At 45.7% G+C, this 72,089-nt stretch overlaps 1 long non-coding RNA gene across 1 annotated transcript; it reads left to right on the forward strand.

Moving 5' to 3' along the window:
- The first annotated feature begins 17,895 nt into the window (after window positions 1-17,895).
- Window positions 17,896-54,606, forward strand: LOC147701344 (uncharacterized). Its single transcript, XR_015297452.1, has 5 exons — window positions 17,896-18,176; window positions 20,710-20,767; window positions 34,992-35,042; window positions 46,881-48,017; window positions 54,558-54,606. It is a non-coding gene; the product is annotated as an uncharacterized LOC147701344 (long non-coding RNA).
- The last annotated feature ends 17,483 nt before the right edge of the window (window positions 54,607-72,089 follow it).

Consider the following 72,089-nt stretch of genomic DNA (forward strand, 5'->3'; position numbering starts at 1 on the left):
ACTGGACCAAGTTCATTGTTTTTCCTCTCACAAATGCCAATCCCCAGATTGGCTTGGAATTCCCACTTGTGTGGGCGGAGGGATCCGTAAAATACCTGGGGTTGTGACTAAGCAGGAATATCGAGGAACTGTGAAAGAACAACTATGGTAGATTACTGAATTGGTTAGACAACAGATTTGCAGGATGGAAACACCTCCCATTATCATTAATGGGGCATCTAGCAATAGCCAAGATGATAATGCTGCCAAAGTTTATTTCTTTATTTATAAATTTGCCTCTTACTCTGCCCCTCGATTTCCACTGACAGCTCAGATCGAGGCTTATTTCCCTTGCCTGGCCTGGTGCCTAATCATGCACTGACCCTCCCTTTTTTTAGCAGGGCCTGCTTGGTGCTACTGATTTTATATCACTTTAGCGCTGAAGTCAATTTTGCACATTACTGGCTGTTTCCAATGCAATTTATGGCACACACAGCCCCTAAATATGATCTAGCAGTGCCCGGTCCTCTACAGATGGCCCTTTCCCAGACCTCAATTCATCCGCAGGCCGAGTCGACATAATTGCTTGCACGGTCTGAGAGTGGGATGAGCTGTGGCGTAGGGCTTATGTTGAACATTTATTTGCACCATCTGTGTCAATCTCTGCCATCCACTGCTGCCCATTAGAAGTTACCCTGGCATGTGCACTAGATTGCGCATACTTGGACTTTCGAATATGGGTACAAATACTCCAATCATATATTCATAGTGCCGTCGGAAACCCTTCGCCATGGCACAGCTATGTTCTTTGCTACATTCAATGTTCTCTAGTGCACCACTTATCATTCCAGGTACTAGATACATTCCTCATATCCCCACAAAACACAGATTGGTCTTCAAACTCTATGCAGGGTTGCAGGCATCAGCGCCAGTGAGCTTTCCTACTAGTACGGGGACTTGGGCCGAAGATATTACACTACCATTTACTGATGTACAGTGGCAGTACTCTCGCTCATCACTACATGTGCCCTCTTCCAACTACTGCCTTCAGCTCAATCATTTTAAATGTATATGCAGACTATATCATACCCCAGTAAGCATGGCCGGGGGGAATAGGCAGGTCTCTAGCTATATAAGAAGCCATGCTCCAGACGTTGACATTTAACACCTAGCGTGAAAATGTTCTACCATATTTGCATCCAAGGAAGGGATTTTTAGTACTGTTGATGACATCATGGGCCGCCTGCTAGAGCGCTTATCTAGAGTGCCATTGTTTGGGTTTGTTCCGGAGATACCATCAGATAGGTATAGACTGATGGTGGTTGTTGGAAATGGCCCTTTTTGCAGGGTTATCCCCAAACGGTTTGCTTCTTCCACCTATTTTTTCCTGACCTGTGGTTATTGGTTGGGCACTTAACCACTGCTGATCAGTGCTAAAGTGCATATGCTCTCTGTGTAAATTGTTATTGTGATTGGTTCTCCCTGATTGGCATATTTGTTTTACCAGTAGATCTCTAGTACAGTGAACTGAGTGTGCCTGGGTTGGTAAATCAAATGCTACTAGTTGGCCTGCAGCACTGATTGTGCCACCCACATGAGTAGCCCTAAAAATATGTCTCAGGCCTGCCACTGCAGCACTTGTGTGCAGTTTGTTAACCACAATGTCAACTTGGCAAGTGCGCCCACTTGCCAAGTCCTAACTTTCCCTTTCCTTACATATAGGGCACCCCTAATTTAGGACCAATATAACCCCCTGGGCAGGGTGCAGTGTATGTGAAAGGTGGGACATGTACTGGTGTATGTAACATCTCCTCATAGTGAAATGATGCCAATTTCGTTTTTCACTATTGAAAGGCTATCTTGTCCCGTAGGAGCGAATGGGGTATGCATTGTAACATTTTACAAGCATATCTTCCCATAGGGAGAAGATAGAAAAATTGAGTTTGGTATCCCTGAACTCAGGATTTAATAACACATCTTTTAGTAAAGATGGTTTTTAAAATGTTTTTCGGAAAAATACCCTGACTACAAGCAAGTGTTCCTATTTGGACAAGGTACCTACTTCTGCCAACTAGAGACCCCCATTTCTAACAGTGATCCTTCTGCCATTATCCAAGCGTGGGGTGTCAATGAGGTGGGGTAGGTGCGCACTGCTACTTGTGTCAGACTGGCTTAGAGATGCTGCCTATTGTCAGGAGCAGGTTACAGAGTATTGGAAACGCATGCCTGTTCAATCACTACTGAAAGATATCTGGGGTCCATTAGAGACATACCTGCATACACAGGTGGCTACTGTGAGTACAGATAACAGTGTGGCACTCGTACTCGAATGACGGCAATTACTATTATATTATATTATTATTAGTAACATTATCCCGTCATTGGGCTGGGAATCCAAGGTACTGACGCTAACTTGTTTTCTTAGTTTGTTTTTGTAATAATGGACTTGTGTGTAATAATATATTGACTATCAGGAACCAGTATGTCAACTATGTCCGAATATTAGTTTATGAAAATGAAGGTTGTAGATCATAATACATTTGTATTGTACCCTATGTAGGGTTGCTGAATTTTTTTTTTTTAAAGTATCCAGATAGCAAAAATCAAAAACTAGGGACTAAAAATTTCTGTGAGATCTGAGGTCAGACCGGGACCAACCTGCTTGCCTATCTGCCTGAGGTACATCGGCCTGTCTTTGCCGCAGCAGCCACTGTCTGCAGCAGCAAAACCTGATCGGCAGCCCCTTGGAGAAAGGGTATCTGGCCTTCCCTCTTCTTACACTTAGAGGCAGTGTAATGAAGTAAAACATGACATAAGAAAAATCCCAAAAGTGGTCATTGAGAAGTCATTGGCTGGTCAAGCTCCACACCGGATCTGAAGTGGTGTACAATGATGGGAGTTGCTAAAGAGTAGGAGCCCAGTGTGGTCCTTGACAAAGGCCAGAAAGCTACTAGTGGGCAAAGCTGTAGCCCGTACAGAGGTATTCTTCAACGTCAATCAGATGCTGCTTGGCATCGATCCTGATGAAACACTCTCTATTCATTTTTTTAAAAAAATGTTTTTATTGTTTTTTAACATATATATATATATATATATATATATATATATATATATATATATATATATATATATATATATATATATATATATATATATATATATATATATATATATAATCATTTTACACATTAGCATCATGTGTTTTTCATTGTTCTTATCGTACACACATAATCATTATAGACATTTTTCAAAAAAATATATTCCCAGTATCACGGAAAAACAACAAAAGCTATACCTTACATAGGCAACAACAGTGAAAATTGTCAGTTTTGTTTTATACATCTCGTCATTGTGTGAGAAAATTTCAGGTTTTCATACCCCTTAGGATCGAGGTCTGCATTTCAACTTATATAAAGCTGTCTCGTTATTATACATAACAATTGGTAATGATGATTAGTTTTGTGCGTCTCGCCATTGTGTAAGAGGGCTCCAGATTTTCTTACCTCTATTACATTGCAATCTGCCTTTCTGCTTGTATATAGCTATCTCAATATTATACACAGCCAAAAGTCTGGCTAACCACTGTTGAAAGGAGGGTGGTAACGTGTCAAGCCAAGCCGAGGCTAGGCATAGCAAGATCATGTTGGAGAAATTAAGGGCACGAGGATATCCTCCACCAATTCTGGATATGGCCGTTGACAGAAGTGCAAGAATATTGAGGAGAGCACTTCTTCTACCGAAACCCAAGAAACATTTAGACCGCATGGTCGTGGTCTCTAAATACTCTGTTATTTCCAACACATTCAAACGCATCATCCGTAAACACTGGTCGATTTTAACCTTGGAACCCGATTTCCACGGCCTTTTCAACCAACCACCCATGTTTGCCTTCACCAGAGGCCATAACTTGAAAGAAATCCTAACCAAACCCAGGGAATCAGACATTCAGAGCACTTACAAAGGTTTAAAACCATGTTACAATTGCAGTAATTGTAATAACTGCATTCCAGGCAATACGACCAACCATCCATTGAAAGGCCACTCCATTAAACTTCGAGTCAATGCCACTTGCAACAGCAGTAACGTCATCTACCTACTCAAATGCCCCTGCGGGAAATGTTATATTGACCACACTGAAAGAAAGATCCGTGTCAGGATCCTTGAACACAAGAGCAATATCAGAACCCTGAACTTAAAGTCTACAGTGGCTACACCTTTCCATGAGAACCGACACAATGTTGCTCAACTCAAATTCCAAGTGTTAGAGCAAGTTAAACTGACAACGAACAATAAGAACACTTTATTAAAGAGAGAAAATTTCTGGATCCGATACATGTCCACCATGGTGCCCCATGGATTGAATGATCGTATGGAATTTCAATGTTATTTGAAATGATTTATTTCTGGAGACCTCATTCATGTTATGTTATGTTATGTTGAAATCAATTTATAAAGCGCTCGTACGCCCGTGGGCTTCATGGCGCTATAGGAAGTGTGAAGAATCCGTACAACATAACACTAAGCTAACAATGGCTAATGGTAGGCTTGAGAGAACAACCAGGTTTTTAGTCCCTTACGAAAGGTGAGCAAATCCTTACTCTGCCTAATCGGTAAGGGGATGGAGTTCCAAAGCAAGGCTGCTAGATGGCGAAAGCAGCAGCCACCCTGTCGCTTCCTTTTAAAGCGAGGCACCTCCAATAGGGATTTTTGAGCAGAGCGCAGGCTTCTAGAGGGGGTATATTTAGAAACCAGACTGCGAATAAAGGCAGGGCCTTTATCTTGTGTGGCCTTGAAGGTGATACAGCCAGCTTTAAAGGCTATGCGCTGGGAAATCGGAAGGCAGTGTAGCTTTTCTAGTCCTGGTTTAATAGAAGACCATTTTGGCTGTTGTAAAATGAGTCTAGCCGCCTGATTCTGGACTAGTTGAAGTCTCTTTGACAGGCTCACTGGAAGTCCCAGGTAGACGCTGTTGGAATAGTCCAGGCGGGACATGACCAAGGCAATAGTGACCTGGATTAAGGCAGACTGGGTGAGTAAGTGAGCAATTTTTTTTATTTTCCTCATTTGGAAAAAGCTTGCGGAGACCACGGCACCCACCTGGGTTTTTAAGGACAGGTCCGTATGGAGCGTGATACCTAGGCTCTTTACAGCAGTGGACCTTACAGGGGGAATGCCCAGGTCTGCTGGCCAGTAGTTGACACTCCAGCTGGATAAACTGTTCCTGGGCAAAAGTAGTTCTGTTTTGCCCGGGTTAAGTTTTAGATGGTTTTCGTTCATCCAGCATTGGATGTGTCTCATGGTGTTCTGAAATTCGGACACAGCATCAGGGATGTTCAGTTGGAATAATAGCTGTAAATCGTCCGCATAATTGAACACCGTGGCTTTAAATTTCTTAAGGGAATGAAGAAGAGGGCGGAGATAAAGATTAAATAATAAGGGGGATAATGACGACCCCTGCGGGACTCCACAGGTGGATGTATGCCTAGTGCCTATAAAGCTGCCTAGTTGAATTGCCTGAGTCCGGCCCTCGATAAAGGAAGTGATCCAGCTCAAAGCTGGTCCTCTCAGGCCAGCCTGTTCGACACGGTTGAGCAAGATGTCATAGTCAACCGTGTCGAACGCAGCCGAGAGGTCAAGCAGCACCAGGGCTTGGTGTGTATCGACATCCGCATTGTCTCTAAGGTTGTCTTGAAGCGCCAGGATCACCGCCTCTGTTGAGTGACCTGGGCGGAACCCCGCTTGATTAGGCTCCAAGTAGTTGGTGGTCTCGATGAAATTAGAGACACTCTTAGAGACATGAGCCTCCAGCACCTTTGAGAGGTAGGGCAGCAGGGAGATAGGTCGATAATTTGTAAGATCCGAGGGATCCTTCCCTTGTTTTTTTACCAAAGGTATAAGGAGGGCTTTTTTAAAATCTGTGGGGACTCTGCCTTGTCTGAGGGATTCATTGAGAATAGGCAGGAGTGCATGTGGGAGAGATAGGCCTAATTCTCTAAAGATGGAAGGGGGGCAAATATCATTAGGTGACCCTGATTTGATCCGTTGAAGGAGTTCCGACAATTGTTTGGGGTCAATCGGGGGGATGTGGTCTAAGATCTCTGGATTCATGTATGCGTCCTCGGTGGTGTTGCTGGCAGGGTGTAGTGGTATACTTTGTTTGATTGTAATGATTTTATTAATGAAATAGTTATTCAAATCATCACATAAAGCTTGAGAATGTGCGATAGGTAGTGACGTACGCTCATCGTTACAGAGGTCGTTCACTATTCTAAAGATGTCTTTAGTTTGATTCTGAGATTTCAAAATTATGCCTGAAAAATAGTCGGTCTTCCTCTTAAGAATGGTTTTTTGGTAGAGACGTCGGCTTAGGCAATAGGCCTCTTTATCTTCTGGAAGATAATTTCTGCGCCAAATTCTCTCTTTTTGCCTGACCTCTAGTTTAAGTTGTTTGAGGTCCGCAGAGAACCATTTATGAGCCTCTTTGTCGCGTGAGCGGGAAAATTTTACACTAGGGGCATGAATATTGGCAGCACTTTGGATCCACAGGAAGAGTGCTTCATAGATTTCATCTACGTCTCCCATGTTGTCGAGTGGTGGCAAAGTAGAGGCCAAAGTGTCCAGAAAAGCAGGAAGATCTATCGCCCCCCATTTGCGAGTTTCCCCTCCAGGCTGTGGAGAAGTCTGATGTTGTCTCGTTACTTGAAGGGAAAAGTAAACAAAATGGTGATCAGACCAGATACAGGGCTGAATCAATTCAGGTCATTCATAATATCTGACCGTTTGTTACTCATTTATTCTGTTTTTCATTACACACCTTGCTTATTTTTGTTGTTTACCTTTTCATCCTACCGCTGATTCTAACACATTCCAATATGGCGCCCACTGTAGAGCGTGTTTCACTATAGTCCTTTCTCTATGTTGACTTTACCACACACTAGATCTCAGCCCCTCGGCAGAGCGTTCAGTTCACAGCTGTTATCTCAGAACTCTGCATAGTCCGCGCGTAGTCTCAGCACTTTAAGTACCCACTCGGGGACCTATGTGTTTTACACGCATTACCGGTTACTTTGAGCACTTGCATGTTCGGCACACTGATCTATGATTAGATTACGATCCTGAGCACGCACCGCGACATATCGTCATTTCTCCACTCCCATGTTGTAGTATGTCACCTCGGGACGCCAAACATCACCACCGTTAGTCTAATATTGTTAGTATCTCCCCTCACGTTCACTGTCCCACACTCCCCAAACTCTTCATTTACCGGTTGGTTACGGGCTTATCTTTTATTTTACTTTTTATTTTCCCACACCATTGCACCTTATTGTGTGTCTGACAGCTGATGCCTTGATTCTTTTGCTTTGTTTGTAGAGTACCCCCTGAGGAAGGGCGGGGCCCGAAATGCATCGGGATTTGTTGTGACTATGCGTACGTCATTGATCAGCACATTTTGAACACCAACTACCCAGTGAATTGTTGTCAAGCCATGAACTTGCAATGCGTTTAATAAACTGCGAAAGTTGGAACAACACTTTTATGTGTATGGATTGAACTACTGTCGTACCTTGCACTTATGGAATAGGACCGTTGGTCACTCTACAGTTGTGCTTGGAGGTGCTCTCTCCCAAGAGGGGGGGCATAGCATTAGTTAAAGCCGCAAGACTGCCATAGCTACAAATATAAATTCATGGCCACTCTCGAGGTTGTCTAGATCTTCCGTCCCAAGTACCATTACTTTATGTGAAAAGGTGACATTTCTGCAAAGAACTGAGGTTAGAAATCTCTCTATATCTTCTATCAAGGGTCTTAACACAGGACAAGAGGCAAAAAAATGAACAGAATCTGCTTTTGATAGATTGCATCTCTGGCAGCAAGTCCCCTTGCCAGTTCCCCATTTTGCGATCTTATCAGGTGTGTAGTAGAGAAAAAAGCAGGTTTTGTAAAATTGTGCCTGTAATTTGGTGGAAATAAGAATAGTTTGGGCTAGCTGATAGGAATTTAAAAATCCTTCCTTTGAAATTTCAAGTTTGCTTTGCCACTTTATTGCCATTTTATCTAGATCGTCTGGGAACATATCCAACAATAAACCATAAACTACGCCTATTGAATGTTTTCTAGGGTGTATTATTGTCTCTACTACCGTACATTCTTCCCCAAGTATCCTTGCCCCAAATTTATGTGTTAAGAAGTCCCTTATTTGGATGTACTTAAAGAAATCCCGCCAATCTAAGTCAAATTCTTCTTTCAGATCGTTAAAAGATTTAATCCCCTGCGTAGTGTAAAAATCCCCTAATGGAGTTATTCCTAAATTATACCATTTGTTCATGCGGTTGTCTTTATATATTATTTGAGGAAGAATCGGATTATTCAATACCGGAGTATAGAGTGAAACTGGTCCTATTCCTAATATTTTCTTGACAACATTCCAAACCTTAAAACAGCTGTATAGAGTCTTAAATTTGACCTTTTTGTGGTAGCTGTCGTGTATGTGCCTCCAAAGATAGCCATAGCTGGAATTCCCCACCAATAGCTGAAAGATTGAAGCGGTCTGTTCCTCTGCATTTCCCCCCCTTGCAATAATTCTTTGCTATATAGTAGTACACATGACCAATAATATCTCCTTAAGTTGGGAAGAGTTAATCCACCTCTATCCTTGGGAAGGGAGAGAAATTTATATGCCCGGCGAGTTTCGCATATGACCATATAAATCAAGAAAAGATACGTTCTATTGATGTAAACCACTGACTCGAGAATTCTAGACAGATTGCCCTAAATAAGTATAGTATTTTGGGAAAATACCCCATTTTAATTGCATTTGCCCTACCAATGATTGATAGGTGGAGATTATCTAACCGTTGTAAATCTTTTTGTATTGTATTTAACATTGGCTTAAAGTTTATATCCACAACTTCCTCCAGCTTTGAGGAAATTGTGACTTCCAGATATATCGCTTCTTTCACTACCCTTTGATCATCCATCGCAATTTTTGAGTTTAGAATGATTCGCGTCTTCCCTTGATTTAGCGCGTAGCCAGACACTAGCCCGAATTTCCTGGCCTCGGTGGTCAACATTGCAACTATTGGATCTGCGGTGACTATGGCAATATCATCAGCATATGCTAATGTTTTAGTAGTGAACCCCTGTGACATAATGGGTGTTATGTTATTGTTTTTATCCAAATAACGAACAAAGGAATATAAATATATTGCGAAAAGCAACAGTGAGCATGGGCATCTCTGGCGGGTAACCCTGGAAATAATAATTTCCTTGGTTAGGCTTCCATTCACAGATACGACAGCTCTGGGATTAAAATACATTTTTTTAATAGCCTGAATAAACTTGATTCTGAATCCCATTATCGCCATTGCCTTCCAGAGAAACTGCCAGGAGACCCTATCAAAGGCCATCTCTGCATCCAACAGAATTAGGGCCATAGGGTCTCCTGTAGTTTCTGTTCCATCAAATAGCGTAATTACCCTCTGAATATGATTAATCGTTGACCTTCCGGGAACTAAACCATGCTGACTTTTAGTAATTACCTTGTGTATTATAGGTGCAATTCGGTTTGCCAAGATTTTAGAATATATTTTGGAATCAGCATTTATAAGGGTTATACGGCGATATTATCCTAGATGTTCTGGGGGTTTCCCTTTTTTAGCAAAAATTACAATCTTGGCCCTAGACCAAGAGCTGGGCGGTTCCCCCCGCAAAAAATATGGATAATTAAATCCCTTAAGATATATTTAATTTCATCAATGAATATAGCATAGAACTCAGAGGTGATGCTATCAAGACCAGTTGCCTTCCCTTTAGGAAGGCTCTTGACCGCGGTCAACACCTCTTCCATATTAGGAGCTTCCTCTAATATCTGCTGCGTATTTTCCTCAAGGCTTACCCCCTCACAATTCTCTAGGTACCTTTCAACTTCCATCATGTCCCCTTCACCATTCTCCGTATATATTTCTTTATAAAACCTCCAAAATGCTTGCCGAATCAGTTCTGGGTCTTTTAATTGCCCTGCCTCTGGATCTATTATCTCCGTAATTAAGTTTGCATTAACCTGTTGACATACACGTACCACCAATTGATGGCCCACTTGTTCATTAACTTCATAGATTCATAGATTAATTCTTTTCGTGCCGTGGCTTTCCGGATTGCCTTATCTGTAAATAAGTTAGTGATCGCTGCCTTGGCAATTGCTACTTTAGCTAAAGTGTTAGAGATATCCCAATAGTATCTCTGTTACTGGTGGCATTTACAAGTCCTACTTCAGCTAACATTAGCTCCTCATGTAATCTCTGTATCTCCTCTTTCTCCCGTCTATTCAACCTAAGCGAATATGATATCGTCTCACCCCGAATCCCAGCTTTCAGGGTATCCCAGACGATCTCTATTGACATGCTATCAATGTTTTCAACTAGGAACTTTGGAATCCATTCTTTCATATGGTGACGATATTGAGGATCTTTCAGTAATGCTTTTTCGAATGTCCAGTGAATGGACTCTGATTTTGTTGGTCTAATAGTCAGTGTACAAAAAAGGGGTTTATAATCGGATAGTATCCTTGGCAATTTGATTGTATGGCAGTTTTTACTTAGTGAATTTGAGAGTAATATATAATCAATTCTGGCATGTGTGCGATGTGGATTTGAATAATAGGTGTAGCCAGGGTCACCAATATTAGTATTAGAAGTCTGCCAGCTGTCCACCAGACCATGTAGGAGGCACAGATTTTTAAGAGACCGAAATACTTTGGGTTTACGTCCTTTATGCACCCAATCATCATTCAAAGACCAGTTGGACGGGAGGTTTATATTGAAGTCCCCACCGATCATCACTGGAAGAGGCCAGTGGGACAATTCGTTAGAGACCTCATAAAAAACCCCAGGGTCGTCTGTATTGCTCCCGTAAATGGCACAAATTGTTAGCTTCTGCCCTGTTTGGTAACTGCATTCGGTGATAGCCCAACGGCCAAACTTGTCAGTTTTGGATTTATTAAACACCAGTCCACTCCCTTTATCCAAAATAGCAACCCCCCGAATTTTTACACTTTGTGAGGTAGCGCAAACCAATTTATATCCTAATGTGTTTAACAGCTGACTCTGGGACCCTTCAATATGCGTCTCCTGCATACAGATGATATTAGCTCCCCAGTTTTGTAGGCCAATTGCAACTGATTGTCTTTTTTTAAGATCGTTCAAGCCACAAATATTCAGGGATAGTATTTTTATCCCAGCCATGCTACTAATTGGAAAGAGCCATAATTTTTATCCCAGGATTTCTGATTTCACATGATCCCTATATGTATTTCCCTATAAGAATTGCTACCTTGTATGTCTAACCTGTCCTGCCTCCCCTCCCCTTCCCTTCCCCACCCCCCACCCACCACCACCTTTGAAGGTTACCTGGGTCTATCTGGACCAGGGTTGTGACCTCCGCGCAAGCGGGCCCTAGTAATTTGCTTATCTACAACCAGTTGAGCTAAAAGCTGAAAGCTCTAATAATATCTCAGGTTTAATTTCCCTAGGCTGCTCAACCATTCGGCTTATATTATAGTCCACATTTCCTAGTGTGAGAAAGAGAGAAAAAAAAAGAAAAAAAAACCCCACAAGAAAATAGTTAGTTCAACTTGTCCGTTCTTTCTACAACATTTCATTAATATAATTAGAGTTAAGGTTGTTTCCCTGGATTTTGAGAGTCGGACTCAGAAATTTCATGTAGATAGTTCTCCGCCTGTACTTCACTATTAAAGCTTTTGTCGAGCCTTTGAATATTATTTTCAAGCGTGCCAGATTTTGCAAAAATACTTTTGCTCCAAATTTTTCAAAAGGTCCAAATAGCTGACGCATTTTCCATCTTCGCTCCACGGTGGCGTGAGCGAAGTTCGGTCTGACAAAGAATTTGAACCCCTTGTGGTCTCTTTGGGCGGTGGGTCTTGCTAGATCATACATTTTGTCCCGTAGAAGGAAATTGCCAAAGCAGACAAGTATTGCACTGGGATATTGGTTTTGCTTATTGGAATGCTTTGATATCATTAAGGGAAAGCGATGGGCCCGCAATACTTCCCTTTCCATATCCCATGCTACCAACTCCGGAAATGACTTTTTAAGAATATCAATGATTGCCCCTCTAGCATCGCTTCCCTCAAAATTCTCCGGAACTCCAATAAACCTTAAATTGTTCCTTCTGGATCTGTTTTCCTGATCTTCCATTTTAAGCAAGAGATCCCTTATTGCTCCATCTTGCTCTTTTCCTTTTTTCTGGAGCATCACAACATCGGTTTCAAGGTTCTCGGTACGAGTTTCCACCATGCCCATTCTCTCAGAGATCTCAGAGCAAATGCTGCCCACATTTTTCACTGAGACTTGTAATTTTTCAATAGCCAAGCGATTCTTTTGGCTATCTTTCTTTACATCTGCGTGAACGTTTTTAATTGAGCTAAGCACCTGACTCAGTGAGGGCTCCATTGTTTTTTGGTATCTGTCTTTGCTCTCTTGTGAGTTTGAAGTTTGACATGGTGTTTCTCTGGGTGATTTATGCCTTGGACTCCTTCGAGGAAAGTTAGGTCTGCTTATGGAATAGTCCGTATTATTACCAGGATCAGTTGTTTCCTCATTCTGCAAATGTTGTTCTCTTTTATATTTTGACCTTCTTTTCCCCCCACTCCTTTTTTTCCCCCTGACATTAAGTTCACTAAGTGGGCTCGAGTCATAGGAGTCAGAGATCTCCAGTGGTACTGTGCCCATTTGTGCACTTGGGCTAGATTCTCTTGAATTACTCATTTTGCTAAAGCCACTTGAATCGCTTGAGTTGCTTGAGATAGACATCCCTGTCTCATATAGATCAGATTCAGAATCTTCATCAGAAAGAGAGTGGTGTGCTGAGTGCGATTCTTTACCAGTTGACAATGTGACATGATTTGGAGAAGGGTTTAAATCCCCCCCTTCCTCCGGTGCATTTTTTTTTTTTATCATATTGTTCAGTTTGTTCTTTCTGGTTGGGTAGCACTACGTCTATTTCTATGGATGCCTTTGCCTCTTTACTACTCATTTTTGGTTCAGCATTTGGATCAGCATACCAAGTTCCTCCGCTGGAGCCTGTAGTTTGACTTTCCTCTAGGTTGGTTGCGGGCATGTATTGAGTGTCTTTACTATTTCCACTCCCCTCTTTAGAGGTCTTATTCTGGGTTGCAATCAATAATTTCCCATTTGTTATTATATCATTCTGGCACTCCTTATGTAGAGGGCTAAATATATTAGAAATTCTTGGTTGGGATGACGCGGGTATGCCAGTATTCCTTGCTGATGCTTTTTAGTTTTTAATAGTCTGTAGTCTCTGTGCTTTTTAAGCCATTAGCTCCAGTTTGGCATCTTCTTCTGTCTCACCCCCAAACTCCTCCCTGTGTTTGGTTGCTCTCTCTCTTTCCTTTTCCTTCTCTCTTTCTCTCTCTTTTTCCTTTTTCTTTCTCTTTCTCCTTCTCCTTTCGCTTATTTTTCTTTCTTTCCTTTTCAAGTTTTTTTTCAATACGTGCCGAATCTTTCACCATGTCTTTCTCCTTTGCTCTTGCTCCTCTAGTTTCCGGGCCTTTATGCCTGTTAGATATGTGTTGAACGGGTGTCTTCTCATTTTCTACGTTCTCAAGATACGGTAGGGTCGGTATCAGTGTCTTTTCCTGTGAGGCACCATCTATTTCACCCCCCTTTTCATTGTCTGGTGCACCTGCTGCTCCAGCATCAGCACCTGTTGGAATTTCCTGCCATTTCTGTTCCTTCTGTAAGGTAGCCTCTTCCCCTTCGTCCTCACTAGTATCCCTTTCCATGTCTGTACCTTGTGGGGGCACAATACAAATCAGATAATTTGCTGGCGTCTGCAAGAACCACTGAGTAATACTTTGAGACTTCCTCTCATACCTGTAATCAAACCTTTTCACAACAGCTTTTCGTCTCCCTTGGGCCTTCGTGGTTTTGCCCTTCCTTAAGTGGGTAATTTTCCTTGCACAAGCAGTTAATTTGCCCCGTGAGAGGCCAATAGTGAGAGGGTAAGGATAGCGTTTAGCTAACTTAGCTGCTTGAAGGTTTGTCAGATGTTTTAATGGTATATTGGATATACATATAACTGGAGAAATAACAATCCCAGATCCAGCTAATGCAAATAGAGCAGACAAGGCAGGCAAAACAGGTAAAGCAGGTGAATCAGGTAGACCAGCCCCAGTTCCTTTTAAAGTTCCACTTCCAAAGAGTAGATCACAAGAAAGCCCCTTTATCCCTGGTTTAAATCTGTATCTTAACACCATTCGCTCTTCCAGTCTCTCCCCCTCCTCTAAGCGGTGTCTCCCTGGCAACAGGACACGTGGTACACTTGTGAAACTAAAGACACGTATTCCCGTGTCTGCAGATGACGTCAGGGAGCCAAAGTGATCAGTCGAGGGAGCTGGGCATCGAGCATGTAGGAGAGCAAGAGGTGAGCAGCAGCACGACAGGAACGGTTTTGGAGTTTTCGTAAGTAAGCTTAAGACTTAAAAAAAGTCTGCTGCTAAATGTTCTACGAGGTCAGTCAAGAAAGCAGCCTGTCACCCAAGAAGGCAGCAGCAGGTAACGGGTAGCGCGCCATGCACTGCCGAAGCCTGCACATTTAAGAGTGTCTTTTGCAAGTATTACGAAAAGCTTTTTAACAATTTAGGAAAATGTCATATGCGGAACATTTCAATATCAAATATAAGGAGAAACCGCTTGCGGCTTGCGGCCAAGGCTTGTTCCCCAAAAATCCATCAAGTCGAGTTTCATCACTCATCATTCATCAGGTATGCCTTTCGCGCATTTTTCCGTTCCGTTCAAGATCTTCAACGCTTTTCTTCTCCCACCTGCTGCATCTTTAACATTCCGGTATCTCGAAGGAATTGCAAGGTCACAGACAGACGATAAACAGGCAGTCAACAAGACTCGGTCCGGTATCCATGATTTTTGTCTGACACCAAAGCGGGTTCAAAAGGGTGCGGAAATGTGGTGATGTAGAGTCTTAATCACTCGTACACTTGCTCAACGTTCAATGTAGAAAGCATTTTCAATGTAGAAAAGCATTTGTTTAGCAGAATACGGCCCAGCACCGGCAGAGCACCGCCACTGCGACCGCTGACGCCATCTTCCTTCCTGACGCCGAAACCCTCTCTATTCAAACGTAGAAACTTTTCTGAATGTCAGATCTCCTTCAGTGGATGGAAGACCTGATACCTTTGGTGTGGTATTACCCCAAACCTTGTGACTTTGATACTTTGCTTCTATTGAATTCCTTATTTTGTTGGCATTGAGAATCTGTTCACTTTACCCCTGGCTACCAGTGCTAAAGTGCTTATGCTCTCTTTTTAAAATAGAAGTCTTCAAACTGGGGGGCAGGCCACCTGTGGGGGGACCTTAAGTTATCTTGGGAGGAGGCACCAGTCTCTGGCCAAGAGACACGTCAGGCTTTGTTTTAGGTGTTAAAAACATGAGCAGCAGTAAGGCATCTTGTAATGGGCCATCACTAACAACTATTGTCATTTATATCCTGACTGGCACTGTGTGTAAAAAGGGGCAACAGAGGTTAACTTCAATTTTTAAATACGTTTAGACATTTTCAAACATAGCCAATTTTGTAGAATAATTGTGAATAAATTGGGGTGGGGGCCCGAGGACTTTTTTTTACAGGGGGCCACATCATTAAAAGGTTTGAATACCAGTGACTGAAAACATGGTAGAATTTAACTACACCTAATTGGCACATGTAATCTACTTGCACATTCCTATTAAAAGGCCCTGACGTTAGGCCGGAGTGCTCTGTGCCAAACTACAGAGTAAGGACAGATTTATTTAGCGACTTCAGTGGTTCTCCCTGACAGTGAATGTTTTTAAGTGGCAACCCACCATCTTCAATTAATATTGCAATTTCTTACAGTGTGTGTAACTCAACTAATTGTTCCTAGGCTTTTCATTTCTGAAGGACTCTGTTCAATAATGTGAGATGCATGTCTTGGTGACAGGCTATCTGAGTCTCCTTCATTTATACTGCAAGGTGTGGGGATTTAATGATATTGTGAGGCTTTCATTTGGACTTGTTGCCTTTATTGGCTAGAACGGAGGCAAGGCATTGACAAAAGTCCCATCAAAGCACACGTGAGATGAGACAGCGTTGAGAATCAAATGGCGGATGTGGAGGGCATGGAGATGTGGGTTAGCACTGCCAGGGGTGTTTATAGTGTTGCTGATGAGGTTGAATACTGGGGTATTCATGCAAATGTTCTTCCTTTTTGATACCCTTGTCCAAGAAGGGTACATGGGCAGTAGTGTGATACTCAGTCATGCTCTCCAGATATATAATAACTTTCGTTAGAGGTAAGAGAATTGGCCTCATCTTGAGAGGGTCAGACCAGTGAGGTGGTGAACTGAACACTTCATTAGTATTGGACTTTGCAAATGATAGTAGAATGACATCATTGCAGAAGATAACAATTTTACTTGTTAACATTGGTTTACCATCAGCACTGTCTAGTTTTGGCACAAGGATCATTATCCAAATTCTCTCTTACAAGAATGCAATGTCTCCTGGTTTCATCAAAACAAATATTCTACAATGTAATGGTAGTTAATGTGCGATATTGCATCAAGTCTCAGCTACCATGAAGAACCGTGGCGACTTTGAAGACTCATTTTTCAAATCAAGCACCCAATTCAATGCAAACAAGTGTATTCAGTCTTCGGCACTCAATGCATGGTGCATCACAGAGTCACACTGGTTATATTAGGACATGGTCCCCATGAGTTTAGAAATGTAGTGCAAACGCTGATGATTGCCTGTCCCTGTTTGCAAGCCTCTATGATCACTCTCATCAGCCGCCAGTAACAGTCATACTTTCTGACCCCTCGAATGTCATCGGTTCTCTCTGCATTGTGCAGCTTGACTGTCCACTTTAGGACAGTGTCAAAAGTATTTTGCACATTGAGGGTCCTGTCTTCAGTGTCAAAGTCCAACAAAAAATGTGGAAACGAATAATTATTCTGGAAATGTTTAGATTAGTTAGAGGGTTTCTAGCCATCAACCATGCGCTGTTTTGAGTGGCTGCAAGCAGCTGAAGCAGACTGCAGTGAGATTATTGGTAAATTTCGAAATTTGATTTACTAAGGGCTTGCGTTGGCCTTTAGTGACTTTTCAGAAAGTCTCTCTAACGAACAAGCCTTTCTTTTGCCCCCAGAGACTTAAACAATAGCCTTAGAATAACTTTCAGGCCATGATTTTCTATGATTTACCCTGGAAACGTTTAAGCACTGTTCCCAGAAGGAGGTGCTCTGTCAGAGGATGTCCCTGTACGCGTCCACTGCTGATCCTGGGCGTTCCTTCATTCGCTCTGTGAAAAACAAAGAGGAAACGTTTTCATGTGCAATCAACTTCCTTATTAAGAAAGAACAAAAAAGGTTTTAAAGATTTCACAAGGAGCTGAACACACCCTCTCTTTCCGTGACGATTGCTTCATTCTAAACCTGTTCTCAGTGATCAGAGAAATAATCAAATAGTGCTGAAACAATTGCACACAGTGTCTCTTTTGCACAAGTTGTGACACCTTTTCTTGCAACAACCAGAAAAGGAAAAGCTTCCAAACACAACGATGCAGTTAATCGCATGATGGCTTTGCACATGCAGGGGAAAAAGCATAAACAGATTTGTTACTGTATAAATGCCTACAGGCAGGAAAGAACTTCACAAGCAGTGTGATGAATGAGGTTCGGAAATATAAATAGTTCAACATGCATTCTAAGGGAAGCACTCCGCCGGTGTCAGAATTATACAGTAAATAATACAAAATGTGAGGTGAGAGTGTAATACTTCTTTTTGCAGGGTCAAATCTCACTCTATGTATAAGTGAACGATTTATTAACAATTCATCTTACAGACTGAGGCGTTGTCAAGTCTGACCGAAAACAATGAAAGGTGAAATGCAAGTTGTGCAACGGAGTGATGGAGCGTCGCAAACCAGGAAAAGGAAGCGGGTGTCGGCTCCAAATCTAATTACACATGAACCCCAAATTATGCAACAATCAGAAATGACTCAGAACTACCTTTGTGCACCTTAGGCAATAGTGTGGACTATGTAAACCCCAGAGCAGGAAGAAGATGCTCATTCAAGCCGACCTGTGGACGAAGACCTTCTGCAGCTCCAAAGTCGACACTAGGTATGTTTCTTCGCACTGCCTTCGAGCAGTGATTTAGGTTTCACCAACATGTCTTTATATTCGTTGTTTTGACCCATGCCTGCGACCACAATACTTCATTTCACGGTGTGATTTTACTACGGCAATATATTCAACCCGTGCGAATTCCTCGTGAGGATTGGCGGCTATTGTCTCATTTATTTTCCTTCTCAAACCACCGTTTCAGTAATTACATTTCATTGCCCTCCGTTTAATTAAATTGTTTTAGTATATTTGCTTTTTTTGACCACACTGCCTAATAGTAAAGTAGGCAAAGCAGACAAACTAAAGGCCATATTATCAAACCTGGGCGATAAAATTATCGCCGCTTTATCGGTAGGAAACTGCGGCTAAAGTGGCGATAATGGGCTTGATAATAGGCTCTATGGAATTCCAATCGAAGCCCATGGTAGATGGGAAGGACATCTAACTCAAGCCTCGATTGGAATTCCATACAGCATATTGTCTTCGGAATTTTTGCAGGTAAAACTCGTGCCCAGTAGGGAGGAATTTCTGGATCAAATAGAACCTCACCCTGCAAGAAAACTATATACACAATTAAGGCACGACTGCCTGCCACTTAGGGCACTGACCTGCAAATGGGCAGGTCAAGAGGAGGTAATCTGCCCTGTCTGCAACAATGGCAAAGAAGACATTGCCCATGTTTTGTTTTTTTGCCCTGCTTATAGCGTAATCCGGAGAGCCTGGCTGGTACCAATATGTAGAAATCAGGGACTAAAACATTGTGCTTACGCCGTTAGAATTTTAAAATATGATACATCCCCCCTTATTGTGTTCTCGGTCTCCCGCTTTTTGTACGGTATGTGGCGCAGTAGGTCCACTTTGATTAATTGTGACTAATTTTTAATGATGGCCATTTTTTGTGGATAACTGATTGTTTAATAATGTTTTAACTGCTGGTTCTTAATTATTTATGTATTTTATTGTATGTACATACTTTGCTTGTGCTTTTATGGTCGTTGACCGAAATAAAGTTATAACGAATATTATCAAGCCCAATATCGCCACTTTAGCGGCAGTTTCCTGCCGATAAAGCGGCGATAATTTTATCGCCCAGGCTTGATAATATGGCCCTAAGTACGAACCATTTTAGAGAAAGAGTGCACGAGAGCGCGATATCGAGAGATAAAATCGGGGTGAGAGGACCAAACTGACCGCGAGCATAGACACTTTGGCAAAGAAGATAAGCAGAGACAGTCACAGAGAAAAAGAAGACATAAGCAAAAGACAGAGTGAGTATTAGAGAGTGAAGGACACTTAAAAAGACACTGAGATTGATCCATGTGCGTGAAAGTGAGAGACAGGGAGAGAGCAAGTGCGTTTCAATGGGAAGTAACTGCTCAGACCCAGAGTTACTGGGTGCTTTGTCAGGCAATTTTTCAGGATTTCGTCATAAAACACTTTCCACCTCATCTGAGCAGGCTGAAAGTGTCCACTCAAGTGCGGGTGGGCATCGGAAAGCTTTGCCTTCTCACCCAGGACTGCTGTAGGGGGTGGGCAGCGGCCATGCAATTCTGCTGCTTCAGCCCTAGCCCTGCAACAACTTCAATGGGCCAGTGGTCTCCAGGCCTGAATTATCGGGTTCAGAGTTCTCACCCATTGATGTTGCTTTAGATGAATTACCCAAGCTTTGCATTGTGTTTTCAAGATTGTCCAATCACCAATTGATATACCTTTCCTCAACATTCTGTCCATCTCTGACATCATAAATCAACTTTGCTAGTTCTTAGACATTATTTCAGATTTTAAATTTCTTAGACTGGATCCTTCATCTTTTCTACTGAATAATGTATCCCACAAACAATGAAAGAAACGCTTCTATTTTCTATCTATCCAGAAGAAGAGAGAGTAGTTAATAGCCCTGAACTGACAGCTCACAGTGACTGTCTTTGCCTCTTCTCACCAGCCTGAATAACGCATATGCTTCTGTCTCTGGTCCTACTGATGGCATTCTTGGGTTCGCCCCATACGACCAAACAAGGAGTAAAAAACACTTACTTTCCTGCTGTGTCCTGCCACTTCTAGTTGGCCTCCGAGCATGAAGATCCCTTACACATGCTCGCGGCTCCATATGCAACAGTAACAGCACCCTTCCATTCTACTTCATCGCTCAGTAATAATAAACAAAGGCTGTTTCAATGGAATTGCACAGCTGTGTGGGACAATGGCTTAAGTATCCCTCAGCAGTGAGATTATATAGTTACGGAACAATTTGGCACAAAAGAAATCTGATTATTGTAAAATGCCACTGCTCTCTTGTCCCATTAGAGGGCTTCCAGTTCGGTCTATGAGGATGAAAAATAAGCATCAACATCCACTTAAAGTTAACAATACTATTTTGCAAGCAGTAGGAGAGGAAGATAATTAGATCCTGAAGGTACTTTGCAAGCACCGTTTCATATCTCACCACCACTCTCAGTCACTCATGAACCCACGCCTTATGAAACAAATCCACATCGAATGCTCATGTGTATGCAACTTCTTTTCTATGCAGGACAGCGCGACTCTCAGAATGGTGAAGAGAACGTCTTTCCTTCTTGTGCTGGCAGCAGGTGAGTGCAAACCAAGCTTAAAGTAGAGAGTCTGGAGGATCAACTTGAGGAGTAGAGGGGAATTTAAGGCCACATGCCCTCTTGTTCTCAACTTCTGCACCTTGAAAGGGCAAGTGTTGAGAGGCTTATAGCACTATCACTGGGAGGGTCTTGAGTTTTGTTTTCCATTTTTAACAAGTCATAGAACACGTCTAAATTGTTTTTTTTTATTTGTTCTCATTCTATTGAGTTGGTGCAATAGCTTCTAGATAATATTTGCTCACTTGTTGAACAGTTAGTCCTAGGCCTCTGGAACAGCACTGCTCCCATCTCTTTTACCAACAATTTTTCAGAATTCCCTTCATGGTCCTTTTAATCAGCTGCTAACAATCAATTAACTAAACCTACACTTTTAAAGAGCATCTTATAGAGTTTCATGTAGAAAGAACAGACAGCAGGAATGAAGTATCTGCAAAGAGCCATTGGCTGATAACAAGGCTTAACAGACAGGCCTTCAAGCCAATGTATGAAGAAGACGCATTCAAACACCACAGCGGCTGAATAGGGCTGATTTAAAGTCTTTTTCTGTATGCCATATTTTGTGTGTGTGGGCATATGTATTTGAGTGTGTAGGCACATGTGTGGGTGTGTGTTTGTGTGTGTGTGTGTGTGTGTGTGTGTGTGTGTGTGTGCATGTGTGTGTGTGTGTGTGCATGCGTTTGTATGTAACCAGACCTACATAAATGCAAAATCCAAATATAACATTAGCCTCCAACATCATTTATATACATGAATTTAATTAAACCTAGGACAAAGTTCAATGAATGAAAGAATCAAAAGTCTTAGACACACCATTCTCAAAGAGAAGCTATCCCATGTCAGATACCAACCAGATATTCAGCAATATGCATCATGAAACTAGCTTCAAATTTCTTTGGAGATGACTTTCTTCTCGCTTTTTTTTTCCTTTGGAGTTTTATATAGCGCAAACATGACACGAAGGTATTAGAGCACTTTACATGAGCACCAGTTGTGTTTCTAAAGAACATACGAATATTTTTTTTGTTAGGCACAAGGAGAATAAGGGCCATATGTATCAAGCAAAATTGCATTCGCAAACACCGAAATTAGAAGAATTTCGGTGTTTCTGAATGCAATTTTACCAAAGGGCATGCATTAGGGCAAAATAAGGGATCCCAGAATTTGCGATTCCTTATTTTGCGATTGGATTTAAGGAATCACAAATTTTGCTATTCCTTAAATGCAATGTAAGAAGCACCAAAAAGTGCAATTTGGACTTAAGGAATTGCAAATTACCACCAACTTCAAGCTGGTGGTAATTTGAGATTTCTCTGAAAAATGCACTTTTTTGCATTTTTCAAAGTGCAATGTGAAGCACATACATGCCCTTAGGGCATGTACGTGCGCCACATGTGCACCCATGCTTATTTCAGGGGTGCATCAAGGTGTGCTTTTGACACCCCTGCACCCTTAAAATTATTCTCAATTTTCGATTCTCAAATTGCGAATCACAAATTCAGAATAACTTCTCTTTCATTCCTATGGGCCTCCTGGCCCATAGAAATGAATGGGAAAGTATTCCTTAATTGCGATTCACAATTTGCAAATCGCAATTAAGGAATATTAAGAAATCGCAAAACAATTACGATTTTTTACATACATCCCTATTTGCAATTCTCAAATAGCGATTTCTAAAAAATCGCTATTTGAGAATCGCAAATCAAGATGTTGACACATATGGCCCTAAGTGATTTGCCCAGAATCACAAGCGTCAGTGCCGAGACTCGAACCCAGATCTCCTTATTTGAAGGCAACCACCCTAGCCATTAAGCCACATCCTGTCCCCTTTATGCCACATCCTCTCCCTTCCCTCTCCTTCCCTTTAATGTATGCTTCTGTATTGCAAGCCTTAACATCTCAATTAAGCAATCAATGATTATGTTTAAAAGAGGGTTCCATCACTGAAGCATTAATCTATTTTCTGTGCTGAAAATCAGTGGTAATTAGGTTATACCCTTCAGCCTTAGGGTAGTCTTCCTCCACATTTTTGCCTTCCTCCTCCACTTTTTCTGACCTGATTTCTGCATGTATTAGGACTCTGCACACTTTAGTACTGCTAATCAGTGCAAAAGTGCTTGTACTCGCTCCTCTAAACATGTTAATATTGGCCTATACCTATACGGTATATTTATTTACTTATAAGTCCCCAGTAAAGTGGCACTACCAGTGCCCAGGTCCTGTAAATTAAATGCTACAAGAAAGTCTGCAGCACTGATTCTGCCATACCCTTAAGTAGCCCTTTAATCATACTTCAGGACTGCCATTACAGAACCTGTGTGTGCAGTTTTAAACTGCTATTTTGACCTTTTATCAGCCCCAACCTTCCCTTTTAGTACATACAAGTCTCCCATAGAGAAAGCACAGGACAGCCCAAAGGGCAGAGTGTAATGTATCTCAAAGGTAGGATTTTTACATTCAAGTTTTACATGTCCTTGTAGTGAAAAACTCTTTAATTTGTTCTTTACTACTGCAAGGCCTATGTCTCCCATGGGTTAGCATTGTAGTTGCCTTATTACATTTTATAAGTGTCAATTCCAAATGGGAAGAAATTACTGGTTCAAGTTTGGTGTCCATGGAATTCTAATTGGCAGAAATTGCTCAGAGCATCACTTCCGGTCGGGAAGGCGAAGGAGGTACTTCTCGCCTGCTACCCTATTAAAAACCAATGTGTACGCGGCCACGCAGCGGATGTGCGCAACAGAAGTGTTTCGGCGCGCCAAAGGGAAGCCTGTCTGCGCCTGACTAGGCACAGGGGCCAGGAACCCTGGTCCGTTGGGGCCACAAGTACGGATTAAGTACTCAGATGAGGAGTTACTTGGACTGTCAAAGCCCACTGATAAAGCATACAAGCATAATATAAATGTAGATTGCGAGGCACTAAAATGTGAGCACTCTAACATGACCTTAATTTGTAAAACATATAAGAATAACGAGGGCAAGCTGCACTTAGCATTACTAAACTGCAGGTCATTGGCCAAACTCAAATATGAGCTCCAGGACTTACTGAGGGAAAGATCATTGGACGCTCTATTTCTGACCACTCCAGATGTGCAGGACGCTTCCCTAGTGAATATATGCTAGACAGGCAGGATCGAGAAGATCAAATAGGCAGCGGAATTGCTATAATCTATAAATCCACAATGAAGTGTGTGATTGTTAGACCTGGCATCTTTGGCGTGGTTTCCCCTGTCTTTTTGCCTATGCCTCCTGTATTTTTGGCACTGTGCTGGATTTCAGTTTTGCTTGTATAGATGCTTTGGCCACTTAGCCACTGTTGATCAGTGTCAAAGTGCAATTGCTCCCTGTGTAAATTATGATTGTAATTGGTTATCCATGATTGGCATATTTGTATCACCAAGAAGCCCCTAGTAAAGTGCACTGAGTCTGCCAGGGCTGGTGATACAAATGCTACTAGTGTGCCTGCAGCACTGATTGTGCCACCCACTTGAGTAGCCCTAAAATGGTGTCTCAGGCCTGCCACCGGAGTGCCTGTGTGCAGTCTGTGAACTGCTATGCCCTCCGGGTCAGTGTCCCCACTGACCAGGCCCAACCCTTCCATTTATGTACACATTGGTCACCCCTATGGAAGGCCCAAGGTACCCCCTTGGGTGGGCACAGTGTATGTGAAAAGTAGAGCATGTACCAGTGCAGGTGACAAGCTCTGGTAGTGAATTACAGCCATTTTTGTTTTTAACTATTGTAAGGCTACCTTGCCCATAGGCTATCATGGGGAATGCTGGCTACATGGCTACCAGCATACCTTCCCATAGGAGCAAGGTAGGACATAAAAGTCTGGTATCCCTGAACTCAGGATTTAATACCACATCTTTTAGGAAAGGTTGTTTTTAAATCCTGTGTTTGAGAACAGCACTTTTAGAAAGTTGCTGTTCTCTTGTCTGACCTTTCTGTGTGCCTTGGCCTGTTTGTGAATTGACTGTCTGGTTTGAGAGTGACAGGGGCTGGGGAGCCCCCACGAGGCTGGCTGAGTCATCCCTAGGCTGAATGACTGAATCTGTAAATTGAGTGGTGGGAGGGGATAGTACCTGGCCTGAATAGGGCTGTGCCTGCCTTCCACAGTGCTGGCTCCACCTCCTGCTGGGCGGCTGACAACCCTGCCCCTCTGTCTGAAAGGAAAAGAGAAGCCAGGAAAACAAAGTACTCAAGGAACACCCAGAACTGGTTCAGACCGGGCTCAGAGCCCTCCTGCACAAAGGGAACAAAGACTTTTAAGGATATAAGTACAGGACTCCTGACTACAGAAAATTAGATCATCCTTTAATCAAGAAGGAACCCCGGCCAAGGTGAAAGCTGAAACTGAACAAGGAAGACTTTCCTGCGGTTGCTCTGCTGGACTGACCTGCTGTTGCTTTGCTGCCAAGGAGAGGAGAAGGACTTTGCTTTGTGCTGTGTCCCCTTGCTTGAAGGAATCTCCAAGGGCCTGAGAAGAGCTGGCTCCCTGTTAAGAAGTCCCAGGAACAAAAAGACTTCACCCCCAGCTTCCCTGAACTCTGATGAGACAGTTCTGTCCTTCCTAGAGTGCTTGGGCCAGTCGTGGTGCCTCTGGAAGTTGTACCTGTGGTGGGAAGCTGGAAACCAAGATTTAAAGATTTTTCTGCAAAGTTTATCGCATTGCTCGCTTGCAGAGCGCATCCCAGTCAGTGTGAGGAAATTCCTGCCACTAAGAAGGCCAAGATCATGGCAGCGCCTGGTGCCGCTGCCAGAGCCGTCACTTCCTTAATTTTCGGGACGCACCAGTCGGGTGCGGGAAGATTACCATCGCTGCAAGTATCGTCGCAGTGCCTTTCGTCACTGAGTGAGATCGTCGCACCACTTGCTTGTGGGCCGCATCACGTCGTTGTGAGAGTCATCGCAGAGCCATCGCATCGAGGGACAACGAGAGTAGAAGATCGACGCTGAGCCGCGCATCGTCGCTACACCGGAGATCGTCGCCGTCCAGAAGATCGTCGCATTGTACCTTTTGCGAGCTGCTTCCACTGAAACTTGGGCACAAGAATCCACGCAAGGTATCGCATTCCTCCCTGTACAGACCAGAGTCACCGCAACACGCCTGCTACATCGAGCGGGGTTGTCGCATCGCCTCTCCAGGGTCTCAGGGATGATGCATAGCTTACTTTTCACCGCGACAGCTTTTCAGTTGGAACTTTTGTTGCAACTAAAGGAACTGTTGGCTAAAGCGTGATGCAACTGTGAACAATTCTAACGCAACCTTAAGTACTCATTTGAAACCATATTCTTGAACTGGTCAGGAAAACGTGCCTTAGCTACTCTCCATTGGCTGCCCATACGGGAGCACGTTGTTTTCAAAACAATGATGCCCAAGGTAAAGGACCAAAATATCTCCAAAAATTACTGACCAAGTATCAACCCAAACGCCATTTGAGATCTCTGGGCTGTAAGCTTTTTCAAGTGCCCAGAATCTACCGGGCGCGTATGGGCAGCCGGTCCTTTAAATACATGGCCAGTAAACAATGGAACTCCCTACCCATTGAACTCCGGATGGAGCAATCGGAGAGGAGCTTCCGTCAAAAACTAAAAACGTATCTGTTCCCGAAGGTATGAGTTTCCGTTCCTTGCCTCCCTATTTCTATTCTCTTCTTCCCTCGGGAGCGGCCTCGTTCTTTGTTTATACAGCGCGGGGACACACTGTTCCAAATGTAACCAGGCGCTATACAAGATGCTTTTATTATTATTTATTATTATTATGTTGGATTTTTTTGTTGTTTTGGTCTTGTGTAGTTTAGATTAAATACCTTTCTTTTTATAAACTGTTGTGGAGTCAGTTTGTGGTGTTTTCACTGTGTTACTGTGAGTGTTGGTACAAATACTTTGCACTTTGCCTTCAATAAGCCTGACTGCTCGTGCCAAGCTACCAAGGGGGTGAGCAGGGGCTATCTGCAGAATGTTTCCTCCTTACCCTGACTTTAAGCAAGGGTCCCTGTTTGGACAGTGGTACCTACCTCTGCCAACTAGAGACCCCCAGTTCTAACAGAGATTAAGCAAGCTGACCTAGAAAATTGTGAGTCGTTCTTATTTACCCCATCAGTGGCAGAAGACAATATTATATCTGGCTTTCTAATCTACCGCCCACCAGGTTCAGTATCACAATTCATGGCGAGCCTACAAGAGAAAGTTGGGCACCCAGTTCTCCAATACAAAATGTTTCTGGTGGTAGGTGATCTGAATATACACTTTGAAAACAAGCAGAACAAAGAAGCTCGCACAATATGCAAGGACCTGTTGACATTGAATTTAGCACAAAGATTAGAGACACAAATACACCAAGGGGGTCACACTCTAGATCCAATTTTCCTAAACTTTAAGGAGACAGAGGTAGGAACACCAGGGCCAATCCCTTGGTCAGATCATTATCTAGTCTGCCTATAGAAAGAGGCTAGAACAACCAATTAAGAAAATTACAACAAGGAAGTGGAAACATTTTAATTCCACCTCTTCACCCAGGCACTATTGGATAAAAATCTTATACTAAACAAAGACATTATCCTAGCCAATAAACAACTGGAAGATTGTAATACAGAGGCATTAGTTGAGTTAGCACCTTGGAGCACCAGGACCCCTAGGAGACAAAATGCAACAGCTCCTTGGTTTAATGATGTACTGATGATGGCCAAAAAAAGTGTAAAAAGCTGGAGCGAGTAAGGAGGAGAAATATTGTATTAGGGTCACAGAAAATTACAAAAAGGAACTAAAACAATATAATTCATTAATTAAGAAATCCGGATGTAAATTTTATACAGAAAAAATTGAAAGGGCCAGTAACTCCTCCAAAGAAATGTTCACCAAACTGAGGTCTCCCAGAACATATGAAAATATAAGTGATACAACTGCCTCTGTAGAGAGCTGCAATAATGTGGCAGACTTTTTCGCTGATAAAGTGACAATAATCTATGACACCTTCCCGGTAGAAGCTCAACAGGGATCTAGCCTGACTTGTGGAAGTTAGACAAACTTTGCTGGGGTGACTCTGGATAAATTTAAGATCCAGGAATTGGAAGAACTAACAGCCACAGCAAAAGGGACAAAATCTAGCTCCCCTTTAGACCCTGCATGACTCGAGATAGTAATGGAGGGGGGGACCTTGATTATGTCATATATCTATGAGCTCATTTCACGTTCCTTTCAGAATGGTGTACACCCCACAAAATGGAAACAGTCTATTGTTAGGCAATTAAAAAAGAATCCTTTGTTAGAGCAAAATATACCAGAAAAAGTACGTCCTATCTCACTACTACAGTTTGTCACCCAGATTGAAGAGAAAGTAACCAATGAACAAATGGTTGACCACATCAATAGGAGTGACCTATTGCATCCCTCTCAATCAGGTTTTAGAATGGCCCACTCCACAGAGTCAGCTTTACTTCTGCCACAGAAACACTGAGAAAATATGCAGACAAAGGGCATATGGCCGCACTGATCTTGGTAGATCTCAGTGCAACGCTTGACACCGTATCCCACAAGCTGCTCCTCCATGGATTAGAGACTTGCGGCATTTTTGGAAGCGCTCTGATTTGGATGACATCATTTCTCTCAGCACGGAGCATTCAAGTCTTCATCAGTCACATTTATCTGAGAGTATTCCCAGGCCTCAGGGGGTTCCACAGGGTTCAATTTTGAGTCCCACTCTATTTAATCTTTATGTGGGACCACTGGATGAGCAAGTGGAGAAACATAAGGTGTCAGTTGTTTCCTATAGGGACGACAAGCAGCTAATTGTGATGCTATCTCAAGACAAGAACCAGGCAGCAATTTCTTTTTCCAAATATTTAGAAGAGGTGGCAGACTGGATGTTGAACCATTGCCTCAAGTTAAACGGGAGCAAATTGGAGGTAATGGTTGCAGGCAAGGCACCATCCATATGGTTGTCCGCGGGGTGGCCTGAATCACTATTCCAACTACCTTCCCCTGAAATTGAAGTAAAAAATCTCGGAGTCTGGGTGATTCCGAGTTGACATTCGATAGTCAGATTCAGAAGATAGTGGGAAATGCTACGGGGCAAAGAAAATCCTGAGGAAAGTCTTATATCTCTTACCACCTAATGCTAGGAAAATCATAGTACAGGCGGTAATAACGTCTCAATTGGATTATGTACATGTACTATATCTTGGCGCTACAAAAAAAGGATTGTCCAAACTACAGAGGGTGCAGAATGTGGCGGCTCGATTGGTACTTAGCCTTCCGAGAAGAGCTAACACGAAGAACGCCCTGACAGTACTACACTGGCTGCCACTGGAAAAAAAGAGTCATGTTCAAGGCAATGTGCCATTGCCACCGCATTCTAATAAAGAATGGCCCAAAGAACCTTCAACGGTTATAACGCAATACATCCAAAGACGGAGGCTGAGATCTATGTGGAAGGCACTGGTGACTGTACCAAGAAACTTAGAGCTAGAATGAGGGCACACTCATTCAGGTATCTAGCAGCAAAAACGTGGAACAATTTGCCGATGTCTGTAAGAATACAGCCATGTGAGGGTAGATTCCGTAAACAGCTAAAGACCTGGCTGTTTTCTAAAAATGAATAACTCTCGGATAGTTTGTACAACACAGTACGGCATGCAAATGCAGCCGCATCCTTTTCAGAGGCTCTGTCTTAGCACGGGAACACACCGGTGGTGTAACCATGCACGCTACAAATGGATAAATAACTAAATAATTTGAAATTCTAACTTATGATGAAGTTGTTTTAAATTGCAATTCTGAAAATGCCACTTTTAGAAAGTTATGGAAACAAGGGTTCCTAGCTTATTTAGAATAATCACAATACAGTATAGAACACAATGGACTACTATACTTTAAATTCTCCTTGCCCAGCCGGACAAGGAATTTATTTACCAACAAATGTCAAATTTAATCACAATATTTTCCAGACAAGTAGTATGACACAAGCCTGTGCCGTACTTTGAGAGAAAGTAGATAGAAAAGAGTGAAAGGGGTGTTTTCAGGCAAGAAAAGGAGCAAGTCAGGGCACTTATAAATGATAAGAAATAGGGACAGTGTCGCCTGGAGTGAAACAAACAATATCACATTTAAAATACTACATGTATGTACACTCATGGGTGTCGACGTTTCGATCCCTTTGCTCAATTAGTTAATTGGGATCATCATCAGGACTTTAAAATTAGAATTGCCTGAATGTAACAAAGCCTGTTGAAAAAGTAGGGAAAATAAACAGAAAGAACATTTTTTAAAAAAAAACAATTATTGAGGAGGGCGGTCATCGCATGCCTTACATCTTTATCACTATATATCCGGAATCGCAGTGTGTGACAGGTGTTGGGTGATAGTGCCAATTTATGAAGTACATCGTCAAGTTGCAATTATACATAAACAATGAGCCTCGGAATCGCAGTGACTCTTGTGCCAAAAGACTAAGGATTGTGCAGAGCGAGTGAATTGACTGGATTGTGCAAGCCGTGTGTTTGGTGAATGGAGGAAGCCCTGGACTCAGTGAGCTGGTGTTTGAGCCGAGCCTCATGCATCTATATTTTGACTCTTGTGGGGCTAGAAGGTCATTATTGGACGTACCTCTAAATGCGAGGAATTGGGTAAAGGCGTCAAGCCTTCTTCAAACAGCCGAGGATGACGTCCCGTAAATGACAGGAGTAAAGCACCGGTCCTGCTTGTTTAGTTTACATATGTCCCATAGCGGCTTTTCGCCGAGCTGTGGGAACAATTGCACTTTAGTACATGTGATACGAGAGGGGCCAGGAAAGGGGTGATTTAAATAAATTGCATACCCATTATGAGCTCGGTTTTCATTCTTGTTAGGTTCCAAGTGGATTTTTAAGGGAAATGGTTCTTGTTCTTTCAGAGCCGACTGGTTGTGCGGGCTGAAATGAATTAATCACTTACAGGTTATCAGACCGTTTTTGGGATCGGTTCGGGGGACCTAGATACAACACATATTAAGGAGGCATACCTTAAATAATAGTACTGAGTAGTTCACTTGGGGCTCGATGGCCGTAGTAACTGATAATCAGTTGTCCACTCTTTGTTCGATCAATGTCGCAATGGTAGGCTGAAAATAAAGGTATACTTTATTTGGCGTCTGATCTCTGAAACATGGTCAGAATCGGACTCTCTGTCCGGTCGGGCGCATAGGGGAAAGAGCCACTTACCGAGTCAGATTGGAGCTCGCGTCTGGCCGGGATACTCCGTCTCAATGCCGGTTCCTAGTGGGAATCATGGGAGTGCTAATCATAGTTTGGCGGTCCGGTCACGTAATGGTGAGTCCGTGCGCCATCTTTGAACGGTGTCCCAGTCTTTGATAGCCTCAATAATGGTAGGGGCTCATGGACGCATTTGTGGGCGCCATCTTGCGATGCCTTGAAGTTCATTGGTAACATGTTAAAAAAGTGTTCCTAATGGGTTCTGCACCGTATATTTTAACTAGCAATGTAACATATGAGCAACCATAACTTCTGACTGCATGAAGGGAGGGGGGTCCCAGTATTTAATTCTTTTAACAAGGGTTAAGTTTGGGCGGCGCAGCCATGAGTGCTATCATTAGAAGTATCGTTAGTGAGTCACTGAAAAGGACCTTCTTACTGAATTTTAGGACATGCCTCCAGATGATAGCGTGTCACTTGGTGAGATGCAAGGGTAGTTTAAACAGGGTATTGCTTGGCAAGATACATGAATTAACTAAACAGGGGGAGGGGAGTGCATGTATACCAATAACGTTATTGTGGGTGAAACAATTGTGACACATATTTTTATTCATTAATATCATAGCTCCAGATTGTTGAGACCCATAACTCTTTCTGCTTGACAGATATTAAGTTTCAGATCACGTCTGTGGTATTGTTCTTTCACAGAAGTGTGGTCCAGTCCTCACTCCGGTTCAGTCCCGTGTGGATGGTATTGAATTGTATGATTGATTTCAGTTCCTCACGATTCAGGATCTGTTGCAGATTACCACCTCTTGGCGGTAGTTTCACAGATTTCAAGACTGTCCATTTCAAGTGATCTGCCGTGTGTTTCAGGGATGCAAAATGTTCCACTCGCGGGGCATTGGGAGTCTCACATCTTATGCGGCTCCGGTGTTGGCTTATACGTGTCTTCACCTTTTGTGTGGTTTGCCCACATACATTTTCGGGCATGGGCATAAGACCGCATACATTACATTACAACTATTGCAGTTTGTTAAAACTTTCATCTCAGTTGTGACATTATTGTGACTGAAAGTGCGCCCCTCCAGTGTCAAATCACACACAATACATTGCCCACATTTTACATGTCCTGTTACAGGTGGTAAGCCCCAATTAGATTCAATTGTATTATTTGGAGGTGGTGCAGGTAAGGCCGCCCGGACAAGATGGTCTTTTATATTTTTGCTTTTTTTGAACGCAAACAATGGCTTTTCCAAATTTAGTTGACCTGCATTCAAAATTGGCCAATGCTGCAGGATTGTTTTGCGAATTTTGTTCGAGACTGGAGAAAAAGTGGTGACACATGCAATTCTCTCAGTCCTCTCCCTACTTTTTGGTTCAAGTAAGACCTCTCGGGGACAGTACCATGCTCTTTTAGAAGCATTCCTGACTAATCTCTTTGGGTATCCACGTGCTTTGGGTTTTGATGACAAAATATCTGCCTCTCTGAAATAGTCAGGTTTTGATGAACAATTACGCCTGATGCGGAGGAATTGTGAGTAGGGAAGTGAATCTTTGAGGGCTTTTGGGTGGTTACTATCATACCTAAGCAAAGTATTGCGTTCGGTTGGTATCCTGTACAATCGGGTCAACAATTTGCCCTCCTCATGATAAATTGTTAAATCCAGAAAAGGGATCTCTGTTTTATGATGGGAGAGAGTAAACTGCAGGTCATCACAGTTATTGTTTAACCAGTGTAAGAAAGATTCTAAAGTCTTCTCATCCAAGTTCCAAACTAAAAAAAAAGTTGACATTTTCTTGTCCTAGCCATTTGGTGCCTGAAGCCTCTAGCTGGTTGTACGACTGGGTGCACTTGGGCTTTATGTATTCCCTCAGATAGCCATCCAGAAGGGGAGCATAGATTTGAAGGGATGGGCCATCAGTGGCACGATGGGAGGGAGGAGTTCGACACAGCCTCATTTACACCTAAATAGGATATCGCCTGTCCTCTCACAAAGAGTCTAACATCTCTGCATTGTCACTCTAGCCAGCTTGGAGCCAGGGCAGGGGATTCATATAATTCTGTGCACTTCAAAGCCATTGTCTAGAAGCTTTTCCACCTTCCCGAACCAGTGCACCACGGTTTACAAAATGGGCCTCATACACCACCACTTCAGTGCGACTTTCGCATCAGAGGATACCCTGCCATGAAGAAGGACTGCTTTGCTGCTGAAGGACTGCCAATCTGCTGGACTCCTGCTTTGCTGTGCTGACCTGCTGCCCTTTTGCCTATGTGAGAAGGCCTAGACCTGCATCTCTTGAACCACAAACGCAGAGTGACTCCTAGGGCTTAAGGCTGCCCCCCCTGTTCTGAAGCCACAGGGACCTGAGAGGCTTCCAAAAAACTTGTATTTTCACCTAGACTCTGCCGTCTGTGAGTCTGCCCTGCCCCAGTCATGCATCCTTGTAAGTGAGCCTAAGGAGCTCTGCCAGCATGCGGATCCAGCAGATCTGATGCATCTCCTCTGTTGCATGGCACAAACCCGAGCAGGACTGCGTAGATTAGACCCATTGCAAAGACTCACATTGATGCTGCAACTTGTGTCACCTTTGGAACCAACTCTGCGTGATGCTTACCCAGCACAGGACCTTGCATCTCTTGGCGACAGCAGCCTTGACGACAACTACAGACTCTGAAATGCAGCCTATCAGATCTTCAGAACCTACGCATCACCTCAAATGCGTGTTCCATCCCCGACAACAGACTTCACATCACAAGCCCCATTGACAGGATCTTTAAAGCTGATGCAAGTTGGGGGTCTGATTGTGCCTTACCCTGACAAGGATTGTAGTTTCTGCTTGACCAGACACAACATACCTCAGTCAACCAACAACCTAGTTTTTTACTACTATAATTTGTCATGATACCATGTGCAATATTAGAGGTACAGAACATTGTCTCACACTTCACTGCAAAACACACTTATGCCTGTGTGCCAAACCCAGAGGGGGTGGTGCACCATATCACAGCATATGCACTGTTCCCAGTACAGGCACAGACCATGTGTACACCCTCCTGCAAGGGGATACTCGGATGGTCCCTGGGACTGCCTGTGCTCCTTTCCCTCCTTTTTAGTGGGTGCCTTCTGGGGGTGTGTAATTACAGTCAACAAATACTTTGCCTTTGCACCCTCTTCTGTATTACAGTGTTTTGTATTTTCATGGGTCGATGACCCCACACCAAAGAAGGAATGTCTCTTTAAGATCATGCCAGCACACATTTAGTGCCTGCAAGATCTATATCATGGGAGAGCCATTTCGTTATAACAAATTGCTCTTGGGGCAGTAAAAAAAGTGGGCATACAGCCTGTTGCACCACTGATGCAATTTCTGTGAAACTGCCCTATGTGACTTGTGAGTAAACAAGCGGCTCTTGTAAATTATGTCAGTTTTTTTATCACATGACCACATAGACTTGATCAAAATCCCATGTCACCCCCTTTATAATGTTAATATTACCTTTCCATATTGATATTTTTAGTTGAGATGAGATTAAGGACGTTGGGCCCAATTCACAGAACTAACTTAAGACAAAATTCCAAACGTACTACCATTTTGGTACTCACAGAAGGCACTTACTCATTTTGCCTTCTGTGAATACCAAAATGAGTAAGTGCACTTACTCGTTTTGCTATTCACGGTAGGCACTTACTCATTGATGGGCAAGTGCCTTCATTGAATACCAAAATGGTAGTAAGTTTAGGATTTTGTCTTAAGTTAGTTCTGTGAATCGGGCCCTTCGTGAGCAGTACTTTGTAACTGGTGTCCAATATGATGTCAAACACATTCCATTTTCTCTGCTGCAGTAAACTAAATGGCATGTTGATTTTTGGTTTCATTCTAGCTCGGTGATCTCTGATTAACTGGAGGATATCTTGCTTGATCCCAAATTGTTTCATTATCTGTAAGGAAACTTGCATTGAGAGAAGCGACAACGTGATGCTTCCATTTATGTTTATTTTTTTCTTTTCCAGTGCTAACTGCGATGCTTGGAACAGTAAAATGTCAGGATGGTGATGGCAATAGTAAGTAAACGTCACACATGTATCATTCTGTGTGCAGGGATCCATTACTGGACATCTCCTGTTTCGTTTCACAGGATTATCTTTTCATAATTTAATTGATCGAATGAATCAATTTTTAGTATCAATGTAAAAGTATTGTTTACATGATGATAATGCTAGGGCTAACCCTAAGGATAGAGCCAGGGACAGGAGTAGTGGTAGTCGTAGGGTTGAAGACGATGGCTATAGTCATTGTCGAGGGCTCATCATTGTATTCAGTCTAATTAAATTTACCAACTTAGCATGGATCTTTCTTCCTTTTGCTTTTATTAATATTCTATTGCTTGTTACTGTTGGTCTCATTCCCCACTCAACATGTTGACTTTGAACTCTGGTTTCCTCACTTGTCCCTCTTTCTTAAATTAGAACTGTCTGTCTGTCTGTGCTGCAACTGATTCTGTGCAGCTCAGCGACGGTATCTTTTATAAAATCGCCTCTGAGCTTCTTTTCCTCAAACCTTTATCAATCTCACTTTGAGTGCACCCTGTGCAGGAGATGGGTGATGGGAGGAGGTGAGTTGTCTGGGCAATGGCAGAGGGTTTGGCCTCGCTCCAGTATCACCTTTGGCAATGTGTTGTGGTAATTCCACTCCTTGAGTAGTTGTGTAGGAAAATATTGACAGTATATAACACTCTGGGTACAGCAATCAATGTATGCTCTTATTTTGTTAGATTGTAATATCTTTCCACCCTCATATTGGTTGGATGAATGAATTTGTTTGATGTCACAATGTAAGTGTATCCTCACTGCCTCAAATCACTCCTGGTGTTCAGTTTGCGGCCTTTGCCCACCTAGAGAAACATTGCACCCCTGGGGTAACTGGCAAAACCAGGAGATGGGGCTGTGGACGAAAAGCAAGCAGGCAAGAGGCTGTTCAATGACAAGCAAATGTGCCCTCATTGCACTTACATCGGACATGATCTCTGTGATGGTGCAACGCCATCATCCCATTCACACAGCGCACCTGGAGCGCAAGATCCCCTAAAATTGTAAATTGATACTTGTATAACGCACTACTCACCTGCAAGGGTCTCAAGGCGCTTGTACAAATACCGCTGTGAAACCCATCCTGGCTTTCCCTGTGAGGCGTTGACTCCTGGGCACCCCCAAAGTGGAGGACAGGCATCCTTAGTGTTGTGGGGGCCGTTGTGGCGATTAAGCAAGCTATTGCCCAGAGTTGCAGAGTGGGACTCCATGATTGGAATAGGCACCGAGGCGAGAAATATCAGGTCCGTGGAAATTTGAGCCCAAGACCCGCTAAGGCGGGGAATTGAACCCTGGTCCCGGGCCAGACCTCTGCATCAGGGTCTGCCGCTCTAACCATTTAGCCACACTTATCCCCTGCATCAGGTCCCTCACATTTCACCCAGCCCTCGTCTCTGCCTGTCCTGGAAGCCCTACAGCGTCCCACTCACAGCCATGACTGCAAATCCCATGGAGTTCTTAGCTGCCAATGTTGGAGAAAAACAAAGGCCCCCTGAACTATATTTGTTCGATTCCTAGGACAGGGATAAAACATGTGCAAAAAACAATTCCTAGGCAATCATAGATGCATACATATATATATTAACGGAGGGTATAACAAACACACTGCAATTAAAGCTAGATTTTACGTTACGTTATTTTATTCATTACAAAAGTACATTATTGTTAAAAATCTAAATACATATAGTCATACTGTGGCATTAAAGAATAAAAATTACATACATAAAAACATTTTTCTCTTGTTATACAGTTAAAATTCATAAACTAATAGGAACATTATTAGTCACGTAGTAATTTATTCGACGCGCGTTCTTAGGTGCCAAGTCATTTTAAGCAAAGGAACAGGGTTGTTTATCCCTTTCTAATAACCACAGCCATACCTGGGATGCAGTGGCCCCTCAAACACCCGAGGCCTGGTGTCATTGCACCTGCTGCACTATGGATAGGTATGGGGTGCCAAGGGGTCTCTCCAGAGATATTTATTTCAACACATCGATGCTTCCCCTTGCAAGACAGGTGACTGCTCCAAACGCTCACTTTAGGGGTGAACTCCATGTGCCTCATTCATACCTCCACGAGGTAGTGGCTATAACTAGAAGGGCTGGAAAGATATCGTTTCATTCTAATTTGGTCGCAAATGTGCACCCTGGTTGAGTTCCAACCTCTGGCCTCTCAAGAATAATGCTCTGAAATCGATACGTGCTACATAATATCAGTAGCACCAATACATGTTTAAATGCATACTCCAGTCATATTATTTGTAATCTACCTGTCATCTATGACACATATCTCTTTGGGTATCTGTCTCTGTGCCAACTTCCAATTTCCCTTGTCTTAGCGGGGGCCCCTTATTTAACTCGACGCCATCTTAATGGTCGTCCGAGAGCTCGTGTGAGGTGTCTAGAAGGTAGCGTGGACCCCCCTCCCACCCCACACTGTTTATCACATCCGCCGTCGCGGATATCCTGGCCCCGGGAAATCCGTCGGAGGGGCATCTAGCCGCCTCCTCCCCTGGGAGGGGCCTATGACCGCCTTCCCTTAGGCGACCTCATACTTAGTGGGTGCCGCCTCCCCGTGTGAGGGGCCAATGGCCGCCTCCCCCCGGGCGCTCCCATCCATAATGGGTGGCGCCCCCCTCTAGGGATCTTGAAATTACTGCTCACCGATCATGACCTTACCGCGCGACCAAAAATAAATACGACGTTTTATTATACCTAATGAAGAAAGAAAATAAACTTTACATTGCAATATCTATCCTGTAAACTAAAACATTCAACACATCTTTCAATTAGACTGTGATACTCCGCTCCACTGGGGAAGAAAATGTTATGCAGCGATTCACTTTATTGCAGTACCAACATTGATATCTTTATTAATCACTAAACCAGGAGAAAAAAGATATTTCTCAAAGAAAATCAATTTTATTGCAGTACTAACGTTGCCATAAGGGGCTGGTGGGTGGGTCAAAAATTGCTCTTTGTTCCTTCGAGGGCTCACGTGCAACGAGAGGGTACAGCTTCCAAGCACAGGAACAAGAGGATGCTTCTTTGGAATGTTGCTCCTTTTATTCCTCTTCGGGAGGGCGTGTACCCTCCTCCGGTACGCCTACGGGGCGTGGCCAAGGGTGTAGGTGTCTAGGACAACCCCTCTTGGGCGGGAAAAGGCGTGCCCCGGCTACGCCGCTTCGGGCATACCAGCCGAGACACGCCCCTCCCGCCCAAAATGGTTTCCCGGGGGGATCCGGGCCGACTACCATACGTTCGGGGGACCGAGTGGTCGCCCCTTTCCATATGGCCGGGATGCCTGTCACCCCCTCCCAACACAATCCCCAAGGATGGGAAGACGGACGCAGTTCTGAACTTTTGGAAGGCGGGAGGGAGTTACCCTCCCGGCCGTATTTATTAAAATATGAAACAAAATTAAAACATAAAATAACAGTTTCAAATCATGTACAATTTTACATTTATGACATTACGATGCAGACACGTTTATTGGCTAACCTTAACAAATCTCTAATACAAAGGTTCTCCTAGCCGAGTCTAAGCATCCTGCAAATGCATACTTTCTAAATAAAATTGTACATCCTAACATTACGGGCCAACGGCAAGGTCGTAACCGGTGTCAGATCCCTACTACCAGAACTCCCCCCTCACGTGTGAGGGGCGGGCGCACAGAGGACTGTACCTCTGTGCCAACTTCCAATTTCCCTTGTCTTAGCGGGGGCCCCTTATTTAACTCGACGCCATCTTAATGGTCGTCCGAGAGCTCGTGTGAGGTGTCTAGAAGGTAGCGTGGACCCCCCTCCTACCACACACTGTTTATCACATCCGCCGTCGCGGATATCCTGGCCCCGGGAAATCCGTCGGAGGGGCATCTAGCCGCCTCCTCCCCTGGGAGGGGCCTATGACCGCCTTCCCTTAGGCGACCCCATACTTAGTGGGTGCCGCCTCCCCGTGTGAGGGGCCGATGGCCGCCTCCCCCCGGGCGCTCCCATCCATAATGGGTGGCGCCCCCCCTCTAGGAATCTTGAAATTACTGCTCACCGATCATGACCTTACCGCCACAGGCCAGATAGTTGACCGGCTATCCGGCCCATCACAAACTCCTACTAAAGGTCATGCTATTACAAACCCTTAACCATGCTAAGAAGTCTCCTATGAGTAAGACATTCCCCTCCCGGGACAAATGGACCCCATCTTCGGGATACATGTGATCCCCCCTAATACAACCATGCGGAATACAATGCAACTGTCCCGTGCGAAATGACCTACCAAGCTTGTTATTGACTTTCTTTACTGAATGATTCAAAGCTGATACAGAGAGGGCCCCCCGCCACACCTTCCTGGGAATCATGTGTGACCATGCTATCGTGCACCCCGGGATCCTTCTCGCCAACCAGCTAACAGTAGATAGCACTCGCTCGAGTAGTACTCGCCGCCCGAGTGTCACAAAATCATTGCCTCCCAGGTGTACTATAACTACAGACAGTGGTGACCTTGTCCGCTCTAACAGTCCCTCAACAAAACACTGGAACTGGTCAATACAGAGCCCGCCCCTTCCGTGGAAGGTCACCCTGCACCCGTATTCCCCAGCCGCGTGAATCATGTCACCTGCTTTGAATACGTCCCCGGCACGCCTCACGTATGACTGGCCCACGACCCACACCACTCTTTCCTCAGTCGGTGATCTTTGACCGCTGGTCCACAGGTGTCGGGTCGACTGCACAGTCCGCCCCGCATAGCATGCTCGCGAAACTGTAAACCAAACAGAAGACAAGAAGCGTGAGGGCATGACATTGGCTTCACAACATGTGCAACCACACATACCTTTTATAACAGTTCGAGGACCAACGCCCCAATTGTTTCACCTTTTCCACACTCTGACCCCTGGCTGTAGCTTCTGTAGCAGCCCCTATCCTGAAGGAATGGGTCCCAAAATCGCCCGGGTCCAAGCCCGCTGCCGCGATTGCCATTGTTAGCACCCGCTGAAACTGAAACTTAGTCAGTGGAGTGGCGTCGCTGTGTCTCAGCAAGCTTCCCCCCCATGCCACCGCCCTTTGCGCTAGATATTCCTCAACGCATTTCACCGGGCACATGGGGGACCCACGCATGCGCTGGACCACAATACTGTCCCCCAGAGCGTCCTGATCGGTCTTGGACCTGGCTATTGTGATTACCATTGAATCACCCTTGATCAGAATGTGATCCCGACACAGACCTCCCCCCATATCCTGCTTATTTTTTGCCACCAGCTCGCTCAGCCGCATAGCCCCATGGAATGCTAATGCGAAGGCGGCCCGGAACAGCACTGCCTCGGACTGGGAGGAACATGTCGCGGGGAGCACCGACATCAGCAGGGACAGCCTTTCTAACCCAATCGGGCACCTCTCGTCTACTTTACGACCCTCGAGGCGTTGCCACCCACGCAGTGCCTTCTTTACCAGGAAGGACGATGTGGGGTCCTTGATGCCATGCGCCTGTGCCAGGAATGCAATGGCGGCCCGGTGCCTATTGGCGGTTGCCGCTGATCGGCCTGCCTTGTGGAGTGCTACAAAAAATTTCAGGACATACTCCTCCTGCCCCCAATTATCCCCTCTTGCTGGACCCAAAAATGCACAATAGGAACGAAACGCTCCTTCGTATGCTTTCCTTGTCCTGGGGGCTAGGCTTGCTCCCACGAGGTCCTGTAATCCGGGGCACTGAGCAACCAGAGAGCTTCGGGAAATGGTCCCGCCACTAGGTCCGCGGAAGGGAGATAACCCCTGAAGGCCTGCATGTGGGAACGAGCGAGTGCATCAGCCGCCTTGTTCAGCACCCCCGGCACGTGCCTCGCCCTAAACTGAACGTTCAGTCTCATGCAAAGCAGTACAATTTCCTTCAGTAGTCTCAATATCCATTTGCAGCGTGCTGCCTGATTATTTATACACTCGACCACGGTCATGTTGTCAGACCAGAACACCACTGTGTGATCGCGAAACTCATCCGGCCATGCTTTTAGGGCCACAAAAATGGGGAACAACTCCAGAAACCCAATGTTACCTGTGAGTCCACTGGTGTGCCACCACGTCAGCCATGTCTGCGCCGACCATCGATTACCAAAGATGGCGCCAAATCCCACGCTCCCTGCTGAGTCGGTCCACAAACCGAGCTCGTCCGAGGACGCTGGCGGCTTGTTCCACACCACTCGACCGTTGAAATCCGCCAGAAATGCCAACCATATGCGCATGTCCTGGCGAACCTCTGCAGACAGTCTCGTGCGATGGTGTCCTTCCTTGAGACCGACCATGGCCTGTGCAATAGAGCGGGAAAAGGGGCGGGCCATTGGTATCACTCTAAGGGCAAAGTTAAGCTGCCCCACTGCTTGCTGTAACTGATGGAGGGTTACTTTTCCTTTGCTAATGCACAATTCTAGAGAGGCCCTGAATTTCATTACCTTTTCCCTGGGCAAACGGAAGCATCCCTCCACTGAATCGAGCTCAATTCCAAGAAACTCGAGTGAAGTAGATGGTCCAACCGTCTTACCTTCATGAGAGTGCAAAATTCCTGTAACGCCTGCGCACATTTTGTGTCGCCGGCTGCCCCCAAGAACAAAAAATCATCTAGGTAATGCATAACCTGGGTATGGCCAGTGGCTTTGGTAAACGCCCATTCCAGAAAACAACTGAATTTCTCAAAATAAGCACAAGAGATGGAGCAACCCATTGGCATACATCTATCCATGTAGTAGCGTCCCTGAAATACAAAACCTAACAGACGCTGATCCTGTGGGTGTACCGGGAGCAACCGGAACGCTGACTCGATATCTGATTTAGCCATCAGCGCTCCGGGCCCCAGGCGATTCAACATGGCGACGGCCTCATCGAAGGATGCGTACCGCACCGAACAAACTCCTGGATCAATCGCATCGTTCACTGAAAGATCCCTCGGAGCCGACAAGTTATGAATTAACCTAAACTCACCTGGGTCCTTCTTGGGGACTACTCCCAAAGGTGAACAAAAAAAATTAGTGACTGGCGGGTGCCCATATGGGCCAGCTACCCGGCCTCGTGCAACCTCTTTCGCAATCTTACTTTCCACCACCGCTGTATTCTGCTGAACCGACAGTTGGTTTTTACACAGCGGTTCCCCCCAAAAATCCCCCGCCGGGATGTGGAAACCATACGAGAAGCCGTCTCGCAACACCCCAGCGGAGACATGGTCAGGGTACTCATTTAGCAAAGGGATCATTGCCATGATATCAACAGGGGTAGGTAGCGGTCCCCCATGGTCGACATTAGACCTGCTTGGCCCCACCTCTACCCCCTGTCTCGCCATTCTTGGCTCTGCACAAACTCTCAGGGTGTGAAGAGTGTCCGCACCCCGCACACTCATGCCTGAACTTGCACGTCCCTTGTGGCCTCGTGCACTTGCCTCTGTTGAAGTTCCAACAAACCCCTTTTTTACCCCCGTTCCCGCCACTCCTCGGTTGGTGGTCTCCAGCGGTACCTGCCCGAAAGGGCGCCGCCGATTGGTGCCGGGGGGGCACCAACCCATTCGCGCCAAGCGAAGACGACTTCGTCGCGCCCGGCAGGAGCTGCTTCTGCCAAGAGATGGAGTCGAGACAATCCCACGTCAGAGATGAATCGTGCTCCTTGGCCTTACAAAACCTACTATCATAACCCAACCATTCATTGCCTTCATACGATTCATAGAAATCCATTATACGTGTCTGATAGCAGGCCAATTCGGTCAAAACCTCGGGCTTACGTTCCCCCATGATTGCAGTAAACATTGCAAATGCCCTGGCCCAATTCGAGATCGTCTCATCCACCCTGAATCCCGCCATTTTTGCACGCCACACACTCGGGTGCCACAAATCCTTCTGACTTTTTACATACTCCACCTCATGATGGTCAGTCAAGAGAGAAAACATATTCACATACTTATCAGCCCAAATCAATTCTTTCGTGGCCAGCGGAATATGTTGGACCACCCTTTCCCTCCTCGAGGGTAACGATCCCTCCCTCGCCATTGGCAATGGCTGCTTACCCGAATCCATTGCTGGTCCCCGCTGTTTTTTCCACACCCAACGCCGGTCGTTCTGAGTGCACCTGCGGGGAGACAAGAGGAAGATTCGCCTTCGCGGCATCTCTCGATTGCCGCAACTGCTTCATTAGTAACCTGGCCTCCTCGGCCGTGTCTCCTGGAGCCGTAGCACCCTCAGTATTTTTGCCGAGCCAAGCGGCTAACTGGGCGGCCAACTCCGGAGGCATATCCCCCTCGTTAGTGGGTGTAACTACAACCGGAATCGGTTGGCCCGCGTCCGGCATCGGTACCGGGGCCTCCACTGGGCTAGCCGGGCTTGCCGGGGGTGACTCGGGAACTGGGACCTCCCCCCCTGCCGCCCTGTTTCTGGTTCTTTTACCTCTCCCAGCGGGGACTACTCCCGGCAATGCCGGTCCGATTACCTTTTTCGGCCTGCCCGAATTGTTCATTGCCGCCATCTGCTTTTTCATGATCGCCATATCTTTCACTAACATGCGAAGCAGCTGGTCAGTCCCTGCCTTCTTTTCCGACCTTCTTGCCAGGCATGGTTGTCGAATATTCGAGACTTGCTGCCCCACGAGGTCCTGGATCCAAGGGTACGGAGTCGCTGAAAGAGAAACACAAAAATTACAAGTTCTCAAAAATTGCTCTTTGTTCCGTCGAGGGCTCACGTGCAACGAGAGGGTGCAGCTTCAAAGCACAGGAACAAGAGGATGCTTCTTTGGAATGTTGCTCCTTTTATTCCTCCTTCGGGAGGGCGTGTACCCTCCTCCGGTACGCCTACGGGGCGTGGCCAACGGGGTAGGTGCCTAGGACAACCCCTCTTGGGCGGGAAAAGGCACGCCCCGGCTACGCCGCTTCGGGCATACCAGCCGAGACACGCCCCTCCCGCCCAAAATGGTTTCCCGGGGGGATCCGGGCCCCCTACCATACGTTCGAGGGGACCGAGTGGTCGCCCCTTTCCATAATCATGTATTGTTCCCTTCTCTACTAATTGCAGTATCACGTTTTTCTCAGGCAGCCATTTCGTTTCCTTCGGGTAGATATAACCTTTAATAAAAACACCGACACACATGCAGGTGACTGGACTGGGAACCAGTGGGATTTCCCAAAAAGTTCAACAGTGTAGACCTTAGGTAGTGAAGGGCGGCAGCAGGGGAAGTGCATATATAGTCTTTGGCAACACCAAAATACCACCAAAGTCAATATTCAAATACAAATATATTTTCCACCAGAGATTCAATGTAATTGATTTCAATGGCACGACATTGTGCCAATCTGAGATGGGGATCAGAGAACATTTGAAAACAAAAATATGGGGCCTTATTTATGAGGCCATGCGTCAGTTTTGCGCTGCAATTATGTCACTTTTTATGATGCAATGGCAGAGTAAAACATGCCACCTGTTGTGTTCTATTTACAAAGTGATGTATCTAAGCAGATGCGTCACTTTGTGAACACCTGCGCTACATTATACCTGCGCAGGCACGCAACACCCATTCGGCTCACGGGGCTTACGGGGCTTCAGCCCCCCTCGTCGTGTGTGTGACACAACGTTGCGGGCTGGCGACCTTCTAATTGCAGCCACAACCGAGTACTTAACAGGTCTTTAAAAGACCCTTTACTTGTAAATTTGGCGTTTTTTATGTTTTTACCCCATCTTTCAGTCACTCTGTCTATGGTTGGAAGAATTAGCCCCCCCAAATATTTTCCAGCCCCCTCCACCCAAAATTTGGCTCTAGCTGCCCGCCTGTACCTGTGTCCAGTATAATGTATGCAGGGGGCGCTTTCCCACGCAAGTAAGCTTCGTAGAAGTGACGCAGTGAAATCTATGAGATTTCACTGCATCACTTCTAGGACGCCATTGCGTCAATATCTTACGCCTTCCTCACAGCAGGCGTAAGACTGACGAAGGCCCTTTCACATGGGGCCCCATGTGAAAGGACACATTGCTGGGGTTGCGCCACTTTTGTCACACACTCCAGCAATGCAAAATATTTGCGCCAACAGATGCGTCAGAAATACTGTATCTGTAACTCCTTGTGACATGATATGTCATAGTGTAAATATGACGCATCCAGCATGTCGCAACGAGGGTGCAATGAAAAGTGACGCATCGCTGTTTTCAAGTAGCGATGCATCACTTTTCATAAATGAGGCCCTGGATGTGGTTTGCATTTTAATCAATTTCTGAAGTAACCATTTCAGTACAGAAGTGGTTTCTCAAAAATGTCTATTAGAGAACAGCTATGCACTGAAACAATTCAAAGTCCGTCAGACAATTGTTTTTTTTTTAAGCAGTTCAGTTTTTAAGAAATACTGTCTTTCAAAAACACAGACTTAGGCATGTGCAGCACATGCAACACGTGGTTGGAATTTCTTGTCACAATCCCAGTGGCGTAGCATAGGGGTCCACAGGGGCAGTTGCTCTAGCCGCAGAATTCTTGGGGGCATTACATTTTAAAAGAAAGTATTGTGTCCCCTAACCCGTGGACCATTAGCCCTCCCTGAGATAAAGGGTTAAGGGGCTAAATACTCTTTTGAAATGTTGCTGCACAATCCTCAGAACTGACAGCGAAAGTTCTGTGCTCCAAGTGTCCCAAACTTCCAGGTACTCTTTACACTTTTCTCGAGGTGAAACGACATGTACTTCGGCGGGATAGCACCTTCTTTACCACTCTGAAGGACCACACCAGGGATTCAGTTACTAATTATCTTATTCGGGCATATGAGTGAACATCTGTGCCATAAGAATGAATAATTCATGCAGCGAGGCGCAGCAAAACAAGTTGCTGAGCTGCGTTGTATTGACAGGAAAGAGCTAAAAATATTGCTCCATATTTACCAACATATGGCGCTGTTCAGCTCCCTCTATGCACTGACACACTTATGGCTACCTGGAGGCAAGGCAAGCACCCTTGGGCATGGGTGCCAGCATTGTGGGTAGGATCATCTCTGTATAGGACGGGATACCATGCTGCACAAAAACGATCCTTAGAGGCATATTTCTCTTTCTGTGTGTGCCGTCTAATACAGCACAAATGGACAGAGGAAGTAACGAGGAGAAAAGAAGATATTTCTCCTTGATACACCTCTGTCAGGTAGGTGCACCATTTTGACTCAAAACCAGGTTTACAAGTGTTTGTACATCTGAGTTTGTGTCAAAATCAGCCGCGGCTTGTGCAGGTAAGAGCGGTGGTGCGGTGAGGCTGGGTGAGGGGGTATGACAACATGCGACTGTGAGGGGAAATTAAATAAATAAATAATTTTACAGTGTGGTCGCATGTCCAAATCGCCCCCACCGGGTCCGACAGCTCTTACCCGCACGGACGCAGCTGGTTAAAATGCATGGGTGGAAAATCCTCCCTGTCATGAAGTAACTTAGGTCCAGTTTAAAGCCAAAGGCACAGTCCCATCAAGGACACTAACACATACATGGTACAACCGTCCTTAAGAAACCAAATTAATCGATCCACAGAAACCATTTGCCTATTCGTTTACACTTACAAATGGTTATATTTCATTTTGCTAGCAATCCAGGTGGTGATTCCGTGCATATTGTTGCAGTGCACCATCCTACTGCCCCATCCTGACTTGTTGTATGTCATGCGGCTCAGGTCTGAGGCTTTAGAACTCTGTCAGTCGAAACCATACTATTCTCGGATGTTGCCAAATTGTACTAAACCTGATACATATTGCTTTCAGAGCCTGTTATTAGAATGCATTGAAACCACAGTGCTTTGGGACATTGTAAAAATGATCTATAACAATGCTGTCATTTCCCTTACAGAAAAGTGTGGCATGAACATGGTGTACGCACCCTGCGATGGATCCTGTCCAAAAACTTGCCAAGATGTCTCCAACATGGGGCTACCTAAGAGCTGCACAATGGACTGCAATCCAGGATGCGTATGTGTGCCTGGATATGTCCTACAGAATGAGAAATGCATACCTGAGAAGGACTGTCCCTGCAACAACCACGCCCACTATGAGACCTGTGGCTCTGCATGCCCACTCACATGTGATAATTACAGCAATCCACCACAATCATGCATAAGGCCATGTGTGTCTGGGTGCTTCTGTGACAAGGGCTATGTGAAGTCTGGGAACGCGTGTGTACTTCCAGGGCAATGCGCTAGAGCAACCTCCTCATGAAGGGGTGAAGCAATGTACCCATAGCTCTCTGCACATTATTTAGAATGCAAACATACTTGATTCACAATTGTAAACTCACCAATATTCAATCAAGGGAAATCACTGAGTTAACATTATATTGCAGGGACTTTCAAGTTAAATAAATTACAAGTGAGATTAGGAGTATAACTGATTGGACAAATATCACAAATATCATGGGACAGAATGTTGTGTAAAAAAATAATAAAAATATTGTGAACGCTATTTTCTACGGGTACGTACAGTTTTACTATATATAACGCCACATATAAGTACCATGACAATATACATATATATCTACCAGGTACTTAGATCTGCCATGAAAACTAGTAAATTTAAACCTACCTATTTGAACTTTCCTTCTCAATGTTCTTGTCATGCAAGTGTACATTTTAGAATAAACTCATGGTAAATTCCTTTTTTATTCATGCCCACATATTCACATAGCCACCTCGCCTGTAAATATCTTATTGCACCAGTGCCACAGGGAAAGAACTCACCCCTTCTCCACCCCTGAAATGATTTTTTCAAGCCATAGGTCTGCAGTGTTTGTAAGTGCTTAAGTTTTCTGGGACCATTTGTTTACTGGGGGTTAAGAGTAAAGATATTAAATTCCCATAACCACAGCCGTGTCAGTCATTGAAAGAGATCTGTAGTGTGCAGCATTAACTAGAAAGCAAACTAGAAAAAAAACGTCTAAAAGTCACACTTTCGTGTTTTTTATCAACAATACTCGTAACATCTAACTACTCCAGCTCATTTTTTTTTGTTTTGTTAAATATATTTTTATTGCAGGAATTAGTCAAAATTACATATTGGACCAGCATTATAGGCTCAATCAGAAAGAGTAGAACACATCCCATCTCCCTTTGGCAAGTTATATGTGTACACAGCCATTCAGCCCACAACCCAAGGGTCGGGCGGCGAACACCAGTGGGGATCCGATAGGAGGTCGGAGCTGGTCCGGATGATCCATAAATCTTCATCTGCTTTTCTAAAACATCCTACAAAAAAAGGCAAAATAAACCCCCCCAACAACCCAGTGAATTAGGTAGAACCCCCCCCCCAACCCCGCCATCAGTGTGTGGAAATGCGTGTAGGAAGACCCATGGGAGATTTCCCCGAGAATGTTACAGATGTTTAAAGTACAGTTGGCTATCGGGATTCGGGTTGTGCTGCATCTTCACTTTCGGAATCTTTGGAAGCGCAATAATCCCTGAGGGCCTGCACTAACGTCTCCCATTCTAATGCCGCCTCCTGCGCTTTCTCGTTGTGCTGCCTCCTAGCTAATTGGTATCGCAACGTGCTCTCCCCCGCCGACCATTTCAAAAGTTCGCCGTGCCACCTAACCTCTGTTGGACCAACCCTTGCCTTCCAATTCCTGGTCACCTCCCGTTTAGCAAGGAGAAGCCCCAGATCGATAAATTTACTAGAGATCTTATTTTTGGGGGTGTGCGGGAACCAGTGTAGGAGCCCTACCGTCGCGTCAACTGATAAGGACCTCCCCGTTACCCTATTCAGGGTGTCTCCCACTCCAAGCCAATAGGAGGACAACGCCGGGCAAGACCATAGCATATGGAGGAGGTCCGCCTCAGGCGCCCGGCACCTGGGGCATTCCGCCGAATCCGTGGCAAAGTACTGTTGGATCTTCGCCGGGGTCAAATAGGCCCTGTGGAGTACGTAGAAGTGGACTAATTGGAAGCGGGCGTGGCGTGCGCCCTTCCAGGCCCGCCTCATGAGTTGTGGCCAGGTCGTCTCCGGAATCTCCTTCCCTATGTCTGCCTCCCAGCGGGTTCTTAAGGTGGTGAGGGGGGTCAACCCCTCATTAATCAGTCTGCTATACAGGCATGTGACCGTCTTGACCGTTCCCGCGGACATCATAACATACTGGCACACCGGGGACATAGGCGGTTCCTCCAGGCCATTTTTCCAGTGCGCCTTAATCGCTCGGATCAGAGCCGTGTGCAATAGGAAGTCGCCACGAGGAATGTCAAAGCGGTCTATGAGCTCTTGAAAGGGCAATAGCGCCCCGTCCTCGTAAAGGTCTCCCACCAGCTGCAGTCCCGCGTCCTCCCAGTTCCCAAGGCGCGACCAATCACCTCCGTGAGGCAGGGCCGTCAACATACCCAGTGGTATTTCAGGTGCATATGGCAACCGCAACTGTCCCCGGGCGTGGGCACGGTTCCAACATAAGCGAATGGTCTTTTCCTCGAGCGTCAGGTCCTGCAAGGCCAGACGTTGTCGCAACGCGATGAAGGAGATAACATGCCTAGCCATCCCGGTGCCCCTCTCAGTCTCCGGGCCTCGGAACTCCCTGGCGACCTCCTGGGTGAAGGTCTGTAGTTGCGCTGCCAAGTAATACTTCTCGAAATCCGGCACCGCAAGACCACCCTCGGCTTTCGGCCTCATCAGGGTCTTGAGGGCCACTCTCCGGCGGCCCGAACCCCAGAGGAATCCCACCACCATAGATCGCAATAGACGGAAGGTGGCCGGCGGGATCCAAATCGGCAGCGCACGGAAGTAGTATAGCAGCCGGGGGAGTGCCACCATTTTCAGCAGAGCGATCCGCCCTGCTACCGAGAGCGGCAGGGTAGCCCAGAAGTCCATGCTGCCACGCAACGCGCGAGTGCAGCGAGCTATGTTCCCATCCAGGAGGTCAGTCGGGTCGTGGTATATGTACACCCCCAGGTACTTAAAGCAGTCAGGTTCCTACCTAATCTCCCTACTGATGTCGGGGCTGGGCGTTCCCCTGCAAACCGGGAACAGGCAGGTCTTGGCCCAATTCACCCGAAGGCCCGAGACTTCCCCAAAAAACTGTGAGCGCCGATGCAGCCCAATTCAAGGCAGCCACCGGGTCCGCAAACCGCTAAAGTGGACCCCCGACCGGAGCAGTAGCGCCAGTGGTTCCACCGCTAGCGCGAAAAGCAGCGGGGATAATGAGCAACCCTGCCTCGTGCCTCTCTCCACCGGGTATTGCGAGGAGATCAGCGGGCCTGCCCTCACCCTGGCCGACGCCGAGGCATACAGTACCGTAGTCCACCTGACAAAGCCCTCTCCCAGACCGAACCGCAGTAGTACACTGCGCAGGTAGTCCCATTCCAGGCTATCAAAGGCCTTTTCCAAATCCACTGAGAGGACTACCGGACACGGGGCTTCCGTGTGCGGTTCCCCCAGCAAACGAAACAGCCTGCGAATATTCATGGTTGTGTTTCGCTTGGGAATGAATCCAGCCTGGTCCTCATGTACCAGAGAGCGCATGTGCCCAAGCAGCTTTGATGCCAATATGCTGCTCAGTATCTTATAATAAACCGTCAGCATCGATAAAGGACGGTAGGACGCCGGGTCGGTCGATTCTCTTCCGGGTTTGAGGAGGGGAACCACCAAGGCCTCACACATCGAGCCAGGGAGGCGTCCCAACCGCTTCGCCTCTCTGTAAACTATCAGCAGCCTCGGCGTCAGGAGGTCAACGTAGGCGGAGTAAAATTCGACCGGGAGGCCATCTAGGCCCGGGGTCTTATTCCTCGCCATCCCTTTAATGGCGCTGCGGATTTCCCCCAGTTCAATGTCGGAGCCCAGAGCCTTTGCCACGTCCGGCTCCAGCGTAGGTAGCTCCAGGGGTTGCAGGTAGTCCTCAATTAGGTCGGGGTCCCTGGCAGAGCTACTGCGGTACAATTGTTCATAGTAGCGCAGGTAACAGCCCAGAATCTCAGGTTGAGTGTGCACTTCGGCCCCCTCCGCCATGCGCATGGACGTCGTCAGAGAGGTCTGGCGTGTAGGATTAGCTAACCACGCCAGCAAAGCGCCCGACCTATCCCCCTCCGCGAGCGACCTAGTAGTATAGGCCTTGTAGTCAAAGCAGCGCAATTGCTCGACCTCCGCCGCCACCGCCTCCCTTGCCGCCGCCGTGCGCTCCTGGAGTTCAGGACGCCCGGGGCGGCGAAGTTCCAACTCGCGGAGCTTCCGATCAGCCGCAGCCAAGTCATCAAGGATGACTCGCCGCATGCCCACTTTTTTAGAGATGCAGTAGCCCCTGACCACCACCTTAAAGGCGTCCCATTCCAAGGCCCTCGATCCCGCAGTACCCCCATTGGACGCGAAATACTCCGAGATTTTATCCTCCAGGTCCGACTTAAAGACTATGTCCTCCAAGATCTCCGGGCGCATTTTCCAGGTGGGCACAGCAGGAACCCCGGGAAACCAGCGAAGGTCCAGCAGGAGAGGGTTGTGGTCTGAAACAGTCCTGGTCAAATATTCAGAACGGATCGCTGCGGAAACTAACTCCGCCGATCCCAGAAACCCGTCCAGTCGGACGTGCAACTCATGCAGGCCCGAGAAATAGGAGTAGTCCCTAGTGTCGGGGTGCTGTGCTCTCCAGATATCCGTGAGCCCCCAGTGCGTCTGCCAGTCCCTCCTCCCTTTTGCCACCCGGCGAACTGGGGAGTCAGGGAGGTGGGGGTGTGAGCGGTCGGTCTCCAGATCCACTACTGAATTAAAATCCCCCCCGAGTAGGAGGGGTCCAGAGAAGAAGTGGGCCAACAAACCCGATAACCCGGAGAGGAAGGCAAGCTGGTCCACATTAGGCGCATAAATACAGCAAACATTCAAGTCCCTCCCCCCCAGTGTGCCTGAGAGAGCCACGTAGCGACCCTCGGGATCCACCACTGATTTCGTAACCTGAAAGGGGACCCCAGCTCTGATCCAAATTAGCGCCCCCCTGGCATACGCTGAGTACGAAGTATAGAAGACCTGCCCTCTCCATCTACGCTGTAGCGCCGCCCCTTCCGCCTTGTTGAGATGAGTCTCCTGCAGCAGCGCTATTTGCACCCCTCTACGCACTAAATAAGCGTGAACTTTGTGGCGTCTAGACATAGTGTAAAGCCCCCGTACATTCCAAGTGATGCATTTCACATTAGCAATATCAGCCATTGTCCCATATCGTTCGTTCCGGATCTCTCCACCACGGTTCCAACAAAGAAAGAGCAACAGTCAATTCAACACTGATGGCGGCCATTTTCCCAAACAAAAAAACAACAACCTTCGTTCGAAACAACCCCCTACCCACCCTCCCCAGAACAGGACCCAAATAGTGCCATCTAGTTCCCATCCAACCATACCCCCAACAATCCCACAATCCCCGACTAATCCTGCGGTCGCCACCGCAGGAAGGCCTTAAGGGCTAGGTGCGGGCTGGGCGCCGGTAATGGGCCCTCGATTCCCGGGCTGCCGAGACTGGGTTGAGCCCAAAACAAAAGGCTATGTCACGATCAGGGCCCCCCCCCCCCTTCACCGCAGTTCATAATCAATTGTCTGCCACTACCACCCCCGCTGCAGGCCCCCACCCAAATGGAAGTAGCTCACCCCGTCATCCCTGTCCATCCAATATGTCCTCAGCCGAGTTTGGAGTAATCACCGGCATGTGGACACTGTCGGACTCCGACTCCTCCGTGTCCGTTGGTGCCCCTTCGCCTCCAGGGCCCGTTTCCTCGATAATGGGGCCACCTCGTGCACCAGACAGCGTAGACAACATCTCCAGCACTCCCTTCCGCTCCGCCGATGTCTCCACAGTCGAAGGCCTGCCTGTCTTGCCGCGGTGACTCCGAAGTCTTTTGGACCGCCGTCGCTGCCCAGGTTCTACGGCCAGCTGAGATGACGAGCTGAAACCATCTTTACCAGCTCTATAGAGTTCGAGCCAGTTGCAGACATCCTCCGGGGAATCAAAGAACTGGGTCTTGTCATCGATGATTATGCGGAGCCTAGCAGGAAAAAGGAGCGAATACTGGATGCCCTCGCTCCGGAGTTCGCGCTTGATCGCCAGGAAAGAGGCCCGTCTGCGCTGGGTCTCATATGTGTAATCCGGGAAAATGTTCACCTGGCTGTTCTCCACCTTATAAGGACCATTGTGTCTGGCGGCATTAAGGATGAGGTCTCTGTCCCGCAAATGCAGGAAACGCGCCACCACCGGTTTCGGGGCGCGGCCCTGTTGCGGCGGCCTCGCCGGCACTCTGTGCGCCCGCTCCAGGGTGTAAAAGGAGGACAGGCCTTCTGGGGTCACTGTGTCCCGGAGCCAAGTTTCCAAGTAGGCCACCATGTCGCCACCTTCGATCTTTTCTGGCAGGCCCACCACTCGAATGTTGTTCCGCCTGTTACGTCCCTCCGCATCCTCCGCCCGTTTCTCCAGGGCCTCAATCCGGAAGAGGGCATCCTTCATCGTCGCGGCCAGTGTTTTCTGTGCCGGCTCCAAGGTCTGCACTGAGCTCTCCACTTCCTTGACTCTATCCGAGAGCTTGCCGTGGTCCGCCCTGAGGAGGCCCAGGCTCGTCGCAACCTGGGCAATGTCCTGCTGAAGGGCCGAGCGCGTGGTCGCGATCGCTTCCAGGACCCGGTCAAATTGTTGTTGTAAATGAGGACCACCAGAGCTCTCCGGGTCCCCTCGATCATCTTTGTCCGGCGCCTCCAAATCCGAGGCGGCTGGGGTGGTCCCCTTGGGTCCCCTCGGCTTTCCCATGTCGATTGAGTCTCGCGGTGGAAAGTCCGTCAGAGGCACCACCGAATGCGGGCTTCGACTATGTCTCTCCCGGCACGCTGTCGTTGAGCCGAGGGCCGTCGATCGCCGTCTCCAGGACCCGCAGCTCTTCCGCAACCTTGGGCCGCGCCACCACCGTGTCGTCGGAGTGCAAGGAGGAGGAGGCGGGGACGAACGGCGCCAGGTCGGGTAGGCCCACTTGGCCGATGAGGATCTGGAATGAGAGTCACCAGTGCCGCCGGAGACTTTGTGGCGCCAGGGCGCCGTGCTGCTCATGGAGTTCAGTCACTCGGTGGGGGGCAGCCGGGTGCGGCTCGTGGGGTCGGCTTCACACACAGAGCCGTCAGACGTCCGTGTTCTGAGAACAACGATAGTTCGGCCAACAATCCGTCCGGGGTCGGTCACCGTGCTCAAGTCTATTCCAAGCGTCACCCAGACTATCATGTCATAGGGAGATAGGATGCAGAGGATGCACTGTGTCCGACTACGCTCCTCCGGGTTGAGGGTCCCGGGCAAGGAGTCGAGAAGGTCCGAGCGCCATCTTGGGTCTCTCTCCGCAGACCCCTGAACTTCTGTTTGCCGTCGGATCAGCCGGTTTTCGAGTGTCACCGGGTGTCCCACCAGGTCCCAATCGGTCCGATCATCGGTTTACGGGGGTCAGGGTTCCCCGCGGACTCCGATTTGCAGGATCAAAATGGGCTCAGTCCCGGAGCCGAGCTCTCAGGCAACCATCGCCATCGGCGTCCAAGCCACGCCCCCTAACTACTCCAGCTCATGTGTGATACATTATTAAAAACAAGGCTTTTTGGCGATCAACACGATGCATGTTGGAATTTTTGAGTCTTTAGTAGTAAAATATATACTATAGTTCTCACTAGACACTACGATAGTGGCTAAAAACATGAGCTGGCTAACCAGATTCATTTTTCAATAATATGTTCATCTTTTTTTTTTTTTTTTAAGTTTCAAGAACAACATTTTATTAAAAGAAGTTCAGATAAGGTAAGCATAACATATCATAAAAAACATGTTACATAAAAATGAATTCAAATATTCTTAAAGAAAAGAAATAAGTATAAAGCATCGCAAAAGAAAAAAGAATGAAGGTATAGAGAAGAAAGAAAAGAAAAGAGAGAAGGAAAGAAAAAGAAAAATGCAATATGCTATAAGCACGACTAATAACTATAACAAAATACAGCTGAGAAGGTATATACTATACATAACAGTCACAATGAAAACAAATGTAATTCAGAAATGCAAATATAAAATAACAACATGTATTAAATTTAAACAATATGGACCATCAAGGCATCCTCACGGAGGCTTAGAAACTTCTTGTTGCAAAGGAGAAATAGGCAAAGAATGTCTGGCACTATCATCAAACAAGGTGGTAACAGGTGCCTATAACATTTTTCGATTCATCGCCATGGACAATGGATAAACAAAAGTCGTATCTAATCTGTGATTATAACAGACTGCATACCACCAGGCCTGATAAGAAATTTTGGTAAAGTCTTTCCAATTTTTTGTAATTTGTTGAAAAGCAACTGCTAACAATAGATCTATAATTCTGGTACCCATATTGCAGTGTTTCCAAATAGGAGAGACACTCCCCAGGAAAATGTGCGAGACGGAAAAGGGGTGTGTGGAGACAAAAATTTGGTTAATTTGGGACCATACTTGCGTCCAAAAGGTGCGCACTAAGGAGCAATCAAAAAGCATGTGAAAAAGATCTGCTCCAGGCTTAGTACATGACCAGCATGAGTCTGTGACAGCTAGAAATTGCTTGCTTAGAGTGAGAGGGGAAAATAATAGGCGATTATAAATAAAAAATAATGTCTGAGTTGCGCTGGCGGCTCTAGAAGATTTGCATAGTTTAAACCAAATTTTATCCCAGACAGCAGTAGTCCAAGAAACTTGTAACTCTCTTTCCCAAGTCTCCTCCGTTTGTGTTTTAAGCCTAGGTGAGGGGGAGGATAAAAGAGCAGCATAAATGTTGGAAGCCTTAGCACGTTTGAGGAGTAAAGAGTGCAAAGAAGGCATACTGGAGGGTATTGGATAAACAGGAGAAGGAGAAGTGAGATAGGTATTGTGAGCCTCTTGAAAAGCAGAAATTAACAAGGAATATTTGGTTCGGAAGGAAGAAGGAAAATTAAACAAAGAAGTAGCCGAAGAGAAGGAAAGGGGCCGACCATGGTTATATAATTGGTGAACCCATATAAGACCACGTGATCTCGATGCCTTCCAAAAAATGGGCTTCTTATTTATCAAGATAGAACCATTATGCCAAATGGGTTGATCGAAAAAGGAAGTGATAGGGAGAGTAGGAAGAAGTTTAGAGGTATGTTTGATAATAGGAGTAACTACACCTTGTGGTTTGCGAGAGAACATAAGATACTCTTGAAAAAGAAAGGGAGAGATGAAAGATTCCTCTAGATCTAACCAAAGAGGAGAGGAAGCATTAATACCCAAAAGCCACCTGGAGATGTGGTGTAACAAAAAAGATTTATGGTACAAAGAGAAGTTGGGAAAATTCACCCCCCCTCTGATTTGGGTCGAGATAGTTTGTTCAAGGACAAACGAGATTTTTTATGCCCCCACAAGAAGGCTGAAAGGATAGAATTAATTTTCTTAAAATATTTGGAAGGAATGGACAAAGGGATGTTAGAAACGGTAAAAAGTATAATAGGGGATAGCATCATCTTTATCGTATCTAGCCTCCCCCACCAGGATAAATAAAGAGGATGCCATTTAGAAGTAAGGGTGAGAATCTTTTGAATACAATCCTCTAAACAGCGAACAACTGTGCCTTTAAGGGATGCCGTAAAATTAAGCCCCAAATATTTAATGGAAGAAGAATTCCAAGTGAAGCCCGAAGCAGTAAAGTCATTTTTAAGAGTAAATTTCGTTAAGGGCAATATTTCACATGTGTCCCTATTTAATTTATATCCGGAGACAAAAGAAAAAGAATCTACCTCGGTCAGGAACGCGGGAAGGGAGGAGCTAGGTTGTGAGAGAAATAAAAGGACATCATCGCATACGCTGCCATCTTAATATGAGACTTTTGGAAAGTGAAACCATGAATATCAGAATGTTTGTGAATTTTTAATAGGAAAGGTTCTAGGGCGAGATCGAACAAAAAAGGGGAAAGAGGGCAGCCCTGACGAACTCCTCTCTTAAGAGAAAAATAAGAAGAGAGACAACCATTCGCCGAAATTGCCGCCCTAGGAGTGAGATCAATGTAGATATTTTTGGACCGAAACCAAACCACTTCAAGGTGTGAAAAAGGTAATTCCATTCACCTCATCAAAAGCTTTCTCAGCATCAAGAGCAATGGCTGCGAGAGACTGAGATGAGCGAGAAGATTTAGAAATGTCAAAAAAGAATCTGGTATTATCTGCAAGATATCTACCCTTGACAAAGCCAGATTGTTCTTTTCCCAGAAGATCGGGCAAGTGAGATTCCAACCGCATAGCCAGTGCTTTCGAGAAAATCTTATAATCAATATTCACCAATGAAATTGGCCGATAATTTTTACAATACTGCGGGTCTTTACCTGGTTTAGGGAGAATGCAAATGAGAGCATCTGCAAAAGTACCTGAAGCAGATTTAGACTCAAGAAAAGTAGAGATTAAGGAATGCAATTTGGGGACAAGCAGTTGTGAAAAATGAGAAAAGAATTCAACAGTGAACCCATCAGGTCCCGGCGCCGTCCCATGTTTCAAAGACTGCAAACCTCGCAAGAGTTCCGCCTGTGTTATATCAGATTCCAGTGTAGAAAGATCGGGGGCGAAACAAAAGGAGAGTGAATTAGAGAGAGATATTGGTAGATAGATTCTGCAGATGAGGTAGATTCAGAGGAATAAAGAGATTCATAAAAATGTTGAAATTCCTGTAAGATTTCATTATCTTTATGCTTAAGGGAACCATCCTGACCATGAATAGTATCTATGTTAGCCCGATTTTGTTTGGCTTTTAAATAATTACCCAACAATTTACCTGCTCTATTTTGGCCCCCATAGAACTTTGCACTGGATTTTAGTAAATAATTAGAGGCACTATTGGTAGTATCCTGGTTAAATTTAAGCTTGGTAGCAATAAGTTCATGCAAACAGTCTTTGGATTTGGAAGTATAATAGGAATGCTCAAGACGTTTAATTTTGGAAAAAAGATCTTTGGTAGATTGTTGTGCTATCTTGCGCTTGCGCGAAACAAATTGAATTATAAAGTCCCTGGCCGATGCTTTAAAGGCATCCCAAACGACCGGAAATTGAATCTCGTCAGATTGATTTAACAAGAAGAAATCATGAAAAAAAGAGGTAAAGGATGAAACAAAGATAGAATCAAGGAGAAGGGAATTATTAAAACGCCACTTCTTAGTAGAGTTGGGCTTGCAAAGAACATCTAATGTCTTCGAAACTGGAGCATGATCAGAAATCAGAATAGATCCAATTTCAGAGGAAATGAGGGATTGAGACAAATGATGCGAGATAAAAAAGTAATCCAATCTTGATTGAGTGTGATGCGGTGGGGAAAAAAAAGAATACTCACGTAAGGTAGGATGACACAACCTCCAGGCATCAAGTAGTTTAAATTGATGAACGAGCTGTGTGAAGGATTTATGCGATTTATGAGGAATGTATGCGGTAGAGGATTGTCTATCCAGGAATGGATCGAAAACCTCATTACAGTCGCCAGCTAGAATGAAATTGTCAGTGTAATGTTGTGTAAGGAGGACCAAAAGAGTGCATCACCAGTAACTGGAGCATAAACATTTAAAATAGATATGGGAACTCCATCCATGGTAAAGTGAACAAGTACCCACCTACCCAAATGATCATTACAACTTGTGAGTTCTTTAACAACAAGGGACTTACGAAACAAAATCATTACCCCATTACGTTTGCCATCACCCGGGGAAAAGTGAACCTCTCCCACCCAGTCTCTTTTCAATTTGACTGACTCTGCAGCAGAAAGGTGAGATTCCTGTATACAAGCTATGTCAGCATGAAGTTTAGCTAAATGGGACAATACTCTTTGCCTTTTAATTGGTGAGTGAAGGCCATTAACATTCCATGAAACAATTGTCAACGGCATATCAGAACAAGAAAGAGATACATCCTAAAAATCCAACTATAATATTTGTAAGCGAAAGGTAAAATAGTCATGCAAGCAAAAAACAAACAATAAGAGATCGAAAACTGTATTATAATTAGCAATATTAAACAAAAGGTGTAACATAATAGAAATAGAAATACTCTCATTGGAGAAAAGAGGTAATAGTGAGACTGAAGAAAAGAGCAAACAAAAAAAGGAAAAATAACTGTAGCAGAGAACTTAGAGTGAAGCAAAGAAGGGAATGGAAAAAAGCTATAAAAACAGACGAAAGAAATCAGAAATAAGCGGACATAGTAAATCAGGAAAAGAAGAAAAAAAAATAGTAAAGCAGTGTCCAGTAAGAAGGAGGGGGTGTAGGAATGTGAGATGAAAATAAAAAAAGGATTTCATGGACAGGAAACCTAAGAGAAGGAAACCCCCCCCAGAAGACATAAAACACCAGGAAAAAAGGAAGGAGAAAAAACTTACATAACATCTCAAACAAAACAAAGCAAAGGGTGGGAGGGTGTAAGCCACGTGGACGATGGGGCGACCACAACTCAGAAGGGAAGACGAAGGAAGGGAGGAGACCCAACGGACGTCATGAACATAGGGAAGGACCCAGCCAAGTCGGGAAAGAATCTGCACGAGAGAAAAAAAAATGTATATATATATATATATATATATATATATATATATATATATATATATATATATATATATATATATATATATATATATATATTCCTCACAATGAAATATTCCAGCACTCCGTTAGTCATAAAGTTTTGATTTATTCAGTGCAAATGTACAAGCCTACGCGTTTCGAACCTTCTGGTTCCTTTTCACGGCAGTAAATCACTGTATAGAAAATGTTACATAAGACTAAGGACTACAAGGTGTAGGAGTCACATGACAACCATACTAGTAGTAGCCCGTATAGTTTTATAGTGATTGGTCTGGAGAAACACAATACCCGGAATTTAAAACGTAATACCGTGATTGGGGGTTCTCCTTAATAATCAGAATTGATTTCTGTCCAAAAGAACATTTTTTGGGACATTAGGATAATCAAAGACTGGGGGACGGGGGGGGGGGGGGACATAACGCGCAAATGTATACCTTGCAGTTTGTATGCAGCTCTTAGATGACAGTTAATAGCTCACTGTTCTAAGTTAGGAATTTAACTTATAAACTGCAAGTAACAAAAGGATCTCTGACAAAAGCAGTAGCCCACTGACCTATTTACGTTATGTGCACTTTGTGATCTGCATGGCGCATGTTCTTTGCAGGCGGCTCATTAACCCTCTGAGCTACCTTTCCATGAGTCAAAACTTCCACTAGACAAAATTCTGATCTCTCTCTAGGAAGAATATTAATCACCAGAGTTATCATGGCATTTTTATTGTTGCCTAAAATTGCTGGAAGCAAGCAAGGAAGGAGGCAGCAAGTGTTTTTAAAACCATAAAATACTAGCAAACATGATGACTTCACCTAAAGTTACCACCCGGTGCGCTCACACTGGTTACACTGCCCTAGAGCTGACCCTCTCAAGGGTCCTGTGACCTCAGTGACTGTTGTTCTAGGGTGTGCTGCTTCATAGGCCTGCCCACAAGACTTTAGGTGACCTTCAGTATGGATAGTGGTGGACAAGCCTTGAAGTTTTACCTACACGTGTCATGCTAGGGTCCACCTGCTGGTGCAAAGACACCAGGACTTCTAAGGTGTTGCGAAGCCTTCTAAGGTCTAGCATGTGATTGTGCTCTCGCAGGAGAGCGGTCTGGTGGGCTGGTTATTAAGGCTGAACCTGGTTCCCAGTTCTAAATTCAGCAGCTCTAACCATAGTGCCACATCCATTAAATGGTTTTTAGCCCCATATTTTAAAAAACACAGACCACTCTCCCTGAATCAATCCTATTTAATGCTCCTAAAATTAGAGAATGATGAATTGATATTTCGTATAAGTACTTTTCTGAGAGTTATCTCTTATACACGTAAAACCATGGAATGCCCTTGACTTATTTGTACTACAGTTTCCCAAGTATTTTGCATTTTAATAATTGGTTTTATATGGAATCTTTGCACCTGTGTTTGTATACACTTTTTTGTAGTATATAGATCTTGAAATGAATTTTAATCCTTATATTTTAAATGTACTGCTTTTATGGATTTGCTGAAATCCGAATAAAGATTTTGAATCGAATCAAAATATCTTGTTAATCGGTTCACCTCAATAAAAGACAAACAGCGCCAGCAAGTGTTAGACTGTCATAAATGTAGTTATTACGAGAAAGAAAATGAACAACCTTTATACAGCATTCAGCCTTTTAAGATGTGGTTCGATCGACAGTGCACTAGACAGAAATACGAATCAGCTGATGAAGCAACAATTTAGAACCTGGGTTTCCATTCTTTAGCAACTAGGCAAGAATCTAGATGGAATTAATGTAAAAAGTGTCACCACCAGAGGTTACAGAAAATATTAATGGAAAAACTATGTGAAAAGAAACGAAATAGATAAGAGGCATATTTCAGGCCAGAAAAACAACCTTGCAAATGAGTTGCTATGTCTGAATCCAGAATTTCAGCGGGGGAATGTAGTGCTTATTAAGAATGCGCGAGGTGACCCCTTTTATACATGTCATAAGCCCATCATTCAGGTAAACGGAAGCGGTTTGGGGAAGACACAGCCTTAAATGGCTCCTTATTCCGATGTCCCGGTTCGGTGCATACCGTTATCGCAGACAAGTTTGGGAGTTGGCCTAGATCAGATTGCCGGGATGAACGCCATCCTCTCACAAAAGTCTGTGATAATTTGAGACAGGGTGAAAGGGGGTTGGAAAACAGAGGGAACGGCGGCGGGCACGTTTCCCTGCCCTTGCAAACCCTCATAGCTCTAACAAAGCGCCAGGGGAGTGCAGCGCTCTGTTACTTGAGAAGCATCCGGGTACGTACTCCCCAGCACCACCGCGCGGCAGAATCTAGGTCACTGCGATCCCTTCCTGCGGAGTCAGTACATTCTAAACGACGAGAAGTTTAACTAAGGGAAGAAAGACTATCAGCAAGACCACTGCGTGGTCCCAAGCCGCCAACCGTCTCGTTACCCCCCCCCCCCGTAAAATATCACAGACCTTTTTAGAACAGGAATGGTTGCCTTGAATACGGAACTCCTTTCGATTTTCAACTGATAGCATATAAGGTCCTTTAGATTAAACACTTACGCATACATCTAAGTTACTGAAATAGTTTATAAAACGCTTCAGAAACTGACACCCAGCTGAAGAATACACGAGTAAAGTCAAGTCAAGTCAAAAAGGCTTTATTTCGATAAAATTTATCATAAAAGCTTTACAATAAAAACAGCGCAAAAGAACAAATGTGCAAAAAAGTTTTGTCCAAATACTTTAAAAAATATTGCCATTCACTTAAAAAGTGCTTTCCATAAGTTATTTAAAAAAGAATTAAACAATTGATTTAAGCCTTTTGGCTCTAATGGACCAGGCCCATGCTAAAAACTTGGCTAGAACACAAGCATACAAGGTGCGGCTATCAGACATTAATATGCGTAAGGCCTCCACATGGCGTCTAGTGCCCAGCTGGCGACACAAGTGTTTGAGGCATTTCTTCCTAGGCAGGGCATACTCTCCGCACTCAAACATGAAGTGCGCCACTGTCTCTGGTCTGTTTGTACATACTGGGCAAAATTCAGTGGTTTGCGCAGATGATTTCCACCGTGATGAAAAGGCATGCAAGGAGAGAGTTCCAGCTCTAAATTTAAAATAAAGGGCCCTATCAAAAGGTTTTTCAATAATGTCCAAGTACAGTTCCCGTTTCGGTAGGTCCTTAAATTTCAGAAAGTCCTTGTTGAGTCTGCCCAGGGATTCATTGGAGTTCCTATGTGATGTAACCCAGTTCCAGTAAAGAGTTTTGAGGGTTGCTTTTGGGGGAGAGGATCTATCTGTCCAGGCTTCCTTCAGGCCCAAATTAAATAACAAAGTCTTCATGTCTCTCAGCCATTTGATTTTGTGCCACCCTGGTAAAGACATGATTTCTGAGAGGCCCTCCGCATATTTACCAAGTTCCTGGACTCTCCAGAGGCGTGCCCATAACAGAAGTGGACGTAATTTTGCTAGTTCGTCAATGGGGCGAGAGCCTAGATCCAGCATTAATGGGACCATGGGAGTGCCTTGCGGGAGTGACATAATCGCCCTACAAAATTTCCTCTCGGACTTTGGCAATTCGTTGGTGATAGAGGAACCCCATAGCTCCGCCCCGTAAAGAGCAGAGCTCACCCCTTTAGCTGCGTAGATTTCAAGGACCGCAGCTATGGGTCTAATTACACAAGATTGTTGTTCTTTCAGCAGGGCTCCCGTTATTCTCTTGTGGTTCAGCAACATCTTGTCAAGGTGTGGGCCCCAATGCATTTTGTGAGACAAACGAATGCCCAAGTAGTCGGAAACTTCTACCCTCCCCAGAGTTTCTGCATTCAGGGTAGGCGGGTGTACTGTTTTCGATGGTGGGTTCAACACAAGGTATTTAGTCTTATCAGTGTTGATTACCAGGCCTCGCTTGGAACAGAAGGATTGGAAGTTGTTTAGTAGTCCTTGTAATCCTATTGGAGTTTTAGATATTAACAGCGTATCATCCGCAAAGAGGAGGGTCGGTATACGCTCTCCAGCCAGGGATGGTTCGTCTGAGGGATGTTTCCGAAGGTGCTCGACCACCCCATTGATGTAAAGGGAAAAAAGGGTGGGAGCTAGAATGCATCCCTGGCGGACCCCTCTCTCAACCGGGATACTGCCGGTTTTTTCGCCTTCTGGTCCCCACCTTATCTGGGAAAAACTTTTTTCATGTAGCCTAACAAGTAGTGAGAGAATATTGGATGGCATCCCCATGTCATCAGGGACTCTCCATAGAGTTTCCCTCGGTACTAGGTCAAAGGCAGTCTTTAGATCGATAAACGCGAGGTAAAGACTGCCCTTGCCTATGACCACAACCTTCCAATACACGAGTAAAGGGAAAGTAGCGCAGTACAGGGCAGACACTCAAACACAAGAACAAATGTAAGGCAGGTAATGGTGAAACTGGTGCATGTATCGGAAGCAAAGACATGGTAAGGGGTAGCATAAAGTGTGTTGCAAGTGGAAAGGGACGGTTGCTCGTTACAATAAAGGACCATACACAGGTAGAAGGATAATAAAGTGAGGAAAGTAACAATGTGAGATTTGTGTAAGATTAGGCTGCAAACAGACCCTATATGACTTGTGTAAGATTAAGCTGCAACAGACCCTATAACCAACTTAGAACGCCATACTGTCAAGGAGGAATGTGGGTTTCACTCCGCTTACCGATAAAATAGAGGTTTTAGATAGCGATTCTCATGGGATGCAAATTCAACCCACATGTGTGGGACTAAAAAGGCTGAGCGCAGGGGATTAGAATATTGCATCAAGCTCAGATATAGAGTTAATAAAAAATTAAAATAGTAGCAGGAAGTAATCTAGTCCACGACCACACTGAGGAGACCAATTAGTAGAGAGCTGATGAACAGATAGCTAGTGGTGCCAAAACACAGTTATGACGCTAACTTGAGATAAATACGATAAAGTACCATAGACAGGTAGAAGGTATACTGCTGGAACTGGCAGACCATCCAACCACAAGCACCGCATGGGGACGACACTTCCTTAGTCAAGGGGAGTAGAAGTTTTATATTAAAAAGGGTTCCCGTCAGATATGAAAGGGCACCAAGTAAATTTGGAGGTGTCTTCGACTAATGAGAACTTTGAGGTCAGTTTGAAGGCCTGGAGAGGAGAATAGGGGGATGAGTTCATGAAGTGACCCTAAACCACACACCCCTAGAGCTATGGTTGTTAGCAGAAGGAGCAGGTGGAGACACCACTTCTCCAACAAGCGCTGGTGGTATGCTAGCGACCCTTCACCATACCCCTGCGAGAGGATATTGTGGGCGAAATAGTTCTTACAACTCAGATGGGCAAGTCGCTAAAGTACAGAGTACAAGTAGAGGTACAACACTGCGATACATCTCAGGCAGTCAAAATACATGGACATACGCTACGTAAGCAAAGGTGGCTCTGCTAGTACAAATGGTGAACGCTGACCACAAGAGGAATTAGTGGTGAGTAGTAATGCGCTACATACCAGGCGCCAAACATAAGAACAAACATTACGTACACTATAGTGCCACTTGGGCAAGTATCCAAACAAACACAATGTAGAAGTAGCAAACAGTGTATTACCAGAGGGAAGTGACGGGCATGTCGCCATTGGAACCAACCTCAGAGTAAGGGATGTCACTGCAGCGAGGGGCGGACTGGCGAACGACTGATCACCTGGTAAGACACTTTCAAAGGTAGGGGGAATAGAATTTCCATTGAAACAGCGTTGTACAGATGAATTGGTAGACGCAATGGGGCAATGTGTCAGGGTCGGGGGACCCACGTTCTCCCCAATACTGCCCCAGGATGTGGGGGCAGGCTGGTTACATTCAAGAATCTTATATAAATAGTACCATTGAGTGATCATCAAAAGCAAATTATGATGGTACGGGGTGTTATTCCGCTGCGATTGGGTGGGAATCCTGCTACACATGAACTACATCACACATTTTGGGCTGTTGGGGCACAGGCTATATGTTCATCCTACACTGAGGAGAGGCAACCACACACCTTCTGCACGGCCAACCTTGACTCTTCTAGGGGGGGGCAGTGGTTGCAATAAGACACCGTCACCAGTGAGTGCTGCTAGGCGGCAGTATGAGGAAGGGTGTATAGGTCTGTTACTTCCCACTACCTTCTTCCTGGTATACACGAGCAGTGATGTGGTGCATGGTGTTGCACTCCAGAGTTCGGTTACGAACAAGGCGACCCAGCAGCTATGGCCCGCTGGCAGATGGCGAGGGAACACCAGGCTGGGACAATATTAAGGCGGAGGCTATTTGTGTGTGTTAAATTTCCGAGGATCTCACCAGCCAAATGCAATATCATGACGAAGGTAGCACTATAGGGGGTTCAGCAACCTAGCACTCCATAGTTTCCAGGACCATTGGTCATGTGAGGTGGTGGGAGATTTGCTAACAAATTAAGATGGTGCGCTGGAACAGCTTGCGATAGCAACTACGACAATCTTTGTAGGGGGAGTGTTCTCCTCCATCATCAATCTGGCCAGGCAGGACTCCACTTCCCTGGGTAGGGCGGCACCATGGTAGGCACATGTTCCTCCTTGGGTACACCGAGCAGCAATGGAACAATAACTAAGGTACGCAGTGTCACGAACATCTACACAAGCGGTGACTGGATGGCCTTTTACTCATCAGGTGTCTAGTGGGGCTGACATAGCGACGTTGTATGTGGGTTCCCCTGGGTCGGAATGGAATAGCAGCAAACACCAGCCCTTGTTAGGGGACCCCCTTCCTTGTCCTGGTTTCCCATGCATGGGGCAAGGACTAGTAACCATGGGGGGAGAGCACTCCTGTAGGCCATGCAGAGTTATATAGAAGGCTATCAGCAATAATTGTGGCCATGCGAACTGTGGTGGTCAGAATTGCCCAAGGGAGGAACGGCTGGGGGCCAAGTCCTTAGCTGCGGGAGAGCATTCATACAAAAGGGCTCAAGGGGGTGACGCAGAGGCACTAGTGCAGGCAAGAAGGGAAGGCTATGATCAAAAGATGGCGTGCACTGTCCAAAATCAGGATGGATAAGTTTCTCCTGGATATTCAGAGGCACGGTAAGCTGCAAGATGGAGATAGAGAGCTCGGAGGTGGGGGGCTCTGTCATGGATGGTAGCCTCCTCCAGAGCTGTGGCGGAGTTACAGGGCGATCTGGAGGCAGACGGGTACAGTAAGGGTACCTCTGCGGCAGACTGGTACAGTAAGGGTACTTCGGCCTGGCACAGTACGGGTGCCTGAGCCAAGGACTTGGAGCCGCAGGAGGTTCCGGGAAACCGTGATGGCGCCCCCGTTAGTCCTTCGGGCTGTCGGGGGGCCTGAACCAACCGGGGGTGTGCCATACCGCTCCGCCCTGACAGGGGGGGCCGGAGTGTAAGATAAGGATCTACAAGGTGCTGCACTGTTCGTGCTGGCTGGCTCAATAGGCAGGCGGGACAGCGAGGGGCTGCCTGCCTTGGATCGTCCGTAAGATAACCCATCAAATGTCATACTCTTGTTGTATGAAAATAAACCTGCAGCAGTTCTCACCCACAAACAAGGTGTTCAGTGTAATCATTATATGCGTAAAATGTGTACGATGTTGGTTGGGAGCGGATGATGGTGTGGGTACTATGATCTTAGCAAGGAGACCGCCTGCAGCTACCCTTTGCGTGCTGGTGCCACCTGTGTCCTACTTGGGGCTGGAGTCAATATGCGTACAACTCACTCTTCTCAACGTGACTTTGTTTCACATAGGCCCCTGCTAGTCTGCATGTCTGCTTATGCAGAGACGAGACTCATTCTGCATCATGCACATCCCACTGAGAGAGTCCTGCTCACTGCTGCTTGGGAGGGAGTCTGCTGGCTCCTAGTATTCGTGTTTCGGGCTTGGCTCATAACCCATAGTGTGTTTTCCACCCATCGGGGCCTGTCTTTCATCGCACTTGCCTGGCTGTTCTGTTTAGTGCCATTATTTCTTTCTTGCACACCAGCCACCTCTTTTGACCCATGATGGCTTCAGTTCCAGCCCTTGAGCAGTTAGTAGTGGAATTCTGACCCCCACCCCCTCTGCACAAGCAGCTCGATAGAAAGACGGGATGGAGTGGCTGTAAAATGACTTTGCTGCATTGGCACTAGAAAATGACCAATGCAGCCCCATGATCCAACATTTAGGGGGCACCACCATTCAAAAGTGTAGGAAGTCAGTAGTGGAGGCTGGCCCACTTTGTACCTACAGATCCCTGAAGCGAGCCCTCATTGCACATTTTGAAGCTCTCATGAATCCTGATTACGAGCGGTTCCCTCTAAGCCAAGCCAGGCAGATTTCTGAAGAATCAGTGGACGCGTTCTATGCTTGACTAAGAGAACTTGCCAGCACCTGCACACTACCCGACGCTGATGATAAGATTTGGGCCCAGTTCATTCAGGGGTGTTTCTCTGTCAAGCTGAAGGCGAACATCCTATGGGTCCCTTAGATGTCCATGGCTGACATGATTACTATGGAGCGGTTGAAGAACCTTTGAAGGGGCGCGATTCACACATGGAGGAGACTCTATATCGACAGTTAAAGACAAAGGCTGCCATCATGGTGGCAACGGTGGGAGTAGAAAAGAAAAGCCTGTCCAAAGCCTGCTGCGAGCACCAATGTGTGTTACTCATGTGTCATGCCCTGCTCAAGGGAAGAGGTGTTCCACCTTCATCAAACTAAATTATTTTGCCAAAGTATGCCACACATCTGCTCCTCAAAAGACATAAAAGTCCAGTCCCTCAATGTCATGCAGCCCCCAGTTGGCCCAGATGACAAAGAACACATGGATGATGATGAATACTCTCAATGGTGCTTGCTAAAATGCACTGTTCAACCAGGATCCATCCCTGATTGACACCTGAGCATCAATAAAAATTTTGCCTCGATAATACACTCTCTCCTGCTACAGCTGGACCTGTGCCCCATGGACACCCAGGTATATGTTTTTGGGTCCTCAACGTTGCTCCTACTGGTGGGGGTATGCAAGACTGTGATCCTGCAAGAATCCCGTTCAACACGCGCCAAGGTGTATGTTACCGAGAGCGGCTCTGAAATGACTCCATCAAGTCTCCTTTACCTTAAGTGTGTGACAAGGTAGTGTAGGCAATCCTTTGGCCATGTGCTAGACCTGGCATCTTTGGCGTGGTTTCCCCAATCTTTTTGGCCTCTACCTCCTGTATTTTTGATGCTGTGCTGGATTTCGTTTTTGCTGGTTTAGATGCTTTGGACACTCTGTCACTGCTGATCAGTGCCAGAGTGTAAGTGCTCCCTGTGTAAATTGTTATGATGATTGGATATACATGATTGGCATATTTGTATCACCAAGAAGTCCCTAGTAAAGTGCACTGGGTGTGCCAGGGCTGGTGATGACAAATGCTACTAGTGGGCCTGCAGCACTGATTGTGCCACCCACATGAGTAGCCCTAAAATGGTGTCTCAGGCCTGCCACCGCAGTGCCTGTGTGCAGTCCATGAATTGCCATGTCCTCCTGGTCAGTGTCCCCACTGACCAGGCCTATCCCTTCCCTTTTTGTGCACATTGGTCACCCCTATGGAAGGCCCAAGGTACCCCCCTGGGCAGGGTGCAGTGTATGTGAAAGATAGAGTATGTACTGGTGCAGAAGTGTCGAAGTGTGGCTCACTTGTTAGAGGAGAAACATGCAAACACAACAGGTGATGGACCGAATGTGGATCAATGTCACACACTCATCCCAGTCAAAAGATCTGGGCCCAAATCCATCGTTTTTTTGCACTCCACACCACCCTGGGTTAGACAATGGTGATATGCAAATCAGCTCTGACCCTGTGCCCCATGGGAACTGTCCAGTCCGAACTACAAAAGCCATGTCCTTCCCAGAACGGAATCAAGCATCCGAGGACCGGACCAGTTTCGAGGTAACACCTCTCATCAGCCCGGCTAGCTTGACTCCAGTGGTGTGGAGTGCCTGGGATCCACGTCTGGGCATCCCCAGCGCACTTAGGGCGGAATATGCAAACACAACAGGTGATGGACCGAATGTGGATCAATGTCACACACTCATCCCAGTCCAAAGATCTGGGCCCAAATCCATCGTTTTTTTGCACTCCACACCACCCTGGGTTAGACAATGGCGATACGCAAATCAGCTCTGACCCTGTGCCCCATGGGAACAGTCCAGTCCGAACTACAAAAGCCATGTCCTTCCCAGAACGGAATCAAGAATCCGAGGACCGGACCGGTTTCGAGTTAACACCTCTCATCAGCCCGGCTAGCTTGACTCCAGTGGTGTGGAGTGCCTGGGACCCACGTCTGGGCATCCCCAGCGCACTTAGGGCGGAATATGCAAACACAACAGGTGATGGACCGAATGTGGATCAATGTCACACACTCATCCCAGTCCAAAGATCTGGGCCCAAATCCATCGTTTTTTAGCACTCCACACCACCCTGGGTTAGACAATGGCGATATGCAAATCAGCTCTGACCCTGTGCCCCATGGGAACAGTCCAGTCCGAACTACAAAAGCCATGTCCTTCCCAGAACGGAATCAAGAATCCGAGGACCGGACCGGTTTCAAGGTAACACCTCTCATCAGCCCGGCTAGCTTGACTCCAGTGGTGTGGAGTGCCTGGGACCCACGTCTGGGCATACCCAGCGCACTTAGGGCGGAATATGCAAACACAACAGGTGATGGACCGAATGTGGATCAATGTCACACACTCATCCCAGTCCAAAGATCTGGGCCCAAATCCATCATTTTTTTGCACTCCACACCACCCTAGGTTAGACAATGGCGATATGCAAATCAGCTCTGACCCTGTGCCCCAAGGGAACAGTCCAGTCCGAACTACAAAAGCCATGTCCTTCCCAGAACGGAATCAAGCATCCGAGGACCGGACCGGTTTCGAGGTAACACCGCTCATCAGCCCGGCTAGCTTGACTCCAGTGGTGTGGAGTGCCTGGGACCCACGTCTGGGCATCCCCAGCGCACTTAGGGCGGAATATGCAAACACAACAGGTGATGGACCGAATGTGGATCAATGTCACACACTCATCCCAGTCCAAAGATCTGGGCCCAAATCCATCGTTTGTTTGCACTCCACACCACCCTGGGTTAGACAATGGCGATATGCAAATCAGCTCTGACCCTGTGCCCCATGGGAACAGTCCAGTCCGAACTACAAAAGCCATGTCCTTCCCAGAACGGAATCAAGCATCCGAGGACCGGACCGGTTTCGAGGTAACACCTCTCATCAGCCCGGCTAGCTTGACTCCAGTGGTGTGGAGTGCCTGGGACCCACGTCTGGGCATCCCCAGTGCACTTAGGGCGGAATATGCAAACACAACAGGTGATGGACCGAATGTGGATCAATGTCACACACTCATCCCAGTCCAAAGATCTGGGCCCAAATCCATCGTTTTTTTGCACTCCACACCACCCTGGGTTAGACAATGGCGATATGCAAATCAGGTGTTACCTCGAAACCGGTCCGGTCCTCGGATGCTTGATTCCGGTCTGGGAAAGATATGGCTGTGTAGTTCGGACTGGAGTGTTCCCATGGGGCACAGGGTCAGAGCTGATTTGCATATCGCCATTGTCTAACCCAGGGTGGTGTGGAGTGCAAAAAAACGATGGATTTGGGCCCAGATCATTGTACTGGGGTGAATGTAAGACATTGATCTACATTCTATCTATCAAATTGTTTTTTGTAATTTTCTCACTGGTTAGAGGAGTCATACCCTGAAGCAGAGGTCAGACCCGGGACCAAGGTTCAATTCCAGACGAGGCAGGGTCCTGAGCCCAATTGTCCACGGACTCGATAATTCTCGCTTCGGTGCCTGCTCGAACCACGGGTTCACACTCTGCAACTCCGGGCAATAGCTTGCTTAATCTCCACAACGGCCCCCCGCAGCGGGATGCCTGGCTTTCACCTTGGGGAGACCCAGTATGTGTTATCTGACAGGGAAAAGCCAGGACGGGTTCCCAATGCAAGCGCCGAGATGCCCTAGGGTAAGTCGAGCGCTATATAAGAACACACATACATACATACATACATACAGGTGACATGCTCTGGTAGTGAATTACAGCAATTTTCGTTTTTCACTATTGTATGGCTATCTTGCTCCATAGGTTAACATGGGGGATGCTGGCTACAGTGGCTACCAGCATTTCTTCCCATAGGAACAAGATAGGACATGAGTCTAGTATCCCTGAACTCAGAATTTAATAACACATCTTTTAGGAAAGGTTGTTTTTAAATCCTGTGTTTGAGAACAGCACTTTTAGAAAGTTGCTGTTCTCTTGTCTGACCCTTCTGTGTGCCTTGACCTGTTTGTGTATTGACTGTCTGGTTTGAGAGTGACAGGGGCTGGGGATTCCCCAGGAGGCTGGCTGAGTCAGCCCTAGGCTGAATGACTGCATTTGCAACTTGAGTGGTGGGAGGAGATGGCACCTGGGCCAGAATAGGGCTGTGCCTGAGTTTCACAATGCCGGCTCCACCTCCTGCTGGGCGGTTGACGACCCTGCCCCTCAC

Source organism: Lissotriton vulgaris, chromosome 7, assembly GCF_964263255.1.
Source record: "Lissotriton vulgaris chromosome 7, aLisVul1.2, whole genome shotgun sequence".
Taxonomy (NCBI): domain Eukaryota; kingdom Metazoa; phylum Chordata; class Amphibia; order Caudata; family Salamandridae; genus Lissotriton; species Lissotriton vulgaris.